This window comes from Liolophura sinensis, chromosome 1, assembly GCF_032854445.1.
Source record: "Liolophura sinensis isolate JHLJ2023 chromosome 1, CUHK_Ljap_v2, whole genome shotgun sequence".
NCBI classification, from domain to species: domain Eukaryota; kingdom Metazoa; phylum Mollusca; class Polyplacophora; order Chitonida; family Chitonidae; genus Liolophura; species Liolophura sinensis.
Window position 1 is genome coordinate 87814308 of NC_088295.1, and position 60948 is coordinate 87875255.

The window sequence follows — 60948 nt, forward strand, 5'->3', positions numbered from 1 at the left end:
TAATTCTTCAGTATAGCAATAATTCATGCGGGAGTATTTCGGGGTGCATGGGGCACAGTTTCCCCACAGCATTTATAATACCTTATGTTTAGCCATGATACACAAATGTGTGAAATGAAATATAACATTACACATAGGCGATATTCGCAAATTGCTGCCCTTGTGACAAACCGTACAATAAGATACGATGTTCAGTTTATTAATAGGCGGGCTGTCTGTTTTTATAGTTTTCTATTCAGTCAGACTGTAGCAAGGATTTGAGAACAAATTTAGGACAGCAGGGTCTGAATTCGGAGAACTATCTACATCATTTGATAGGATCTCTTCATTTCAATCGCATGCAGTGACAAGTCAGTTCTATGTGAAGGATATAAAGGGACCGTTCGAACATAATATCTATATTGCATGCATGTGGACTGCCTTATGAAATGTGTCAAGAAAAACTGGTGGTCCGATACATATAAATGTCTGATAGAAGCGATGTAACATTTAAAGAATTAGAGTATATTGTATCCTCTTACTAGATGAAGTGATGGTGTGGAAAGTGAGATTTGGATAGCTTAAAAAAGCATAACAGAAGAGGTCAACGTGATATCCCATACAGTATTTACCGGCTCCGATGGGTCTGTTGGTAGAGGGTCCTTTTCGGGGGCGGAAGGGTCAGGGTCAATCCTTTAAGGCCTTAAAGAAGAAAGTTGTAGCTTTCTCGCTTGGCGTTTAGCATGAAGGGGTTAGTGCAACGACTCGTTGACCCATATCAGTATAATGAATCGGGTGGGCAGGCTAACTTGCCTTCGGTAATTCGTCTCAGTGAAATGGAAATCCGTCCTGCAACAAGGAGGCACGTTGCAGATAAATGCACTCTAAGGACTCCCTTGTCGTCATATGACTGAAAAAATGTTAAATACTACGTTAAGCCATAAGCACTCACTCACTCAATACAAGATTACCGTATGTGGGCAAAGGATAATGGAACGTGTATAGACGTTTCTATGTCTTTTGAGACGAAATGTACTCATTCCATACTTCTTAATATTGAGTCATAAGTGATGACTTCAAAATCATTGATGATTAAAGATTATCAGTTATCTGGTTTAAGAACCCAGCTAACTAACGTGGGCTTTTGTGAGCCAATGAAACGATTGTATTATCGACGAATTATATGATATCTGATACAAGGGAAACAATAATTGAATACGTGTACATATATAAAGAACATTGTTACGATGTTGCTAAAATATTGCTACCTCATGAAGAATCATAACTACATCGGCAAAAAACTTAACCAAACACTGACTATCGGGGAGTGAGTGGTGAGTTATCTATCGCTGCAGTCAATACTGTCCTGACGGGTATACGGTGACTAACGGGAAGTGTGTGGGAGAGTTATTTGCCATTGTAGTGATGACTGTACTTATGGGTATACACTGATAGTACTGACTAACATAGAGTGTGTGGGTGATCTATCTACCAATGTAGTGATGACTGTCCTGTAGGGTTTACACTAAATAACATAGAGTGTGTGCGTGAGTTATCTACCACTGTGGTGATGACTGTACTTATGGGTATAGGCCTACACTGATAACACTGACTAACATAGAGTGTGTGGGTGAGCTATCTACCACTGTAGTGATGACTGTAATGTTGGGTTTACACTGACTAACATAGAGTCTGGGAGTGAGTTATCTACCACTGTAGTGATGTCTGTCCTGATGGCTATACACTGATCACGCTGACTAACGGGAAATGTTTGAGTGATTTAACTACGGCTGTATTGATGACAGTTCTGATGGGTACCGTAATTCTTCCAAAATTTCGGACAGGATTTGCAGCCTTACCACAGGGGGCGCTCCAACTAGCGTTGGGGGTGTGAAATGGGGGAATGGGTAATCTTTTTCAGGGCTACCTCAACATCGAAGCCTCGCCTCACATGTGGGAACTTGACACTCGACCCGGACAGAGATGTGGACAACTGGGGCGCCAAGGTTTTAATGACAGTCAAAACCTTCCCGTAGACTTTACAGATAATTTGCAGCCCTTTACAGTGGAGACAACCAAAAAGTGGTCAATCTGAAGCAATTTTCAACATTGCACCGCTCTATGTATTTGAAATATACCTATTCGGTGTGTACTCACGATTTAACGAGAAAATGTCGCCTAAAACACAGGTGGGTAAACCTGGGCAGATTTTTGTAACAGGGTGACAGGGTAGAAAGAAAAAGGTAAGGGGGCGTCTTTTGGCGAACTCGTTTTTTTTTTTACCTTGAACAAAACATTGTCTAACATTGTATACTGCTCTGACTTATCGAAATTAGGCTCGGCATTACAGGTTTGCTGTCATCAGAAAATCCATTTTCACCCAGTTTGTTTGCATCAGAACATACATAGATCTACGTCTTCACACTTTACAAATGTACGCCCTAATAATCTAACAACAGAATTGAGTCTCTTGAAATTTCGGTGAGGAGATGTCCGTTTAGAACTGTCTGAGGGTAATCAAATATAAACAGCCTATTGATATGCAAATCGCAACATTGCACAGCTCTGGGTATAGCCTTTGAAGTTCCAACATTGTTTGGGGGACCCGTCAATCACCGCAGAGACTAATCGGACCACGTGTTGTTTTGGTAATTGTTTTCAATTTTTACCGCGGTAAATGGGTTAAATGTGTCGTGGATATCACTGTGATACATTTGCGTGACTCTATGTACACATGATGGCTCTACTGAAATGATTTTGTAACAAAGTCAGAAGCAAAGTCTCCAGAAAATATGCAGACTCATCACTGTCCACGTGACAGTGTGTCAAGTGAAAGCTCTCGTCTGCTGGTATAGATTTGGCGAGAAATTTCGCATTAGTGACGACTCATTATTACAAGGGGCGGGCCAATAAGAATAAGTTTATCTTATTGGTTAATGTTGAATTCTGTGCGTTTTCAGTTACCTGTAAGACATTTACGCACACGTGATTATCTCAGAAAAAGAAATGGAATGGAAATAGCCTTGCACAAATACAATGTTTAAAAATGGTTGTAATATGAAGATGGCAATGGGCATAGTGTGAAGGTATCCAATTCCACACATGCGAACACAATGTTCAATCGATGCATGTGTGGTTTATGATCACCATTTTATGAAAACGGGAACTGAAACTGTCTGGACTGTCTGAAACAACACGTGCGTGAGGCTTGCAAAACAGTTTACTGCATTTGAAGATAGATACCTGTCAGTCAGATCTTTATCACTGAAAACCATTTAATGATTTAATTGTTACATCTATTTCTGGATCTGTAAACGGACAACACTTTTCCCCGTATAATGCAATGCAGCTAGTAAGCTTAAGACAATCAGTGAAGCAGTCTTTAACTTGCCTGTTTGACAGTATCATCATTTGAGATAGTTTTGGAATTTACAGGTTTGCAATAACTGCCGATTGATTCTTTCTTCATTATAATTCATAAATAAAAATAAAGGTGTGACTGGTCTGGAAATCTCTAAACTTCTCTCTCGCCGACTTGACCCCATTTTATCCGGATTAGCTTCCCAGCATGAATCTTAATCATGCAAAGGGGCATGTTTTGTGTTTCGGCGGGGGTGGGGCACTAATCAACCAACGCTAATCACTAACTCAGAACGGTGGGAAAGGACTAGGTATAATCCGTGTACTCACATTTTTTCAGGGCAATCTCATATGATGACAGGAATTACGTGTCCCCTGCGGGTCACATTGGGCCTTTCAGCATTTCACGCGCGTTGAGATGTTGGTAAAAATGGCAGGATTCTAAAGTTGACTTGAAATGCAAATGATTTCAACAGCTTTACAACAATTTACAATATTGTTGCTATGTATTAAAGTCTCACACTATAGTAACGTACATGTAAGTGCAGGGTTAGGGCCTGGGAAATCAGTGTCAGGGGCTGTAGAGAGGTTACCTTCAACCCGGCGATACAATATTGTCAACAGTATTTTACCAAGGTGTTAAAGTAATATACATGCTAACATGAATTTGAAACAAACTGAACATGTGTAAATGTTTTGACGGATTATAAACGTTTGATTGTTTCAGACAAATCGAGTTTAGTTTCCGTGTAAGGTAAATTCACACACAGACTTGAGACCCTCATATTATTTCCCGCCATTTTTGACTGGCTGCTGCCAAAAACACTGCGGCTCCAGTGTCTGCAGATTACATGCTTAGCCGCTAAGATAAGGTATTGTTTCGGGCACAGGTATTTTATTTACCCATATAATGATTGGTTTAACAGAAACTGCCGTGGCGGCTTTCAAGTTGTATGTTAATACTTACAATGAGTGTCTTGTATGTTTGTGTGACATATAAGTGAGTGCAACCAGGTTTTGTGTGGCTTAAGGCTGTGTCAGAAATTCTCAAGGCTGATACACATGCCGGAAAGAGTTTTTTCACGGGTTACAGATGGAACAGAGTTAACAGAGTATGAGTGGGTGAGGTGGCTACAATTGTACACGTTCACATATATAGAAATGATCTCTATACACTGTTATATGTGTGCGTGTGATACTCCATGTTTAGGTATATTACTCATTATATAAAATTAGATATAGTATATGGCACATAGCCGAAATTTCTTATTTGCTGCCCACGTGACAACATGTAAATGATATTCGGTTTGTCTACAGGCTATCTGCCTAATGGTATTTTTTCTGATCAATTTAGACTTCAACTGTGAATTAAAAACGGATTTAGGACAACAGGCTTTGATTTTTCGGAGAGCAATCTATTCCATCCTAGGCCTCCTATATATGACCCTTTTATTCTATATCCGTATGTAGAGTTAAATCAGTTAACTCAGTTCTGCGGAAAGGGTAAGGGAACCACTCGAGCATGCAATAACTAATACCAAAATCTAAGAAGTGGAGCACGGGCTAATTTGCATAAATGAAGCATGGCCGTCCTAGTTAAATCAGTTAAATCAGTTCTGCGGAAAGTGTAAGGGAACCACTCGAGCATGCAATAACTAGTACCAAAATCTAAGAAGTGGAGCACGGGCTAATTTGCATAAATGAAGCATGGCCGTCCTAAAATCCCTAATGTTTCAATTTTCAGCTGCATTACAGTGTAATTATTTAATTATAATTCTTTTTTTAATTATTTTGTACACCAACTGATGCATAGGAATGTGAAACCGTAGAAACGTATACCCCAAAATTCCATTTGACAGATAAACCACTGCTTTCAAATCAAAGGTATTTCTTAATTTTAACAGTGTTAATTTTGTTTACTCCATGTGCCCATCTTATTTGGAATCTTGTGAAAAAAGAAAATAGGTATGTTGTGTTGTTCGACTACACTAATCAGTGATCGGTGTTTAATGTTTCTCTAATTTCGACGATTGTATATGGTCTTTTTTGTGTCTACACCCCTACATGGGTTTTCCCTGAAAACTAAGGTAACATGTATCTACGTAAACACATGACATCAAGTCACTCTTATAGTTTTATAAGTTTTTATCCGAGATTAAAGCTAACTTTCCGGATTATAAATGTATTTATTATACACCTAAGTGTTCCAGGGCCTACTATATTGTGTAGTAAACATAACTGTCTAATATGTTTAATATATTGGACATTTGCAACTCTGACGTCACACGTACGGACTACTTTTTGTTTGTCAACAACCAGACGACACAACAACATGTTGGTCTGTGCTCGTCCAGAAAAATCTGTGTCTCCGGACAGTCCTTTCTACCTCACACCAATTTCCTAATGTCGCCTCAAACCTGATCCAGGTGTGTGGTATTACTCGATTCCAATGGGAGAGGATCGTTTGGGAGAGCTAATGAAGAGGGCAGCCGAGGCTGCTGGACTGAAAGGCCGGAAAACTAAACACTCGATCCGAAAAACAACCGCCCAAACCCTTGTAAAATCTGGCGTCGCCCCACATAAACTTGTGCAGGCCACCGGACACAAATCCCTTGCTAGCATCCAGGAGTATGATTCTAAATTAGATCAAATGTCAAGTTTACTTCAGGGCAATCGCGCCTTCAGTTAACCATCTCCCGCGCTTCCACTCCCTGGCCGGTCAGTTCAAGTGCACATAAACGAAGTTTTCACGACTCCGATGTCATCAACTTCCGCGCAGAATCCCAACGATAATCAGCTAACTTTCTCAGCAAACTCTACTTCTCTTTCGTCCTCATCCTGTAAAGATTACGCTAGTCTGTTCAGTGGCGCAGTTTTCAATAACTGTACTTTTGATTTTCACTGAAACGTCTGCAGTTATTTTCTTTACACTTATATTTGTAAAATACCGCTTCGGCCACATGCGCGTGACCCAGTTTTCCGTCAGCCAATGAAAGTGCTGCACTCATTATTCCATATTCATCCGCAACCGGTTATCCGCTGTTGTTACGCGATATGAAATAATTAGCACGGTTTTACCCAATTTGTTTAGCGTACAAGCTTATTTACTTACGTTTTTGACAAGTGGGTGTATAATAAATAGGTTATTGGATTGTATGGTCTTGTATGGACTCGTCCTGGGCGCCGGAAAGGGACGAGCTTGCTTAACGTGTACTGAATAGTCTTTGTCTTTAGTTGACACTATATTTAATTATCTGACATCGTCCCTAACAATTCTGTAATTATGTTTAAAAAGTCATTGGCCTATGTCATAAGAAATAGATACTTGATACTTGATGTTTAAGATGTTTTTTGTTCATTTTGCATTTAAAACCCGTCCTTATATTTGGTTACCTATGGTTACGGTTTCCTGCAATGATAATGTTGCGTTCTGGGTGAAGATACTTACTTCAGGAAACGGGGGGGGGGGGGGGGATTTAGTTTGCTCAGAAATAGTGTATCATTCAAGTTAAGATTCTTGTTATAATATCGTCTGACAATAGTAATGGTGATTTTCACACACAAACAACGTGTCTTGTACATGTAAGTATGAAACTTTATCGACCATAAGGTTATATCAGGTTATATGTGTGGGTAAATATCACTCTATATTCTGTAGAACACATATTCAGAATTCTTAAGGCATTGATAAATATTGGCCAATTAGAATGTTGATATTAAATTTCTCAGTTCTTAGTCCCAAATTGTACTTTAGTAGATTTATGCAAATTAGACACTGTTCCGATAATTTAATTTTGGTAGACATTTAATATGTGAGCTTTTAAAGTAGATGAAAAGTCGATAAAAGTTCTAAACATTATAAAACTGGTCGCATTACAACTTTTTCATTTTAACACTATATATAGTACAGGTAGGAGCCTGATTATGTACCGAAAGCAATTAATTCAAGTTATCCTTGGTAAATACAGAAAAAATCATTTAATTAGCCAATGTGGATTTTTTGACAAAACTCCGTGTTTAACGTTACCTAAATGATAAAATTTACATAATTTATGAAAAATTCCAACCCATGATTGATTTGTAGATTTGTACAACAATAGCAATTTTCGATACCAAGCATTTCAGATAAGTGGCTGACGTTGAGTTTGAAGTCTTTATACATTTAATCTACTCACTACTTTTATCATATCCAAGATAGTATTATAACATTTTGCTGAGTAAGCATGTATCATCGATTGTTTTTAATAACTGCAATCTTTACTGAATATAAATACCCATAATGTATCGTTTATGAATTCGTCATATGACTGAAAAATTGTTGAGTAGGACGTTAAACCCAAGCACTCACTCCTTTATGAATTCACAATGGATGTATGTATTTAATTCGACAATTTAATGGCGTAAATTAATTAAAAGATTTCAGTTGTTGGCATGAAGGGTGGTTTTGCCAACAAACCCTTGTCGGTCTGATTTACCGTACAATAATGGGCCAGGTTGTATGTTACCCATTACAATTAATGTCCTGTGTGTTACGTTGTTTCAGATATAGATGAGTGCAACCGGAATCCGTGTTACCTCAGAAAGTGTCAGAATACTCAAGGGTCATACAGATGTCTGCCTGAGTGTATCACGGGTTACACATACAGATGGAACAGTGGTAACGGAGCGTGTGTGGGTGAGTTGGCTACATTCCCACAGGTATATTACAATGATTGATTCCGACATAGAAAAATATGACTCCTACATAGAAATGGTTGACTCCTACATAGAAATAGTTTACTGTTAGGTTTTCCTTGCAGTGTTACATATATCCAGGTTGCACTTGCCTAAAGACATTTTTTTACTCTTTATCAATTCATGTCTCTTTAACGGTGCATAATTCTTCCGTATAGCAATAATTCATGCAGGAGTATTTCGGGGTGCATGGAGCACAGTTTCCCCACAGCATTTATAATACCTTATGTTTAGCCATGATACACAAATGTGTGAAATGAAATATAACATATACATAGGCGATATTCGCAAATTGCTGCCCTTGTGACAAACCGTACAATAAGATACGATGTTCAGTTTATTAATAGGCGGGCTGTCTGTTTTTATAGTTTTCTATTCAGTCAGACTGTAGCAAGGGTTTGAGAACAAATTTAGGACAGCAGGGTCTGAATTCGGAGAACTATCTACATCATTTGATAGGACCTCTTCAGTTTAATCGCATGCCGTGGCAAGTCAGTTCTATGGGAAGGATATAAAGGGACCGTTCGAACAGAATATCTATATTGCATGCATGTGGACTGCCTTATGAAATGTGTCAAGAAAGACTGGTGGTCCGATACATATAAATGTCTGAGAGAAGCGATGTAACATTTAAAGAATTAGAGTATATTGTATCCTCTTACTAGATGAAGTGATGGTGTGGAAAGTGAGATTTGGATAGCTTAAAAAAGCATAACAGATGAGGTCAACGTGATATCCCATACAGTATTTACCGGCTCCGATGGCTCTGTTGGTAGAGCGTCCAATTCGGGGGCGGAAGGGTCAGGGTCAATCCTTTAAGGCCTTAAAGAAGAAAGTTGTAGCTTTCTCGCTTGGCGTTTAGCATGAAGGGGTTAGTGCAACGACTCGTTGACCCATATCAGTAATAATGACTCAGGTGGGCAGGCTAACTTGCCTTCGGTAAGTCGTCTCAGTGAAATGGAAATCCGTCCTGCAACAAGGAGGCACGTTGCAGATAAATGCACTCTAAGGACTCCCTTGTCGTCATATGACTGAAAAAATGTTAAATACGACGTTAAGCCATAAGCACTCACTCACTCAATAAAAGGTTGCCCTATGTGGGCTAAGGATAATGGAACATGTATAGACGTCTCTGTCTCTTTTAAGACGAAATGTACTATTCCATACTTCTTAATATTGAGTCATAAGTGATGACTTCAAAATCATTGATATTTAAAGATGATAAGTTATCTGGTTTAAGAACCCAGATAACTAACGTGGGCTGTTGTGAGCCAATGAAACGATTGTATTATCGACGAATTATATGATATCTGATACAAGGGAAACAATAATTGAATACGTGTACATATATAAAGAACATTGTTACGATGTGGCTAAAATATTGCTACCTCATGAAGAATCATAACTACATCGGCAGAAAACTTAACCAAATACTGTCCAAGTGGGTAAACACTGATTACACTGACTATCGGCAGCGGTGTGGATGAGTTATCTACCACTATTAGTTATAAGTGTACTAATACACTAGCTATCGGGGAGTGAGTGGTGAGTTATCTATCGCTGCAGTCAATACTGTCCTGACGGGTATACGGTGACCAACGGGGAGTGTGTGGGAGAGTTATTTGCCATTGTAGTGATGACTGTACTTATGGGTATACACTGATAACACTGACTAACATAGAGTGTGTGGGTGATCTATCTACCACTGTAATGATGACTGTACTTATGGGTATACATTGATAACACTGACTAACATAGAGTGTGTGGGTGAGCTATCTACCAGTGTAGTGATGACTGTACTTATGGGTATACACTGATAACACTGACTAACATAGAGTGTGTGGGTGAGCTATCTACCAGTGTAGTGATGACTGTCCTATAGGGTTTACACTGACTAACATGGAGTGTGTGGGTGAGTTATCTGCCACTGTGGTGATGACTGTACTTATGGGTATAGGCCTACACTGATAACACTGACTAACATAGAGCGTGTGGGTGAGCTATCTACCAGTGTAGTGATGACTGTAATGTAGGGTTTACACTGATTAACATAGAGTCCAGGAGTGAGTTATCTACCACTGTAGTGATGTCTGTCCTGATGGTTATACACTGATCACGCTGACTAACGGGGAGTGTTTGAGTGAGTTAACTACGGCTGTAATGATGACAGTTCTGATGGGTACCGTAATTCTTCCAAATTTTCGGACAGGATTTGCCGCCTTACCACAGGGGGCGCTCCTACTAGCGTTGGGGGTGTGAAATGGAGGAATGGGTAATCGTTTTCAGGGCTAACTCAACATGGAAGCCTCGTCTCACATATGGTAACTTGACACTCGAGCTGGACAACTGGGGCGCCAAGGTTTTAATGACAGTCAAAACCTTCCCGTAGACTTTACAGATAATTTGCAGCCCTTTACAGTGGAGACACCCAATAAGTGGTCAATCTGAAGCAATTTTCAACGAACCGCTGAGGCCTGTATATATATGAATGCGCCACGAAAATCGAGCAAAAATTTTATGTTGTCGGGATCGCACCGGAATTAAAATATTTTACTCTTGTTTAAAAATATGTTGATTGACTGAAAATAGGTGTCATTTGTTTTGGCTTTCAAAAAGAGAAACAAAACAATCATAATTTGAAAAATACCTTTTCGGTCTGCACTCACGATTTAACAAGAAAATGTCGCCTAAAACACAGGTGGGTAAACCTGGGCAGAGCTTTGTAACAGGGTGACAGGGTAGAGAGAAAAAGGGGAGGGGGCGTCTTTTGGCGATCATGCAAAACTCGTTTTGTTACCTTGAACAAAACATTGTCTAACATGAACACTGAATACTGCTCTGACTTATCGAAATTAGGCTCGGCATTACAGGTTTGCTGTCATCAGAAAATCCATTTTCACCCAGTTTGTTTGCATCAGAACATACATAGATCTGCGTCTTCACACTTTACAAATGTAGGCTCTAATAATCTAACAACAGTATTGAGTCTCTTGAAATTTCGGTGAGGAGATGTCAGTTTAGAACTGTCTGAGGGTAATCAAATATAAACAGCCGAGTTGTATTGATATGCAAATCGCAACTTTGCACAGCTCTGGGTATAGCCTTTGAAGTTCCAACATTGTTTGGGGGACCCGTCAATCACCGCAGAGACTAATCGAACCACGTGTTGTTTTGGTAATTGTTTTCAATTCTTACCGCGGTAAATGGATTAAATGTGTCGTGGATATCACTGTGATACATTTGTGTGGCTCTATGTACACATGATGGCTCTACTGAAATGATTTTGTAACAAAGTCAGAAGCAAAGTCTCCAGAAAATGCGTAGACTCATCACTGTCCACGTGACAGTGAGTCAAGTGAAAACTCTCGTCTGCTGGTATAGATTTGGCGAGAAATTTCGCAACAGTGACGACTCATTATTACAAGGGGCGGGCCAATAAGAATAAGTTTATCTTATTGGTTAATGTTGAATTCTGTGCGCTTTCAGTTACCTGTAAGACATTTACGCATACATGATTATGCTCTCTCAGAAAAAGAAATGGAATGGGAATAACCTTGCACAAATACAATGATTAAAAATGGTTGTAATATGAAGCTGGCAATGGGTATAGTGTGAAGGTATCCAATTCCACACATGCGAACACAATGTTCAATCGATGCATGTGTGGTTTATGATCACCATTTTATGAAAACAAGAAATGAAAATGTCTGGACTATCTTGTTACAAAACAACAGGTGCGTGAATCTTGCAAAACAGTTTACTGCATTTAAAGATACATACCTGTAAATCTGATCTTTATCACTGAAAACCATTTAATGATTTAATTGTGACATCTATTTCTGGATCTGTAAACAGACAACACTTTTCCCGTATAATGCAGTGTAGCTAGTACGCTTAAGACAATCAGTGAAGCATTCATTAGGTTGCCTGTTTGACACTATCATGATTTGAGATAGTTTTGGAATTTACAGGTTTGCAACAAATGTCGCTTGATTCTTCCTTTATTTTAATTTATAAGTAAAAATAAAAGTGTGACTGGTCTGGAAATCTCTAAACTTCTCTCTCGCCGGCTTGACCCTATGTTATGCGGATTAGCTTCCCAATCATAGCCTACATGAACCTTAAAGGAGAAGAAAATTTCAATATCAATCAAATACCACTTAAAAGAGCATGCATATCTTCGCAGGTGCATGCGATAAAAAATTCTAATATGTACCTCAAGTTGATAAATTATAAATAAAGTCAGCGCCAAAATCCGCTGTGGGCGACTCCATTTTGCCTAAGAACTAGTCCTGAAGTGTACTGTGGGAGAATTGAGGAGAATTGCCGTTGGAAACCGCCAAAGTGCAGTTAGTACATTTCCGGTATAACTCTTCTTCCCAGAAGGTAGCGGACAGTACAGTTCGTTTTCCGCTTGACGATCGGGAAACCGGAATGGTGGACGCAGGTTCCGAGTTTACACGAACAAGCCGGCAGTTTGAACGACTGTCACTGGCTGAGAGGCAACGCACCCCGAGCATAAATTACATGATGTTAAAGATGGAGGAGCGATGGACTCAGCGATTTATGCCAGCTTTGTCGTATTCAGGCTTTACGTGTATGGCGAGGAAAAATCGCAGAATTATGCAGCACCACCAGATGGAAAAAAGTGTGCTCTTTTCAGCCTATAGTGTCACGTTTTAAAGTTTTCTTCTTCATTAAAACTGCAAAGGGGTTTTTTATGTGTTTTGGCGGAGAAAGGCACTAATCAGCCAACACTAATTAATATCTCAGAACTGTGTGAAAGGACATACTAGGTATAATCCGTGTACTCACATCTGTTCAGGGCAGTCTCACATGGCGACAGAAATTACATGTTCCCTGTAGGCAATCTTGGACCATTCAACATTTCACACTCACTGGGAAGTTGGTAAAAATGGCAGGATTCTAAAGTTGACTTAAAATACAAATGATTGCAACAGCTTTACAACAATTTACAACATTGTTGCAATGTATTAAAGTCTCACACTATAGTAACGTACATGTAGGGTTAGGGTCTGGGAAACCAGTGTGATTGTTTCTGACAAATCGAGTTTAGTTTCCGTGTAAGTTAATTTCACACACAGACTATCATTTCCCGCCATTTTTGACTGGCTGCTGCCAAAAACACTGCGGCTCCAGTGTCTGCAGATTACATGCTTAGCCGCTAAGATAAGGTATTGTTTCGGGCAGAGGTTTAATTTACCCATATAATAATTGGTTAAACAGAAACTACTGTGGCGGCTTTCAAGTTGTATGTGTCTTGTATGTTTGTGTGACATATACATGAGTGCAACCAGGTTTTGTGTGGCTTGAGGCTGTGTACGAATTCACCAGTGTCATTCACATGCTGGAAGGAGTTTTTCACTTGTTACAGATGGAACAGTGTTAACAGAGTATGTGTGGGTGATTTCTACACGTACACATATATAGAAATGGTCTCTATACACTGTTATATGTATGCGTGTAATGCTCCGTGTTTAGGTATATTACTCATTGCATGAAATTAGATGAGGTATGATACATAGCTGAAATTTCTTATCTGCCGCCCAGGTGACAACAAGCATGTGGTATTTGGTTTGTTTACTGGCGGTGTCCCTAATGGTATTTTTTCTGATCAATTTAGACTATAACTGTGAACTGAAAACGGATCTAGGACAGCAGGCTTTGAATTTTCGGAGAGCAATCTATTCCATTATAGGCCTCCTATTTATGACCCTTTTATTCTATACCCGTATGTAGTGTTAAATACAGTTCTGCGAAAAGGGTAAGGGAACCACTCGAGCATGCAGAATAACTATGGTATTTAGACAGCTTGGTGAAATATGTTGGGAGTAACTGACAAAACTATGTTCACCACAATTTGCAAAAGAATTTTTTGGTGGCATATATCCTAGATCATTGTCCAGAATGACATGCTAAAGGCCTACCAAAATCTAAGTAGAGGAGCAGAGCTTAATTTGTATAAATGCAACATGGCGGCCCTAAAATCACCAATATTTCGAATAAAACTAAGGTAATATGTATCTACGAAAACATAAGAGGTCAAATGACTCTTTCAGTTTATAAATATTTCCGAGATTAAAGCTAACTATCTGGGTTTTAAATGTATATATACCAGTGGGTCGAAAGATGCGGATAGTTTGTGTCTTCAGCTGTTTTTTGCGCAATAAGTCTATTCTCGTCATCTTCCATACCCGTCTTTAATCTTTTCTGCCTAGCCGACTTATACACGGGTCTTCTGACCTTATCATAACGATTTTGGCATGGATTATCTGTTGGATTCAGATTTAAATGTGTTCATACCGTGTGATTTCTGAAGATGATCCTGTGTATGGACATATGATGAAAAATAATGATTTAATATACGTACACTATGTATGATTCACTCATCGTGTAGTTTAGACCTTAGTTTTGCTCATTTCCATATAGAAACGAATGTCATGGCACTTCACCCTGTTCAGATAATGCTCACTGTGTCAATACAATCGGAAGTTATGGATGTACCTGTAAATCTGGTTTTAAAGGGAATGGGATAGTGTGTGCAGGTAAGTGTCGTATTTGTGGATATAGTACCTGGCACCTTTGGCAATAAAACTGTGGGTTATTATTCACATTTGCATGTTAAAAAGGGACGAAGAAGGCATTGCTGGGACTATCTACTTTTACACAAACTGATGGTCGGTAAACACAGTATCATGTATATTCGCGTCGGAATCTGCGGATGGCAGTGGATTTCCGCCGGGCTTTGTCCAGTTCCCTCCCACCATAGAGCTGGTCGTCCTCGTATATTAGTAATTCAGAAGTGCCACGTAAAACACCCATAAAATAAATAAATGGTTGGATGCTTACGTTGCACTTAGCAATTTTTCACTCATATGATGACGACGAGTGATTAGGTGTGTGTACATATACTGTGTCTTCTTGTGTCAGGGTCCAAGCCGCCAAAGTGCTGCCGCCAATGAACACCCCAACTATTATACCGTTGAAGGTGTGGAGATTTAAATAGCTAAGAATTGTGGGATTTCAGTTTAGTCTATTAGTTTATTTTTTTTTTTGCAAAAGCAGAAAACGACACACAGTAGTTATTTCTACCCAGGACACAAGGTAAATGATGTGAAGGAATCGACACTGAATGATCAGATGAACATGTATGTGTAATTAATTTATTCAGAATCTTAGATTTCATCGCTGCTCCATCATTAAATGTTGTCTGTGGCAATGCTGTATACGTCAGGATGGTTATCGAGGACACCTAGGTAAACCATAAATCTGGATCTGCTTCATCAGCACAGTTGTTCATCTAATACTTGATATTTTCGTCAGTGACATACAGTGATATAAGGCCAATTGGAAGGATCGAACCTGAGTGTCGTCGAGTGCCCCCTTAACAGATCGGGCTGCAGGTCGCCTCTATTGGTAATACAATTGCCTCCATCACGATATTTTAACGCCTTAGGATTGGAACATGGAACTAATACATATCAAATTTTTCTTTAGATGTAGACGAATGTAATAGCGATAACTCCTGTTCTGCTAATGCTGACTGTGACAATACTGTTGGAAGCTACAACTGTACATGTAAGGTTGGTTACCATGGGAACGGAAGACAATGTGAAGGTAAATATAAACTTAACATGGTATTATCATACATATAGCATGCCCACATACCTACATTTGTCGACATAGTCATCTTTCTCATCGCCATGATAGAATCGTCTGCACAAACATGGGATTAACTTCTATCCAAACGAAGTAACCATATCCTGCTTTGAAATAGTGTTATTATCTGTAAGATTTAATGATCCTTCTGGGAACCGAGGTGACCGAGGTGGTTAGCGTGTGGTTAGCGTGCCAGCTCGGCGGTATGACCGAGGAATCTCTCACCAAAGCGGTGAGTTCAAGGACAACCCATGCTAACTTTCTCTCCGGCTGTACGTGGGAAAGTCTGCCAGTAACCTGCGGATAGTAGTAGGATTCCGGCGGGTTCTTGAGTAGGGTGTAAAACATGGCGTCAATCAAACAAATAATGATCTTTCTCATGGTCGTGCCATCCCTATCTACGTGGATACCATGGAGTAAATAGCAATATAGAACACAGATTTTAAGATCTTTTCCATGACTTGCAATAGGCTGAGCAAAGCATTAAGACATTAGTATTCGATGCGCAAATTTGTATCCTAAGTGGTGTTGCGTAATATAGTCTTATATCTGAGTACGATAATCTATTCTAACATCGCACAGAAAACGCGATATTGTATAAATTCTATGAAATGAAGGTATTGCTAACTAATATAGTCTCATATCATAACTTTTGTGTGAATTGTTAATCGTTAACTGGCAACAAGTTTGTTTTCCAATGTCCCACTACCATCCATGAAGTAACGTTTCTTTTCATGTACGTTTGTAGATGCGAACGAGTGTACGGAGCCTGACGCCTGCTCTCCAAATGCTGTTTGTATGAACGTACCTGGTAGTTACAGCTGTAAATGTAACGTCGGATTTACTGGAGATGGGAGCAACTGTACAGGTAACAAGATGATCAGAGAAATTAGAGACCTTTAGCTAGAAGCTAAGAGTTCATTTTGTAACTTGTAACTTCCCTCAATATACGTGCGCGGAAAGGTCCTCCTTCAATATACGTACGTGGAAAGGCCTTCCCTCAATATACGTTCGCGGAAAGGCCTCCCCTCAATATACGTACGTGAAAAGGCCTTCCCTCAATATACGTGCGCGGAAAGGTCTTCCTTCAATAAACGTAAGTGGAAAGGCCTGTTGGCAACCTGTGGATGGTTGGTTTCTCCCGGGTTCTCTCCGGTTTCCTCCACAAATAATGCTGGTCGCCGTTGTATAAGTGACATATTCTTGAGTGTGGCGTATAACGCCAATTAAATCAATTAAATAAATATTCACTAATATAGTATTCACTTTAAGCTGATTTCCTCAATCCACGAAACTATCACATGTTGTCGTAAAACGGAATATATCACTTTCATAATTCAGTATTTTTGCAGTGATGAGGGAACCATTCATAGCATCACGTTAACACTTTCTAAAGTTGACAGACTAAGTTGTAAAGTGTTGGAAGTTTATCTTTACAAAATGATTATGACATATTGTAATTTAACGTGTTTTAATACCAAAATAACAACTTTGAATGTTGCGTTCAGCAGCAAAGATTAAATAATCTTATAATCCACCAATATTTCACTCCCTGCCCGTGTACAATATTTTAAGATAATGACTCATATTTCACTTCATTTATTTGAGTGATGTTTTACGCCGTGCTCAGGAATATTCCACTAGTACGACGGCGGCTCATATTTTACGCATTTAACGTGTTTATAACACTTAGAAAATGTCGGCATTTCAACACTTGCATTTTAAATACTGTTGGATAGGGCGTTAAACACCAATCGAATAATCAAATAAGTAACTAGAAGTCAGCCGCACGATTTGTGGTGAGCTATGTCAAAGTGAATCGGTCAGCTCGCTTGTGAGCCAAGCTTAGTGATTATCACATGCCTCCTTTAATTCTAGTGAGTTTGGCAAGACATATTTCCATCACTGCTCGATTCATTTCATTCTGTACTACTATAGGTCATCGGTGTAGCGTTTGGTGCTTGTAATGAGTGCATGAGCGATAACGCCACATTGACATTATTTCAGCCCTATGTCATGGAGATGTGCATGAAGGTTATTTAAATTCACGAGCTGTAATCCTCATCTGCTGGGTTTGGAGGGTGTGGCCAGCAACCACGAACGTCAAATTTCAGATATTTGTGCAATGAACTTTTTATACGGTTTTGACGAATGCAATGCAAGTATAAATTAATAAAATCAGGTATAATAATATAGTTATTCCTTGCTCTAGCAGACAATCTGATCATAGATATTTTGATAAGTGCATATCTAGTAAATCTTTGCAGACGTGGATGAATGTGTTGAGATGGACCTCTGCGGTCTTAATGCTAACTGTGACAATGTCCCTGGTTCCTACAACTGCACCTGTCAGACTGGTTTCCTTGGGAACGGCACAAACTGCACAGGTATGACGAACATCGGCATTGACCGTATATACTACGTATATCAACCATATATCATTTATGTATTTTACATGATTGACCATTTCGTGTGTTTTATTGTTTGAAGTTTACGGAATCCCAACATATTTATAATTCGGTGCTGCTTCACAAGAGCGCCATGCCGGGGCCACCAGGTATGAAGCCCCAACCTGTCATTGTATTATATAGACACAAGACTGAAACTTGAGTACTTGTATAAACTGTACAAACAATAGCTTTAAACTCCTCCCACCCTTCAATGTGCACCATAACAATTCTGTGTTTGTTTTACGAGAATTCCCAACAGCCTAATGGTCATGGACGAGGGGAACTTCTGAACAAAAAGTTCACTGATTAATACAAATATACACGACTTTACAGGATAAACGATAGGAACGAAAACAAAATCCATGTGTTCATTTTGAGGCTCTTCAACTGATGGCTTTAAACACTTTTTATAGACCTAAATAAAGACATGCTAACGTGTGTTTGTGTATGTTTCTATTCCCCTAGCCTTACCATCGATAACATCACCATTGATCGATTCTCCAGTTCGTAAGTATGCAGTATCCTACAAAAGTTGTTTGTATGTGATGCAAAAGTATGTTGCCGAATATAAGGAAAGTAACGTCTTTGTAATGGAGAGACTTATGTATGATAGTGTTGTGTTGTTGTTGTATCCACTGAGATAAATGTTCCTACAGAAATACCAGATTTTCCTTTTATACTTCGGTGTTTACCCGCCCCCATACCCCGTCCGCCTAATGTGCAAAGGAGCTGTTTCACCTGTGTTCTTACATTCTGCCTGATCATAATACGCAGGTTTCAAAATTCGACGATACAGGAAGAGAGTGACGTCCCTTTAAAATTGACGCCGTAGCTTTTATGCAAGGTTTAGCCTGACATCAGTTTATTGTCGTATTGATGTAACTCGAAAGCGATAATAAAACAGTTATTTGTGGAAGCTCATTTCGGTCATCGGCTCGTTTTCGTGCCTCAAAGTCGGGAGACGCCGGATCATACCAAAGACTTTTAAAAATGGTACCAGTTGCTACTTCGCTTGGCGCTCAGACCTGAGAGGTTAGACCAAGGAAACAGGATTGGTTGACCCAGTGCCAGTTCAGTGTGACTGGGTGAGGTGTCACGTGTTGTGTCTTCGGTATGATACTTCAGTGGCGGCTGCACTTTGGCAGCATGGATTTGCAGTGCCACAAAAGACACGGCATATGCACACACACTTAATGACTCCTTGTCCACATATGACTAAGAATCGTTAAGTACAACATAAAACTCCAAGCATACATAAATATACATACATACATATACATACATACATATACATGCATGTGCATTTCGCCCACCGCTCCTGCCTGACGAGTGGACAACGCAATATTTTCGTTGCTCTGTCGCCCCGTCGTCCTTCATTTGCATAATAGGAACGCGCCTTTTTATAAATAAAATATCAAACTGAGAGAACTATGCCAATCTAACTTTCTAACATGACGTGACTCCCCATTTTGATACTTCCACTGACAAATTGCCAACGACAAACTTCAACTTTTTAATGAAATATTGCATAGCCGCTTTATCTCTCAAGGAAATTTAAGAAGACAGAATCGCAGTATCTGAGTTTAAAATTGAGGGCTTTCACTTTTTGTGAGTGAAATCAAATTTACGCAAGACCGGGTGTTCTTTGGACTGCTTTGTACAGAGTTTACAAATCTACCCTGCGCATGGCACATCTATAATTGGAAGGCAATATATTCAGATTTAAATGTCGCAACACACGACACGACACGACATTATAATATTATAAACTCCATTAGCGCATTGTGACATCTCTATATTTTAATTCAAAATGTCGCTTTGGTGCCTTGGAAAAAATGCACCAGGCCGACATTTTAACTTTAGTAGATGCACTTGCGCATTGTGAATAGTGAACCATCACAACATCTTAACTTAAAATGTCACCTTGATGTGCACTAAACAACACGCCAGCGCAATATTTTAACCTAAAGTGTCACTTTTCTGTCAGCTAACTGCGCATGGCAGAAAAGTAGCGGGTTACGTTTTCTGGGAATAGATGTTTTGTTGTTGGCACTGATGGTTACACTTTCTTAGGAAAGGATCCGTGAACGGCTTTCGAAACCGCACGTTTGCGACCCTGGAGGTAGTCTCAGATCTGGTTTTGACGGGTTATACCGTCACAATGTTGCAGTCAAAGGTACCTCAATCGGAGCGCTATCATGCAAGATAAATTCAGAATGACACCGTGGTAGTTTATGATACGTTTGTATTGTTAACCTTGGGTCCCGAAGATGGCAGTAAGTCTATCCATATACTCAGTGGTCATGCGCATACACCGTTCACCGGATGGCGACATTTTAAGTTAAATGTTGTGATGTGTTTTAGACCGCTTAACGCGGCTATTTACGTTTAAGTGTCGTTTTAGTGATCTGGTAAATTTTGTAAAGGCTATTCCCCGTGCCCCCCTCCCCCCGCCCCCCCAAAGTGTTTTCCAAAATCATACTGAATCATACTTTTTTAAAGAAAAAAATTGCAGTGTTGTTCTTCTTAAATATCGCTTTAGCGCAATGTGGACCCATGCATTTCAATAGGAGAGTAAAATTATGCGCCACCAGAAAAATACACCGTCTCTCTCCTGTTCAAATATAGAATAAACGGCACGACGGACGTCAGGCGGTAGTGGCTTCCATAACTATTCCATCGGATTTGTGTTCTGAACGGTAATATTTATAGTTGTGATTTTTATGTGTTATCAGGTTTGGCTGGTGTTATAATAGGAAGTCTGATCGGTCTAATGCTTGTCGTGTTCATCGTAGTGATTGTCATCCTCAGGTAAGGCATGGAGGTTTGTGCGCGGAATGAAACGAAAGAGTACTAATCTGCTAATAGACTAAATACATCATTTTGTTATCAGAAGTGCATTCGGGAGATGGTATCGCCTAAAGTATAGGCCTACGTGCAAATCGCCGTGCTCTGCAGTGCACTGAATCGTTCAGGAAACAAACACGCACCGCGGCCACTGTGTCTCCGGCAGGTCCGGTACTATAGTGGTTTCCGAGAATTCACTGGATTTAAAATGCTTTTAATCTGACACATAGTTTTTGCGCTTGTACAAAGAGTGGTAACAATTTGCACCAAGGTCAGCAGCAACATCCTCCGATGACCCCTACCAACACATGTGAATACATATCACCTACATAAAACATAAGCCTTATAGGACTGAACGAATGAATGATCATGGCTCATCGGAAGTATTATATACAACCATACAGTGGCCAGTTTTACGAGTAAATTGATTCACCCTAACCAAACCTTGTCTGTACATTGACAGTTTCAAATGAATACCACTTAAAAATCACATTAATTGCCTTAAAGGTTATGCTGAAACAACGGCAAAATTCATTCTAATAATGTATTTATTTACAGACGAAGAAAACAGAACGAGAGGCTTAATAAAGCTGAGGCAGAGCCAAGAGATCGAAACATAGCGAGAAGCTCTAACGTGCAGAATCAGAGTTATGCTGAGGTGAGGATGTCGGACCTGGTGGGAACGGAGCTTGATGACAACATGGCCAGTGTTACACAGTATTCAGAGGACTCTCAAGCACTGTACTCCAATGATCTTGTGAAAGAGAGGAAAATGAAACAGCGCCAGATGGAGCAGCAGGAAAGAGCCTTTCACAACGACGCTGCGGTGTATGAGAATGAGCCAGGTCTCGTCGGTGGTGTCCCTACAAACGGCGCTTCGGCCATGACGTACGATACTTTGTGGAAATCCGGGGTGACGACTTCTTCAGATGACACCTATAACCACTTACACCAACAGACCGTCGTGCCCGAGAAGAAAGTCGAGACGCACCATTCCGTGAATGTGTACAATCATTTGTACGGCAAAGGTAAAGCCTTACCCAAACCTGTCCATGGACCGACATCAGTCCAGGATAACCTCTACTCACTGGCGAATAATTGCAATGATTCAAACTGATTTTCGTCATCCTTCAAGTTTATAAAATACCAATGGCTTGTGGACATTTTAGTAATAATTCACATTACATTGAGAGCGCTACATGCCGCAACGATCGGCGATTTCCAAACAACCATTGTATAAGGCTTGCCTGCAGTTTGAACTGGAGTAGGTGGTCCGCTTAGTGGCCTTGATCATACTGCTAAACTTCAAGCTGTAGCTGATTGAATACGGTACAAAATCTAATAATACAGTTATCAAACACCAGGCTGAATATCGTACACTGACAATATCATTTAAAATTATTTCTGCAACAGATAATAAACGTGCTTAACAAATTAATGCCTTTCAGTAAATATATACTATCTAGAGCGTAAAAATGATTTCACTGTTTCAAAATGCTATAATTTGATCCATTTTATGGACACACTATAATGAATGCTTTCTTTTAACATGTTCAAGAAGTGTTTATATTTCAGATACACGCGTATGTTTATAAATATATTGATATATTTATAAATACATGCAGTATTTTATAAATACTCACATTTATAGTATAAATGCAATCATTTATGTAGTAAATTGAATGGGTTTATTGCTTGAACGGAGTGATTTAAAGTTTTCAATGTATATGATCAACATTATAAAGCGGTCTTACTATCGGTTGTTGGGTAAACACGTTTAAGTGTTTAAGCATTAAACATGTTACAATAAAACATTAAGTACCTTTATTATATGTATCAAAGAGACGCTTAAATGTTAAACATTTATTTTTTCAGTGTATCGTTAATGGTATATTCAGCCTGGCCTGTCTGATAAACCCTGTACCATCCAGCTCAGGGCCATGTAATATAGACTTACCCAATCATTTTAAAATCCGATCAAGTCAAAGTTGCTTCCAATGTACCCAAAACTTGTCGGCTTTACTTGGAACATGTGCTAACTACTTACAGATTGCACAGGTATGGCAGGTTTTGTGTACCAATCGCCAATATGTTCAGACACGAACACTGCTTAAACAGAAAAAAGCGGATTCCAAAGGTTGTTCCATGGGCTTAAAATACAATAACATTAGCTCCAAAACATTGGATATACATGCATGATTCAGAATCTTGAATACGCCGAACAAAAATATAATGGTGATAACCAATAGCGGCCATATTTGGCTATCACACTGTTAAGACACTTTCATTTCAACATTTTTGACAGAATATTATTAACAAGTTGACTTTTATAAAAACAAGAGAAATTGGAATAAAATTAGCACCAAATATTAAAATACACATGTTAATTCGATGTCCATATAACCCTGTTTGATTTTTCCATGTTCATTTGTGTGCGACGCTTGTTTATATGTGCTACTTTTGTTTATATGTGCGACCCTTGTTTTGTAAAAAAATGCACTAGAGTCAGATTCACTGGGATTTGAAAATTGTAAACTGAGCATCAGTTTTTATATGTGGCTTACTTGTACACATGTGGAGTTTTCTGCTTGTGTATCTGTAAGGGTGTATATGTACACGTAGAAATGTGTAAAGATACTGTATATGCGGCCTTAACAACCAGACAGCGAAAACACTTTTTACCATTTTTAATTTTGACTGATTTTATTTACGTACGAAGTAAAACCCCGTTAATGGAAACTGGTATTGAGTTATTGAGAAACTGCGACATGAGACAAAGAGACGAAAATAAAGTCTTTATTTCGTAGCAGGTGAGATGAAAAAGTTTTTTAGGGGTTTTATGTTATAATTCCGATCGGCTTTGGTATAAAATATACAATGACTTACTGAAGAGGGGAAGATTGGAAAGGATTGTAAAACTACAATAACTGACGGACGTTATGCTCTGGTTAGTATATATGCATAACCAGCCCTTTCGATTGACAAGTGAAAGGCAGGATATGTTCGCTTTGGTTTCCGAAGTAATAGATAATGTTTATATGCGTTGTCCGAAATGAGATCGTTAAAAGTTTGATCATTTTCCACATGTACAAAATAACAATCAGCATATATTACGTTAAATATGTATGCAGATTTAGTGTATAGATTTTGTTTTCGGTTATACGTCCTTGTTATATGTTATATTCAGTGATATATGAATGGTCATTGACCTAACTAACTTTAGTTGTTGACTATGTGTGGATTTGGAGTTTGGAGTAGATTACCACGTCTACCTGTTTATGCTTGCCCCACCGTTAGTTTCTCAGCCACTGTTTCATGACGCTTCACCATAATTAATAAACTGCTATTATATGTCTTCATGAAAATAATTTACAGATCAACTTCCATGCTTTTAGGATTTTTAACGTGTTTTTTTATTTTAATTTGATTTACACTTTTACCATACCTGTGTTTATAATGAATGAAAACTTAGGCCATGTCTTTGCTGTGATTCGGAGGTTACCATATTTTGGGAATCTTTCTTCTCTGTTCAATATTATACCAATATTATGTTTTATATTATTTATTACTACTAGTCTTTTCGGCAAATCTCTGAAGAGTTATTTTCATATTTTAATGAAATCTTCATGCAAGTCTCAAGTACATATTGGTAAAGGCTTTGTGATGTTCTATTCATTGTAAATAACTATGGCAAGTTTGGCCCGCACTGAATTTTTGCAGAGATTAGTCCCAGGCTTCTGGATATATAAATGGTTGCGACACAAGTCTTCTTTTTTTTTTCCGTATTTTTATAACTGAACATAATGATGCATGAACGTTGTCATAAATCCCGTCTGTGACTGATGTTTACAAAATGCCTTGTTATAGTATCTCTGTGGGGATTTTAATTGGAAGCCTCATGAAATGTTCAGTTAGTTTAAGGTATTTGACATACGAATTTATTAATGACTATAATTTACAGTGTAAGTTAATATGCGTTCGGTTTTTATCAGGCTCTATTATTACATCAAATCCGTACATGGTTGTAAATGGTAATTCATCTTCAGTGGAGGGTAAAGGCTCAGGTATGGAAGGGGATCACCGCCAAAAATACATCTCTCAAACGGAATAAGCATCTACGGCACACCAAACAAGCGTCTCCCAAACCAAATAAGCATCTTCTAAACCAAACAAGCATCAAACGGAACAGGCATATTTCAAGGCTTACAAATATCTTCTAAATCGAATAGGCATCTCCCAAACCAAGTAAGCTTATATCACACCAGGTCAGATAAAAGGTCGGTCAGATAAGTCTTTCTCAAACCCAATAAGCATCCCGCGGATAAAGATTAACGCAAGAGGCAACTTTTCAGATAAATGATGTCCAGTAATCAACCATTGCCAACTTGAGCAGATGTTCTTGAGCAGTGGCACAGCAGCAGGCCGCAATGGATCAGGAGCCTCCTATTAGTGCGATCGCTGTGAGTTCAAGTCCATCTCATGCTGACTGCCGCTGCTCCTTTCGACGTGGCAATAATAAAATTTGCGTTGTGATCTGTGATATGCAGACCTAGATATATAAATTGATGTGATTACAGCGTATACTGACAAATACTGATATCAAATCGTATACTGCAGATAACCTCTTGGCTTACTTCATGGCACTTAAACAATGAAATTAGTTCTGGTGCATTGAATACACGCGTCATTTACGTATTATAAATCACTATATATTCAAAAGCTTGGTACAGTAAAGAGGAAAACAGAAGTATACATGGGCCTATTTTAAGGACACTTGAAGTCTTATACCTTTAGGTTTACTCCTACTGGACTGTCTCTGTCGCAAAAACAATTGTATCACATTGTTGAATATTTGTACAGTTGATGTCGATTAATACTTCTAACCTCCAAACATTATTATTGGAACATTGTATATATATATATGCCAGGATATAAACAACGTTCCAAACAGTAGCGTATGTGCGGTATACCCTGTTACCCAGGCCACGTGGGTATAGTGAGCGTGGGCTGTAAATTCGTGGTCAACAGTCAACCGATGTCTAGTGATATGTGAAATATAACTTTCAGAATTATATTGATTTAAATTCTGCTGAAAATAATGCTAATTAGGCGGTACTTCTTCTCCAACAAGCTTATATATGTGTGTAGAATATTTTAAATGTTAAACACCTCCCAGTATCGCGAAATCTAATCTCGGGTGCAGTAATCTTACTGGAGTGTTTTTAATAACTAGAGCGTTCTCTTAGGAAGCAGGAAGTGTGAGCTCTACATACCGAATGTACCACTATGACTGGTGATCTCGTCATATTCTTATCGACGATCACCTCGAGGAGGTACTCTGAACACGTGGGCCAATCTCGTGCCAGGAGGCCGATACTATAGAAGGGTAGAGGTCATTTCATATCTAGTGTTTTCCTCATGGTGACCAATAGAAGATCAACATGGTTTTCACTTCCTGTTACAAGGAGTCATCTTGATAAGGCAGAAATGATCTATTAAGCTACTTTAACCCCAAGCTAATAAACAAGGGAAACGATTTAGATGAAATACATAGGATTACCTTAACACTAGGATAACTCCAATCATACATTAACAATAAAGAAATTTCATAATGAAACGATTATGATTTTGTGATAATCTTTGGTTTGAGGATACTGTGGAAGGTCTATAGCTTCCCCTAACATAAGAATCTTCCATAGGCTGGGGTTGAAAACATTGTCGGCCTGGATTTCCAGCGTAAAAGTGCCCTTAACATTGTTTCCGAGTAATGCACGGTCAGGAAAATCGACTGGTTGGAGTTACAAGCACTATACTGTTTGTTTGTTCATTGTATCCTATCTAGTTCCCTTCAGCCATGAGATCCATGAACTAGTCGTAGAACTAGTCGTGTTTTTAATTAAATATTTCTTATTGTTTATATTTTTAGTATTTTACTTTACCTATCATGATTTTGTAAATTTGAAATAAAAATATCTCTTATCTTGGAACTTATCTTATGTTGTAATTATACAACCTTATGGATATTCGCCGCCATGCTAAAAGCATTACGCTGCTTGATAATCGTAAGCATCCTGGCTTCTTGACAAGCAGCTAAAACTTCTGGTGTCTGGCATTAAGCTGTGGTCTGTCAAGTACTTGATATAGCCTTGTCAGGGAAAAGATTGACGGTTCATCGGTTAAGATACTCTCACAATATCTGGTCAACTACACTGTATGCCTAGTAACGTGCAATTCTACATGTATGTAGGTGGCAAGAAAATTTTAGTTTTATGTACAGTAAAATGAAACAATGTTTAACCATTTTAATGGCTTTACAAGTCTGAACAAAACCGTCCGTGTAAATTTATGTTAACCCTTTCTCTCCTGTAAGATTTTATTTCTCTCCACGGCGGAGAACTGATACGAAACCACCGCGTCTCACCAGGCACATGACAAAACACCTAACATAAACCCGCAGCCGATCCACCAAGAGCGGGATTCGAACAGCCTACCTCACTGTCACCATATACATACTTACATGTAGCTATAATGTTAGTATTTTCTTCAGTCATGTACTTCATTTTTGTTCGGTGTATGTAGTGGTTTCAGGTGTATATGGAGAAAACTGGAATGACCGGCGAAAGCAACTTCCGTTTGTCACGTACCTTGCAAATCTTCTGACTTAAATTTGCTGCCGAAGCAGGGAGAGCAGAATTCGAACGCGCGATCTCATTGGTAAGGGGCCAGACAGTCACAGTGAACCAGTGATTTAACAGTCAGAACCAGCGCGGTACCCATCATTTCCCTGCATTGTAGCCCAATACAATACTGTAAGAATTTGTAATTTCTTAGAAAGACAGATTACATGTCCGACTTATTAGACCGAATTTGATAACATCCGAGTCCCACTGTAGGATATTAAAGGTATTAAAAACTCGTTTCATAACTGCAGCCGGCTTATGGAGAAATCTGAATATGTATAGGCACTTAGCTCCCCTAATCCCAGTGAGGATACGATTTCCGCAGCATATATTTTGTATTTATAAAATCGTCTCTGTCAAAAGAGTTCCCGGAAGTAATGAGCTATAGCTCTAGTAAAAAAAAGGGCTTGTCAGAGAAACATTTAGGAGGATTTACTTAGAGCAGCGGACTAATTCCTCTGCTCTCATCACTGTTCGCGTGGGGAAGGGGGGGGGGGGGGCTTGGTGACAATGAGTGACTTGTCTTTCACCAACCTAAATAAATGTAACTCGATGTAAGAATATTCCTATATACAGCCGGGTTTATTCGGATTGTTCTTTCACCAATAAGGGGTGAACATCTGCAATCAACAGCGCTAATACTAATGGGTAACCTCGTGGCAAATACACAACGAACTAAAGAGTCAAATGTCCGCAATGTCGACTAAGAGTCCAACATTATGACACAGGAAAGACATCTACATCTTCTGAGAGTAGAACACATTTATACTGAGTCGAGAGAATAGAGCGATTGCCTTTGTAATGGTGCGTGTTCAGTGAGCTGAGGGACGACGATCGTCAGCTGATAGGTTTGTTATAGGCTGATAATATGTAGGTAACTGGTATGTAGAGGACAGGAAAACATTTGCGACGACACACAAGGTACTATACAAAATTCAATACTAGAGATGTTAATCTAAATGACCATGTCTACAACCATTTTCTTTCAACTAGCATGAGTTGTTAGTGTTGTAATAGATAAAGAAACGGTTGCTTCTGCAAAATGACGTCATTTACCTTTTCTCCGTGAACACATTCTCCAAATGTAACCCAATAGACACATCATTTGAAGGCGATGTGAATCAATGTTGGCTCTTTTTACAGGAAACAAGGGTCTTCTACAAATGCTTGGATCTACCTTCACCATCAGAGACGTGCTCCACAAAGCACTTGATAAACGTAGAAATTATCCGCTGACCGCACAGTGAGAAAAACTAACCCATTACCCCCTCAGTGTAAAAGCGAAACAGGAAGGCTTGTTTATTGGGCAATTATGTAAGGTTCGGGTGACCAATTGTGTTAGCAGAGTAGCGGAGATGGAATCAACGAAGGGTCAAGTGGTGCTTATCCCAGGGCTAGACCTCGTGTTCAGCAGCCCTTTAGCAGATGGTTTCTTCTGGCAGCAGCTATTGAGTGGTCGTGATAGATTATACTGGCTTACCACAAAGTAACTGGTAGTAAAGCGGGGCACAACATAAAAAATGTTCCATGATCACAGCTGTTCACCGTCGCTGTTTGCGAATTCAGTTATGACATTCATGTATATTCACCATGGGATTGTTTACCTTTATCACAATAACTCACTATTCTCTGAATAAGTAATAAGAGACATGATTATAACATATACGTCTCAGAGTGGAATTATGCTTGGGATACCCTTGTCCTGGCTTGTACACTTGATACACACTATCACAGAGTAACTGTGCTTAACACACACAAGCCCTGGCTCGTACACTTGATACACACTATCGCAGAGGAACACACACAAACCCTGGGTTGAGCAAACATTCCCTGTACCCTAGTTTTATATACACTATCACAGACGAACAGTGCTTGACACACACAAACCCTGGCTTGTACACTTTATACACACTGTCACGGAGGAACACACACAAACCCTGGGTTGTGCAAACATTCCCTGTACGCTAGTTTTATACACACTATCACAGACGAACCGTGCTTGACACACACAAGCCCTGGCGCATACACTTTATACAAACTATCACAGAGAAAAAGTGCTTAACACACACAGACCCTGTCTTGTACACTTTATACACACTATCACAGAGAAACAGTGCTTAACACACACAAAAGTCCTGGTTCATACACTTTATGCACAATATCACACACAAGCTCTGCCTCATACACTTTATAATCGCTATCACAGAGAAACCGTGCTTAACACACACATGTTAAGGTTTGTACACTTTATACACACTATCACAGAGGAACTGTGCCTAACACACACAAGTCCTGACTTGTTTACTTCATACACACAATCACAGAGAAACCGTGCTTGACACAAACAAGGCCTCATACACTTTATAAGAGTCTTGTACACAAAGCTGTGTTATAAATGTGGTTTGTACGCTTAAGCCATAAATGTGTAAATAGGAGTCGAAAAAAGTCCGCATACACAAACAGTAAAAACCTGTGTGTAAAAGTTTGACACAAACATGCTGACTGATTTCATAATTAGATAGCAATCCAGGAAAACCCGACAAATGTACAGACACGAATTGATCAAAGAAGACATTCTAAATGACATGTGAGAAACGTTAGAGGCCTTCGATGTGGTCCGAAATCGACTATGCTATAGCAGCCATAAGGCTCACGGATGAATGGACGAAGTCCTAGAAAGCACAATGAAAAGAAAGTCTTGCTAATCTCATGGGAAACAGACCCAAATGAACCAGAATGGTTAACAGTTCAGTTTCAAAATATTAATCAAAGATCAGTGAAATGCATGGATGTGTGATGCCGACGAACCAGCCGTTGCCATCTAAAGTCACGTGAACAAGAGACAAGTCCTGAAAAGCATCATTAGCTGGTACCAAAACTATACTGATTCTGGTCACCATTCACGATAATTTGACACAGTATACAGAATACATTTTTATTTTGATCTGAGAATGGATTATGTCGGAGGAAATTGTACAGTTGACAGGGAAAGTGACAAATAGCTGAAAAACACGTGTAAAACACCATTCAAGTAAAGCAAAACTTAAAATACTTGGGATAGCAGTAAATGGTGTTTGACAATGGTAGACCAGATATCTGTCAACAAAATAAAGGTTTTATGACCATCAACTACATCACTACCATAACATAGCGGTACGTACAATTAGGCTGACTGTCTAGATCATGCCATAACATACGTACAATTAGGCTGACTGTCTAGATCATGCCATAACATACGCACAATTAGTCTGACTGTCAAGATCATGCTATAGCATACGTACAATTAGGCTGACTGTCTAGAGCATTCCATAACACAGATACAGTTAGGCTGACTGTCTAGATCATGCTATAACATACGTACAATTAGGCTGACTGTCTATGTCATGCCATAACATACATACAATTAGGCTGACTGTCTAGATCATGCCATAACATACGCACAATTAGGCTGACTGTCTATGTCATGCCATAACATACGTACAATTAGGCTGACTGTCAAGATCATGCTATAGCATACGTACAATTAGGCTGACTGTCTAGAGCATTCCATAACATAGATACAGTTAGGCTGACTGTCTAGATCATGCCATAACATACATACAATTAAGCTGACTGTCTAGATCATGCCATAACATACGTACAATTAGGCTGACTGTCTAGATCATGCCATAACATACGCACAATTAGGCTGACTGTCAAGATCATGCTATAGCATACGTACAATTAGGCTGACTGTCTAGAGCATTCCATAACATAGATACAGTTAGGCTGACTGTCTAGATCATGCTATAACATACGTACAATTAGGCTGACTGTCTATGTCATGCCATAACATACGTACAATTAGGCTGACTGTCTATGTCATGCCATAACATACGTACAATTAGGCTGACTGTCTATGTCATGCCATAACATACGTACAATTAGGCTGACTGTCTAGATCATGCTATAGCAAACGTACAATTAGGCTGTATATAAATATACTTATGTCAATATGTTTGTCATCAATTATTGTTGTTGGATCACTACATTGTTTAAACTGAACAGAGTGGTGTCTGGATTTGGATTAACCTGATATTTAAAATCTACCTCATTTATTAATTTGATTGAAATGTTATCTTATTATTTTTAAGGTTACATTACACGTTACAGGTAAAGTTACCCGGCTAATACAAAAATATATTGATGAATGTTGGAGGGCGACTCAGTATACATATCATTCACTCTAGCTAAATACAGAAGAGTTCATCGTTTATTATCTTTATTTGGCACAGTCCCAGCTTAGCATCTTCATTAACTACTATGGAACCTGCATGGAACTATATCTTCTCTCCTGCACGCTCTGTCCTTAAATGTACAGCTGTGCACAACGAAAACAGGTTTCCCGCGAACTTAAAATTCTGAATTCACATACCTTCATTTTGCAGGAAAATAAAGACCATAAATTCGCAGTTAACACAAATATAACAAACGCATCCACTAAGACATCATTCGAATTTCGGAAACCGCCATATTTGTATTACGTCTCTCCACTGCTAGGATTGACTCGGCTGCTCTTCCAAAAAATATGATCTCATCTTTTTCCCACTATAAAGAGTTAATATCAAGAAAAAAAACAAGCTGTCAGTCCCACAATCCTCTTGATTTCAAACCAGATCTGCATCTCTGAAAGCTGGGTAGAATGAAACATACAGGTCTCGAATCTAAGTGACAAGGAATGCCGTCACGAGCCAACGGCAAGCCGAGTGTTAAACAATGTGTTTACACCTAAAAATATGTTTACACTTAATAATGTGTTTACAATTCCGTATCACGATTTTACGTATCGATGCATGGAATTAAACCGCGATAATGTGACGTTTACAACGATGTTTAAATTCAAGTACTACCTACATTATTATTTCAATTTTTTTTCTTTTATTCAAAGATACGAGATCGGGAAACTGTTCTCTTGCCTTTAATGCGACTTGTTCCCCTCCCCAGATCAGAAGTCATTGTACACAATTAACTTAGTATGTCCGTTTCAAAGAATCCTTATCTCCTTTGAGAACCGTTTGTTCAGGATGGCAGCTCTATACATGGCGATTTGGAGGCTGACTGAAGAACATAAAAGAGACAAACAGGACGGGGAAACCTTACATTTCTCTCAGTACAGAACGGTTTTGAGACGGTGTGTTTTCAGAAGTTTCCACTGTGTGGCCATATAGTAATGTAATAATAACTGTTGTAGAATGGGCAGAACTTTTCCATTATGTGCACGTATGTAGTTTTTTACGGTGGAGAAACCAGAAAAAAACGATAACGTACTGAATTAAGCGAAAGCTGTGACGCAGTTAGACATCGACTGTTGTACATGAATTGGATATGATCCTGTAAACGTTTGAAAATTTTGTTAAATACCCTAAACTGACAAAACGGAACTGTGTTGTGTATAAGCGTTTATATTACATATTACTGTTTTTGTTTCATGTTATGTTTTTTGGGGGGAGGATACAAAACATTTCCATTCATTGATTCATGACAAAATATTGTCATGATTCCCTATTATATTATAAAAGGGAAAACAATGAATATAGTGTAGTAATGATGTTTCTGTGATGAAACAGAATAAAGTATTCACGAACTCAGTTGTTTTTGAAGGTACAGTTAGTAGGCCACGCCATTAGCTCTCTACATGATCGCGATCTGACCACACATTTCGCACAGACACACATTAGTTATGTAAACAAACTTCGTATCAGCATTAACACGCTAAGTTATAAATTCATCGGTTAAAATAATATATATCAAACCATTATTAAACCTATCACTTAATTTGCCCAATGAAAGTAATAACTGTGTCAGTGTGGACATGACGGAGAGACGCACAGTATTTTGTGTTCTCACTAGCAACCTTCTATATATAGGTCTACTCTCCATTTACTAGCCTTAAGCTCAGAACATTTTGTTAAATTTCTCCTACTTAAGCCATTCCATCTGTGACCAATAATCTAGAAAACACAATATTGTTACACAGCAAATTTTCCTGTGACCCATCCGGTGATTTTTTTATAAGTTATGCCAGATGTGTAATACAACCATACAGGATAAAAGACAGCGCAATCAAACCAGAGCAGTTACGGCAATGTGATACTTCGTGAACGGTCAGACGTATTACTGGTGAAATTCGGTCAGTTTAACTCAGGGTTTTATTTCAGCTGTTAATCTATAAACTTATGAAGTAGCAGGGCCTCCGTTGCTCAGTTGGGTAGCGCGCTAACGCAGCGTAATGACCTAGTAGCCTCTCACCAATGTGGTCGCTGTGAGTTCAATGGCCTATCAGCAACCAGCGGACGGTGCTGGGTTCCCCCGGGCTCTGCCTGGATTCCAGCCACCATAATGCTGGCCACTGTCGTAGAAGTGAAATATTCTTGAGTACGGCTAAAACACCACTCAAATAAATAAATATAAAGTTGCAATGTACTCCCCGCCCCGCAAAGGCTCATAACCCTCTATCGCCACAGGCTCATAACCCCCTATCGCCACAGGCTCATAATCCCCTATCACCACAGGCTCATAACCCCCTATCACCACAGGCTCATAACCCCCTATCACCACAGGCTCATAACCCCCTATCGCCACAGGCTCATAGCCGCCTATCACCACAGGCTCATAACCCCCTAACGCCACAGGCTCATAACCCCCTATTACCACAGGCTCATAACCGCCTATTGTCACAGGCTCATAACCCCCTATCGCCACAGGCTCATAACCCCCTATCGCCACAGGCTCATAACACCCTATCACCACAGGCTCATAACCCCCTATCACCACAGGCTCATAACCCCCTATCGCCACAGGCTCATAACCCCCTAGCACCACAGGCTCATAATCCCCTATCACAGGCTCATAACCCCCTATCACCACAGGCTCATAACCCCCTATCACCACAGGCTCATAACCCCCTATCACCACAGGCCCATAACCCCCTATCGTCACAGGCTCATAACCCCCTAGCACCACAGACTCATAACCCCCTATCACCACAGGCCCATAACCCCCTATCATCACAGGCTCATAGCCCCCTATCACCACAGGCCCATAACCCCCTATCACCACAGGCTCATAACCCCCTATCACCACAGGCTCATAACCCCCTATCACCACAGGCTCATAACCCCCTAGCACCACAGACTCATAACCCCCTATCACCACAGGCCCATAACCCCCTATCATCACAGGCTCATAGCCCCCTATCGCCACAGGCTCATAACCCCCTAGCACCACAGGCTCATAATCCCCTATCACAGGCTCATAACCCCCTATCACCACAGGCTCATAACCCCCTATCACCACAGGCTCATAACCCCCTATCACCACAGGCCCATAACCCCCTATCGTCACAGGCTCATAACCCCCTAGCACCACAGACTCATAACCCCCTATCACCACAGGCCCATAACCCCCTATCATCACAGGCTCATAGCCCCCTATCACCACAGGCCCATAACCCCCTATCACCACAGGCTCATAAACCCCTATCACCACAGGCTCATAACCCCCTATCACCACAGGCTCATAACCCCCTATCACCACAGGCTCATAACCGCCTATCACCACAGGCTCATAACCGCCTATCACCACAGGCTTATAATCCCCTATCACCACAGGCTCATAACCCCCTATCACCACAGGCTCATAACCGCCTATCATCACAGGCTCATAGCCCCCTATCACCACAGGCCCATAACCCCCTATCACCACAGGCTCATAACCCCCTAGCACCACAGGCTCATAACCGCCTATCACCACAGGCTTATAATCCCCTATCACCACAGGCTCATAACCCCTATCGCCACAGGCTCATAACCCCCTATCGCCACAGGCTCATAACCCCCTATCACCACAGGCTCATAACCCCCTATCGTCACAGGCTCATGACCCCCTATCGCCACAGGCTCATAGCCCCCTATCACCACAGGCTCATAACCCCCTATCACCACAGGCTCATAACCCCCCTATCACCACAGGCTCATAACCGCCTATCACCACAGGCTCATAACCGCCTATCACCACAGGCTCATAACCCCCTATCACCACAGGCTCATAACCCCCTATCATAACCCCTTATCACCACAGGCTCATAACCCCCTATCACCACAGGCTCATAACCCCCTATCACCACAGGCTCATAACCCCCTATCACCACAGGCTCATAACCCCCTAGTACCACAGGCTCATAGCCCCCTAGCACCACAGGCTCATAACCCCCTATCACCACAGGCTCATAACCCCCTATCACCACAGGCTCATAACCCCCTATCACCACAGGCTCATAACCCCCTATCACCACAGGCTCATAACCCCCTATCACCACAGGCTCATAACCCCCTATCACCACAGGCTCATAACCCCCTATCACCACAGGCTCATAACCCCCTATCACCACAGGCTTATAATCCCCTATCACCACAGGCTCATAACCCCCTATCACCACAAGCTCATAGCCCCCTATCACCACAGGCTCATAACCCCCTATCACCACAGGCTCATAACCCCCTATCACCACAGGTCCATAACCCTCTATCACCACAGGCTCATAACCCCCTATCACCACAGGCAAAGCACATCACCGTTCATGGCACTACTTGTTACTGTTGTATAATGATGTGCCAAGGAATGAATCGGATCCGAAGGTAGTCCTATACGCATTTGCTTCACACACAAGTAAATACACATTTACAAGGAACGAGCAATAATTGATTGGAAATCTCCGGCCGGAAGTACGCGAGTCGCAGTGCCATAAGCTGTCGATTGAGTAGGTTTCTGGACACTTTCATATGTAAAGTAAAGCAAGGTTGATTACGAAGTCCTACGGTTACATGTGCATGAAACAACACCGGAAACTGCCTAAATTGACAAACAGTATTTACAGGTGGATTCCAATAGCCAAAATCGCGATTTTCATCAGTATCATCACATCTGAGCACGAAATGAAATTATGAAAACAGATAATTTACAAAATTATAATGGCACCCACTTTACAAAACTAGCTCAGTCACACTTTCAGGACTAACCAGTTTAAACCCGTCTCTAATTGGTGTACCGTAAATATTGTTAATATTACAAAATGGAAATGTTCTACGTGACAAGATTTCACTTTTCACCACGGTTAGCATGCAAAACCGTATATTACTATCACTCTACATTATTGTGTGGGAAGGCCTGCCACCAACCAGCGGATGGTCGTGGGGTTCCCCCGGGTACTGCCCGGTTTCCTCCCACCATAATGGTGGTCGTCGTCGTATAAGTGAAATATTCTTGGGAACGACGTAAGACACCAATCAAATAAATAAATAAATAAATACATAAAAAGTATTGTAAGTTATATAAAATGCTCTACATCACTACGATCTCCAATTTACCTGCGCGGGATTTCCATGTCCGATCAGCCTAATGTTCGAGGGTCAAGTGCCCGCGAAGCCCGTGCAATCCCCGATTGGACTGACCACAACTACGACCAACAAATCAACGGCCACCACTTGACCAGTTCAACTGCTTGAACAGTTCAACTGCTTGACCAGTTCTGATCAAACTCCTCGCAGGTCCATGAAATCAAAATTATCCCTTTCAATTTACACGGTCACATGAATGGAGGTTATACTAAAATCCAGGAATACGTCTGAGATTGGTGCGAGCAAGCGACCTCATTCACGAAGGGCAGATGATATACAACGATAGAAAGTAACACTTTAGAGAAATGAGCCAGTGATAGCCTAAATATTGATAATTTTAAGCTAAGTATGAGAAGTACAGAATCACAGGCCGTCAACGGGTAAATCACAATCCCATGTCGTGTTTTAAAGAGCAGTTTATTCCTAGTTATATATTGAATAAGTGGGGGATTGCTTCCTCCAAATCAGTCTATCACATTGACAAATTGGACATGTAGTATAACGTCTGGACCGAGCCTGCGATGTACGTGGGCTAATAATTATTCCTTTATTTATTTGATTGGTGTTTCACGTCTTACGGTATTCAAGAATATTTCAGTTATACCGCGTGGGCTAGCATAATGGTGGGAAAACCCGACTAGAGTGTTAGGGTAACCCACGACCATCGGAAGGTTGCTGCAAGACCTTCCCTCGTACGGTCGGATAGGCTGGCAACATGAGCTGGACTTCCTGGTTCCTGGTCCTTGTGCGGCACAAGCATACTAACCACTAGGCCGATAAAGGCCCACTAAGGCAGAATTGACGTTGAATAGATGGGCTTTGCATGTATGGTGTGAAACTAGATTTTGGCTTGACTAAAAGGTTTACCACGTAGACATTTACAGTGCGATCAAGGTCTGGACGCAGTTTCTGGTAATGACTGTACGCGAATATCTAACCTTTTAACATGGCTTCAATAATACAAAACTCTCTGAGATTTAATCATCAGTGTACCGAACGCAGACTGTGTTTAAGCCAGATTTCATTGCAGAAAATCCTTTGGTGGAAATCATTTAAAATCCTGAGGGAGGATGAGCAGGCAACGATAATGCCACGTTGACCATGGATCAATTCCTGTATCAGTGTAGCTCACTTGATGGTTTTAATTGGTGTCATTATTACTGAGAACCGGTGATCAAAACATAGTTAAAATATCTTCAAAAATAAGACAGCCAATTGTAGTATGTTTTTTCCAATTATAATATGTTATGATCTGAAGGCCATGCTCTCTTGAAAGCTTAGTCACAAGTGATCGCAAATGCCATGCGCTGCGACCCTATTGCTCTCTGTGTCGATATTGCGTCAATAGAAAGTGGACTTTTGCAGTGTTTTGCGTCGTGCGTCATACACAAAGCAGCAAATCAGAAATATCCGGTGACCCGCACCCAAGCGATATAAGGCCATCCCAGACTCGGGGGTATCACAGAAAGTTGTCCGCGCTAACGGTTGCCTGAAGCTCGTATAGCCCCTGGAGAACGACAGGTAAGTCAGACACTATAGACAATATTATACAACATACTCAAGGAATACTGTTTCAAAAGTTAACTGTACTGAAGTCTGTAAGTTCATGCAAATTTCCTCTTTCCAACTCAGATTGTATAAACGTTGAAGGCGTTTGAAGTCCGGGGTCATCGTCTGATAGTAAAAATTTAATTATTTCGGGAACTATGCAGATTTCCTCTTTCCAACTCAGATTGTAGAAACGTTGAAGGCGTTTGAAGCCCGAGGTCATCGTCTGATAGTAAAAATGTAATTATTTCGGGAACTATGCAGATTTCCTCTTTCCAACTCAGATTGTATAAACGTTGAAGGCGTTTGAAGTCCGGGGTCATCGTCTGATAGTAAAAATTTAATTATTTCGGGAACTATGCAGATTTCCTCTTTCCAACTCAGATTGTAGAAACGTTGAAGGCGTTTGAAGCCCGAGGTCATCGTCTGATAGTAAAAATGTAATTATTTCGGGAACTATGCAGATTTCCTCTTTCCAACTCAGATTGTAGAAACGTTGAAGGCGTTTGAAGTCCGGGGTCATCGTCTGATAGTAAAAATTTAATTATTTCGGGAACTATGAAGTCCACTTGAAAATGAAATTTTCTCCATGATACTGAGATTAAACGCGCCAAACTCCAGCCATGAGTATTGAAGAACTGTCAACAAGACTTTCTGTAAGAACCAGTGACAAGCGACAACTATTCTAAAGTGTAGTCCTGGTTAGCTAATGAAGATCTATTTTCAAAGAAATATCCACCCATACATTAAAAGTGGTGCGAAACACATGGCTTTTCAGGCGGTAATAACACTCTTTGTAGAGCAAATCAATCCCTTCAGTAACAGAAGCTGGTGATAAATGTAGCAGCAAGCTCTTTTATGGCCGTCTAATTCACAGGAGATTTTGGTAACTTTAATGAGAAATGTCTGAACTCCGAAATTAAGAGAGCTAGTCAATTTTCACCAGCATCTGTAGAGAGTTATACCACTGGAAACTAAAGAGGCAGGTCAAGTCCGATTATAGCAGAGCCGAAGAGCTCTGGTACACCAATATAGTGTCTAGTAGATACATGTTCACAGACATGTGGTGGGATTTGAGACTTTATTGCCGGTTCCATTCTGTCGACAAGAATGTCCGATTTCATTACACACTGCATTATCTCTCCAAAAGCAAACTAAAATTACGATTGAGTAGATGGAGAATTGTCCAATCATCTTTCATAAAATCAAAATGTCTTGGAAAAGAAGGTAGTATATGCAAGAAATTTGCTAATTGTAAAGTTGCAGACATTGTAGTGTTCGGCTGTTTAACAAGAAATTCAGTCCTTTACAAACCATGTTTTGAATTTTGAATCCATGTGCTAAATCAGCAGGTGGAGAGAATAAAGATACAATAGCCAGAAACTGTACGCTAGGTCAGGAAACCCTGGCCTATTTTATCGACTCAACTTCGCCATTCACGTTGTTGAGCCCAGCGGATTTAGTTAGTCGTTAAGTGACGCTACAACTATAAACATCGGGACAGAGTTGGTGAGAGAAAGCGCTTTCCTATCAAATCTTTGGCTGATTTATGCTTACAAATACTCCACAGCTTAATGTATACCAAAAACATTGCATCGACCAAAAATAATTCAGTGCCGTTACCAACGTTATTGTGACATCTACAAGACAGTGGGTGAACCAAAGTTACGTCAGTGCCATCACTAATGTCGAAGTTACACTGACGTAAACCGCCTTGTGTGTGAAACATTCAACACAATGGATCAAATGAAATTATTTAAGTGACGTTTAACAACCTCATTTATGACGCACACAAAACAGTTTATCAACCAAAGTTACATCAGTGACTTTATCACCTTACATATGGCACTTATAAAACAAAGGTTCAACCAAAATTACAGTGGCGACACAGCCTTATCTATGGTGTGTTAAAAATAGAGATCGCCCAACGTTACGGTGACGTCGTCCGCTTATTTATACGACTCACTAAGCAAAGGATTAACTAAAGTTACGGTGACGATACCATCTTAGTCATGCCATGTTCAAAACAACAGATATAACATAGTTAAAGTGAAGAAGCCGCATGATATATGCCCTGTGCGAAACAACCAATACACCGAAGCTGTATCAAGGTAGCTACATTATATATGCCTTGTGCTAAATGACAGATACACCGAAGCTGTATCAAGGTAGCTATATTATATATGCCTTGTGGTAAATGACAGATACACCGAAGCTGTATCAAAGCAGCTACATTATATATGCCTAGTGCTAAATGACAGATACACCGAAGCTGTATCAAGGTAGCTGCGTTATATATGCCTCGTACAAAACAACCGATACACAAAAGTTGTATGAAGGTAGTGGCATTATATACGCCCCGTGCAAAACAACCAATACACAGAAGTTTTATCAAGGCAGCTGCATTATATACGCTCTGTGCAAAACAACCGATACACCGAAGTTGTATGAAGGTAGTGGCATTAAATACGCCCGGTGCAAAACAACCAATACACCCAAGTTGTATCAAGGTATTGGCATTATATATGCCCCGGGCTAAGTGACACATACACAGAAGCTGTATTAAGGCAGCTGCACTTTTATATGCCTTGTGCTAAATGACCAATACGGTTGCTGTGAGTTCATGTCCAGCTCATCCTGGCTTCCTCTCCGGCCATACGGGGGAAGGTCTGTCAGCAACTTGCGGATGGTCGTGGGTTTTCCTCGGGCTCTGCCGGGTATCCTCTCACCATAATGCTGGCCCCTGTCGTTTAAGTGAAATTTTCTTGAGTACAACGCAAAACACCGATCAAATAAATAAATAAATAAATAAATAAATAAATAAATGACCAATGTGAGAAAGTTGAGGTAGTAGTTTTTCTATCACCCTCGGTACATTGTGTAATATTTATAACCTTGTCTTGCATGAGTAGCTCGGAGCCTATTCAGATTCGGCGAATAAAAGCAAGAATAGCGAGAGCGTCGGGGGTGATAACCGGGAAAGTTTATTACGCACAATCAGGGCTGTTACTGAACACTTCTTAATGTTCTGTGTAACTGATTTATTAGCAAGTGTCACTTTAGCCGGAAGCCTTGTCTTGTTATGACACAGTTAAGTTTACATCTCCATTAGCGTGAAGCGCCAGTTAATTACCTCTACATATTCATATTGGAGGCTTGAATAACGATAACTGACCCAGAATAGAGCAGCAAGAAGCGCAAGATACAGTGTAATTCTTAACTATTGTCTGATTTTGACGTAATCCCACTTATTAAGCCTGTACAAGTTCGCATGAAGCAGACCTTACCTGTGAATCTGATCTAGTTCTTTGATGGTATCTTTTTAATCCACATTAACCAGCTAGGATCATACATCTCCATTAGGTCAAATCAAATTATAAAATGATGATGTATTCACTGACTACAGTCCATGTACATTTGCCCTTTGTCGAGGAATTTAATGGACGTGACGTGGAGTTATTATCCTAATATAACGCTTTAGGATAATAAAAAATCGTTTGATTGAATATCTTGACATTCCAGTTCACGTGTTAAAATCCTTACTTTTTTTATCGGTGTTTAACTTCGTTTTCAAAAATTACTTCGATCTTTTTGAGGCTGGACAACACAGCCTTACTTGAGCGCCAAACACGACGCCTGAACCATTTACTATAATCTGACAATTAGGTTGGGAAGCGAAGAAGCTTATTCAAATTCTCTACTGTTCACCTAAAATCATTTCTAGTTGAAGTCATACTATAACTGTAAATTCAATATGAAAATCCCACTTAAAAAGTCAAGATTGTCAACTGACTCTAAATATGAAAATACAGTGAACGTCATGTTTCATACGTCCTTTAAGTTATGATATATTTTTAACTCCCAATTGCACAAGGTTAAATATATGGGTTTCAGATAATGTCCATGTTTAGCACATGATGTCTGCACGGCTGAAAATGTCGAAAAAAAGAGAACCCTTTGAGTCATCGATTTCAGTACGATGGGGTATAACAGTGTTATATATTGTTTCCACTGATATCATCACCCTGATTTAACTATCCCGGCTTAGTTGGGAGAATGCTAGTTGAGTCCCAGCATACCACAGTCACCAGTTCCACTGTAGAGCAGCTTGCTGATCAGTACTGACAGAAAGCTGTTGTTAAAGTTTTATACTGGTGTACACCAAAACACGGTTATGATACACCTTCAGCTGAAGGTTCACCATGACACACCTAATAAGCACACACTAACATGCGCACAAAATGAAACCAGACACCTTCATGAAAAAATTCTCTTTGGTTCTAAAGAAACATACTGAGGAAATCACACAACAAGCCGTAAATTGGGCAATAATTACGAGGTGAAATCAGGCGACGATCTACTCGGATTGTTATCGTAATGGACTGTCATGTACATCACATCGGTCATCAGTGTTCTGCAGGCCACTTCATGCCTACCTGTCACTGCCGTACTGGGCCATTCACTACATCAATGGCAAGACCATTCCTAGCAACTTAATTGGCCTTCTCCGTATATCTGGGGTTCACTTTTAGACGATTCTTCATCGACAAATGCTTTGTAGCAGCAACCGCTGTGTTACAAAAGGTTATTGAATGTGGGCGATTGCGTATGAATAAACAGCTAGAGCTTGGAGAAATCAAGTCAGTCTGATAGCAATTCCTAATTAACTGCTATGAACTTGTATTTTGATTTGAACTTAGTAACGTGTACCATACGCCTCCTTAAGGAACTTCGTAGTCTGTCGAAGAACGTTTGTCTGTCAAATTCACGAACATTAACGCGACAGTTTGTTTATCAAGCTGTGGAGTCCACTCTCGGATACAGGAAACCGGATATTGTAAAATCAGTACAAGGTCCAACGTCTGATGTATTACCACGGTTTTTACCTCCTTTTTTCTAGGCAGTTTAGCTTGGTGTGTGCTACAAGCTCATCTTGTACAATACATGTTGATACATTCTATAACGAAATAAATTAATTAACTTGAAATGAAAAGTCTTCAACTGAATTTCCTCAGCAAAGAAGAAGAAAACACAAAACCACTGTGTTAAAGGAGATTGCCTTTTCTAACTTTAACTGATTTAACAGATTCTTTAATGCCCTCTTTAATCCGTCAAATTTGCAATTACTGCTTCCAGTTAAGCTGTGAGTCAATAACAAACTTTTTATGGGTATTTTGTTGTTAAAAATAAATTATAACTGGACGTTATTTTGAAGTTTTTATGGGTATTTTGTTGTTAAGAATAGATTATAACTGGACGTTTTTTTGAAGCTTTTATGGGTATTTTGTTGTTAAGAATAGATTATGACTGAGCGCTATTTTGAAGTTTGGAAATTAAATTGTATGATGTTAAGTTAGAGCATAAATCATGTTATTTATAACTTTGTTTTTGATTATTGTCCAACGCCATACTCAAGAATTGCTCCCTCATAGCAAGGTGGTCAGTTTTAGGGGTGGATCGTATCGGAATACCTGCAATAAACAATGGACCATCGGCATGTTACTGACAATCTTTCTCACGAGTGATGTGAAAACTTACTCACCATATGGATGAAAGACAAACAAGTCTTTAACGAACGTAAGACTAAGCAAATGGTCCCATGAGTGGCGATGACTTCTATTTATCCCCATGCAAGGATCTCACGAACAGTAGGGAGAATCTAGAAATATGCTGTGAAAGACCGAGCCTGAGCCACTTTTATCACTGAGCCGCGTCTCTGACGTCCGTGCGAGAGTGTTGATATTGTATGGTGGAAGTTAAAGGTGTTATAAAATATATCACTCAAAATATGTTTTACCAGTCATGCTTCAGTGACGGCAGCACTTTGGATGCATGGACTCGCCCTGCCACAAGAAGACACAGTAAATGCATACTCACCCAGGGTCGTCATACAACTGAAAAATTGTTGAGTACGATGTTAAACCCCAGGCATTCATTAATTCATCGATTCATTCATTCATTCCAATAAAGTTTTGGCATTGACATTGCCATTATGTCCAGAGGGTGACGTTGGGCGTGTGAGAAATGACGTATAAAACTGCACCGTTATCAGGCATTAAGTGGCCTTACACAGCCTAGAGATATGAATTAACCTTTCTTTAAAACTACCACAAAACAAAGGCGCAACCTTACATATCCTCTTGATGCCAGTCTGAATCACTGAGCCCAACTTCTAAGAACATGGAATGGAGCTCCGCTGTGAAAAGCTTTTTTCGAAGTCAACAGAAACTGGGTGTGTAACATAGCAGCACAGCCCTGGGTTAAAATGAGAAGTTCTTAGCATAAAGTTTCTTCTTACAACAGGGATTACAAAAACTTTGTTAAGAGAAAAATCAACAATACATAGTTTATGCCATGAATTTCAAGTTCACCACATAGGGTACTAATGTTGAAACACCAGATAGTCATATGTATGTCAGACTTGGCCACATGTTTTCTATTATTATCTTGACCTGGCAGTTTCAATCGCTCTCTCGAACAGCTACAGATTCGATTTGTACAAACAGATCCAAGGCCTAATACTTCTATGAAATGACGAAACCCAAACTTCACTTAACCGGCAAGATTCAGGTATTATTTTGATATTTTATTAATTGCATAGATGAATGTCAAAGCCAGGATCCATTCACTGATTAGGGTCGAGTCACAGAGTATTACATAAACTGTCACCGATCGTTTTTAATTTATTTATTTCTTAATGGATTGGTGCTTAACGTCATACCTAAGAGTTATTTACTTATCCGGTGGCGCTCAGTTTCATGGACGGAGGAAACTGGAGTGCCCGGTGTAAACCACTTAGCTTTGGTAAATTTCAGACATGCTTCCCCACAGAGATACAGGTATGCACACAGTTTTCGTGGGAGACAAATTCTCTCTGACCTATGTTAGACAACGGAAACGATCACATGAGCGTCATCAGAAAGGATAAGCAAAAGGCTACACACGAGCTTCCACCGCTCTTTGTAACCTAAGCCCCTACAAGTAGTGAGAGCCTGAAACCTACCAATTCCCTGCCCAGGACCGGCTTTGAACCCTCACCTCGTGTGCCCTAGAGATTAAATGACGAAAGCCTTTAATCAGACCACGTCCCGCTCTCTCTGATGTTTCTTTAGCGTAATACAGAGTAATATGATTGAGAATTTGTGTTTATGCAGTGATGCTATTTTATTCATGTTTCAGGGTTAACACAGAGTCGGACCAATAACCATAATAATGGATAACAACACGGGTTCCTGGTGGACCAATATGTCTGAAGAGATAAGCAATTTCACGGAAACTCCTGTCAGTAACGTTAGTGGTCCCAAGTTCCCTATGTACTTGCTCAATCAGTACGGAATCTACGTTGCGGGAATGAACCTGATGAATTTACAGGGTTTCCTCTGCTGCGCCATCGGCTTACCCAGCAATCTAGCCAGTTTTGTCACCTTAATGAAAATGAAACCGATGACATCCTCCATCTTTTTACTTACTGTCCTGGCCGTAGTTGACTTTACGGCGCTCTTCTATCAACAGCTGTTCTCAATTCTGATCCTGAATTTCGAATACAGGGTGTTAGAAATTGGTTGTAAGTTCTACTTCTACATAGGCACCATTTTGGTGCAATACTCAATATGGCTCATGGTGGCCCTAACCGTGGAGCGATTCATCGCAGTCTGGTTTCCGTTGAAAGTGGCGAACCTCTGCACGGTAAGACGGGCTAAGATCACAGTTAGTTGCATGCTGCTTGGCCTGGCATTGTTTAACATACCCTATTGCATGGCCTCTTCCGAACGCCAACAACTCACCGGTCGGTGGATATGTGGAATACACGAAGACTTCGAGGCCTTCCTCGTCACATGGTCCTGGGTGGACTCCGCTGTTTACCTGTTCCTGCCCTGGCCTACTCTACTCTTCTGTAACGTCATGATTATCGTTGGACTGCGGAGTTCCGCGCGCAAGAAAGAGCGCATGACAAACAGCACAAATCAAACAGCGGAGTCGAAGCGCCAGCAACAAAGTGTCACTGTTATGTTGATCGTAGCATCTGTCACATGTTTCGTCTTACTCACCCCAAACGCCATCTTTTTCATATACCAGCGCTACTGGGATTTTCAGTCCGATGCGTACCAGTACGCCTCTTACGTCTTTGTGAATTCGTTTATATACTTTTTGTCCAATTTTAACCATGCCATCAACTTCTTTTTATACGTGGTGAGCGGCCGACGCTTCCGTCGTGTGTTCATTGCGCTGATCACGTGCCGGAGCACTGAGGAGGGGGTTCGTGGCAAGACTTCGGGTGTCACTGCCGTGTCCTCGGTTTCCTCAAACTGGAAACCCACTAAAGGTGTGGACAATGGTGGGTACAAAAAAGACGAGGAAAACAACATATAACATCTGGAAACCCATCAACGGTGTGATGTTGATCACACAGGAAGAAAAAGACAACATTAACAACTGAAAACTCACTAGTTAATGATGTGGTGGATAAACAAAGGAATCAGAAAATCACATATAACAACCAAAAATCACTAGTTAATGATGTGGTGGATAAACAAAGGAATCAGAAAATCACATATAACAACTAAAAATCACTAGTTAATGATGTGGTGGCTACACAAAGAAAGAAGAACATAACATATAACAACTGACAACTGTCTGATTGACGATGTGGTGGCTACACATCGGAAGAAGAAAATAACATATAACAACTGAAAACTCTCTGATTGACGATGTGGTGGCTACACAAGAGAAGAAGAAAATAACATATAACAACTGAAAAATCACGAACTAACGATGTCGTGGATACACAAAGGAAACAGTTAACAACATAAAACAGCTGGAACTCACCAACGGTGTGGTGGGTATGCGAAGGAAGAAGAAAACAACTTGTAAGTGGCAACTCACCAATTAGGCAGAAGTAAACAACACATAACAGCTGGAACTCACAAACGATGTGGTGGCTGCACGAAGAAACGAGAAGACAACATATAACAACTGGAAACTCACCAATGGTGAGAAAATGTTATAACAAGGACATAGAAAAGCGACATATATAATTAAGCATCCTGACAGATAAGAAAAATATGCACTGCAAACGGGAAACATTGTGTGAAACATGTAAAGATCAGTTTAGTATGGAATTCGGTAATTTTGGGTTAACACCCATTGTTTATGTGGGAAATACTCGCTGGTTTTCTCTTGTTTCAGCGTGATGTGGTATTTTCCTGTTGTCACAATGACGTGCATTTAAACTGAAATATTTATGATATTTACAGCTTTTTAATGAACTAGACAGAACTCGTATTGTTTGATTTTCAGTCATCAAATGACTCTGACATTAGTTATGTCCTTTCAGTTAAGCCAGGGCACGGTAAATGTTGGTATGTGCACAGTAGAATCATAAAATCAAAATTCATACTAGCATGGAAAATAAAACTGATTACGGAATAATGCTATGCTTTATAACCAAACTGGGCACATTTTGTAAAAATAGTTTCCAGGCACCCATAGTCACAGCTATGTTTGTATATATGTATGCTTGGAATTTAACGCCGTACTTTTTCAGTCATGTGACGACGATGAATCATTAGGTATATGTACATGTACTGTGGTGGTAGTCATAAGTAAAGAAACGATAAACTGATAAATGAAAGTCAATGCTTTTTGGTATTTGCACAATAGGATAATAAAATCAAAATAACTACTAACGTAGAAAATGAAAGTGATTAATAAATGACTCTTCTTGTATAATAAAACTGTGGACGATTTAATACTTTTCCAGATTCATTAGTAAAGAAACGATAAACTGATTAATCGAAGTCGATGCTTCAAGCAACTATTATGGCATAAATAATTAAGTAAAATAAGTCTATATATATATAGTCTAAATCAGAACATAAAGCAACGAATATGGTATCAGTGGTAAAGGTATAAAGAAATGTGTCAAATGGACGGTCTTTGTTTAGAAAAGTTTTACAAGAATCATCTTTATAATTGTTCTACAGTCTTTGATCATTTCGTAAGTACAAATTTGTAATTTTGTTATTTGCAGGTGTTTCATGTTTATTAAGTTGTGTTGTGCAATAAATTAATATTTTATTCGAATATTGTCTTTCCTTTGGTGAATAAAGCTTTGAAAACGTTAAACGTGGACCCGTCTTAACTCCCCATACCTTGGAATCATAGAGTCCAATACAAACTACCGCCATGTGTCATACAGCCGATGTTCTGTTGTTTGAGATATTTTCCAGACAGAGGCAATAAATTCTCAATTGTGAACTGCTGAGGAGGGCGGAGTCGAATTCTCTTTCGCTGAACGCCATGTTTATTCTGGTAAATGTACATCGATAATTTTATTTATTGATTCACATAATGGGTGTTTTACGCCGTACTGAACAATTTCCTACTTATACGATGGCCGTCACTTTTTTGCCCACCAATGCAGGGTCTATACACTTTGTTGTAAAAGTAGTAATAAATGAGGCTTTGTGCATCCATCAAGTATTATCTCCGTGGTATTTACAAGTTACAAGTGATACGTAATGTTTTCACATACAAAACAGATATTTTCAGATTCGTTTTAAGTACAGTTTGGCCAAAGACGGTGTGGGTTACCACATGTCACTGGTGGTACTGGTGGTACTGGTGGTATCGGCGTGGGTTATCACATGTCACGCATACGAGAGTTGCATTGGTGGTACTGGCGTGGGTTATCACATGTCACATATACCAAAGCTGCACTGGTGGTACTGGCGTGGGTTATCACATGTCACACCTAACAGAGCTGCACGGGTGGTACTGGCGTGGGTTATCACATGTCATACATGCCAGAGCTGCACTGGTGGTACTGGCGTGGGTTATCACATGGCACACCTACCAGAGCTGCACTGGTGGTACTGGCGTGGGTTATCACATGCCACACCTACCAAAGCTGCACTAATGGTACTGGCGTGGGTTATCACATGTCATACATGCCAGAGCTGCACCGGTGGTACTGGCGTGGGTTATCACATGGCACACCTACCAGAGCTGCACTGATGGTACTGGCGTGGGTTATCACATGTCCCACATGCCAGAGCTGCACTGATGGTACTGGCGTGGGTTATCACATGTCCCACATACCAGGGCTGCACGGGTGGTACTGGCGTGGGCTATGACATATCACACATACCAGAGCTGCCCTGGTGGTACTGGCGTTGGTTATCACATGTCACAAACGCAAGAGCTGCACGGGTGGTACTGGCGTGGGCTATGACATATCACACATACCAGAGCTGCCCTGGTGGTACTGGCGTTGGTTATCAAATATCACACATACCAGACCTGCACTGATGGTACTGGCCTGGGTTATCACATGTCACAAACACAAGAGCTGCACGGGTGGTACGGGCGTGGGTTATAACATGTCAAACATACCAGAGCTGCACTGGTGGTACTGGCGTGGGTTATCACATGTCACACATACCAGAGCTGCACTGATGGTACTGGCGTGGTTATCACATGTCACATATACCGGAGCTGCACTGATGGTACTAGCGTGGGTTATCGCATGTCACACTTACGAGAGCTGCACCGGTGGTACTGGCGTGGGTTATAACATGTCACACATACCAGAGCTGCACTGGTGGTACCGGCGTGATTTATCACATGTCACATACAGTTGGAGAAAATGGGGTTAATGATTCAAGTTGTTGATAACAAACTGGTGGGAAAGTGTAGACAAAAAACTGGTGGGAACGTGTAGATAACGGACTAGTGGAAACGTGTAGAAAACGAACTGGTAATGAACGTGTAGATAACGGATTGGTGGAAACGTGTAGATAACGAACTGGTGAGAAAGTGTAGATAAAAAAACTGGTGGGAACGTGTTGATAACAAACAAGTGGTAACGTGTAGAAAACAAACTAGTGAGAACGTGTAGCTAACAAACTAGTGGGAACGTGTAGATAACAAACTAGTGGGAACGTGTAGGTAACAAACTAGTGGGAACGTGTACATAGCGAGCTGGTGGAAAGGTGTAGAATGGACATCGTAATGTTTGAAAACGGGACTTTCGGGATGTTTACTCTGATACCGCATGAGTGATTTGTAGTTGTGGTGTGCTCAGTCATAGGCTATTTCACATATCACAGGAGAAGCCTAGCCCGCCAAATGCAATCAAGTCATGCTGCCGCACCTAATGCATTCGGATTCGGAGATTTACCAAAATAACCTGCCTGTTCTTAGTCCATGTATATCTTAATTTGTGCACACGTTGAAAACACAATCTAGGAATTTAGATTATCAACAGTTATATCATTTTATACTTGCTGTTAACAGTAAGTATTAATGAAACTAGGCTGTAGCATTAAAGTGACCTACCGCCAAAGGCAATTTGGAATTTTTGAGTTTGTTCAGCCAAATACAAAAATGAGTTGCGTCTGACTCCTAACTAAACCTACAGGGGTTATATTTTCTGAAAAATGCCAATTAAGAGAACTATAAGGGGAAATCCGCCACTGACCTGAACTGTGCGCCAGAAGAGATCCCAGGCAAATCAGGCAGCGCAAACATTCCTACAGTAGCATAATAATACCATTTCCTCGCACCATAATCCTGGCCGCCGTCGTACACTCATAACTCGAAATAACTTGTTGCAGGTAAATTAGTGAATGACTTCGTCATTTCTTTTATCAAGAAGCTCCTATCGTATGTACCCACTGAGCATGGATTACATCTGAGTTGACTTATTCCCTCTAACATTCAAGGCATAAGTAATCAACTCTACAAAAAGAAACAAACAATTTGTGTAAAGACATTTTGAAATAACAGAGAGGGCTGAATGTTAATCACCATTTACGCTTAGATCTAATGTGTACAAGGGGACTCCGTTGGTTATCACGCTAGCGCCCAGGAGCCTCTCACCAATGCGATCGCTGTAAGTTCAAGTCCAGCTCATGCTGGCTTCCTCTCCGGCCGTACGTAAGAAGGTCTTGCGGATGGTCGTGGGTTTCCGCCGGGCTCTGCCCGGTTTCCTCCCTCCATAAGCTGGCCGCCGTCGTATAAGTGAAATATTCTTGAGTACCGCGTAAAACACCAATCAAATAAATAGATAAATATGTACAACTTTTGCTTCATCGGCCACATGAAAATCAACAATATTTCAATAAGCCAATGGTACTTTTCAAAGAATGTTTTCATTCTTTTTTCTTAAAAAAAGTTAAATAAATGCAACAGACACCAAAATAACTGTATTGATTTCAGTTATGCTAAGCAAAATCATTTGCATGGCTACTACGATCAATTCTACCAGACTTGTCTTGTACAGGTTTGCTGTTGGACGAATTGACTCTATAGCATTGAAAGTTTTAAGTCTTATTTCCATAGAGGCTTTTTCATTTGTGTTAAAGGTAGGTTACAGGTACCAAACTTTAATGGTACATGCACAATGGTGTAGTTAAAGGGCTGCAAAAAACACGATCCGCACATCAGTTACTGAGGCTTAAACACATGATCCGCATGCTAGTTATAAAGGCTCAATCACGATCTGGACACCAGTAACCAACGTTTAAACACACGATCCGCATACAAGTTACCAAGACTTAAATACAATATACGCATACCAGTCACCAAAGCTTAAACACACTATCCGCATACAAGTCACCAAGGCTTAAAACACACTATCCGCATACCAGTCACCAAGGTTTAAACACACGATCCCCATACCAGTCACAGAGGCTTGCACACTATCCGATATACCAGTCACCGAGGCTTACACACACGATCCACATACCAGTCACCGTGTCTTACACACTACCCGCATACCAGTCACCAAGGCTTAAACACACGATCCGCATACCAGTTACCGAGGCTTGCACACTATCCGATATACCAGTCACCGAGGCTTACACACACGATCCGCATACCAGTCACCGTGTCTTACACACTACCCGCATACCAGTCACCAAGGCTTAAACACACGATCCGCATACCAGTTACCGAGGCTTGCACACTATCCGATATACCAGTCACCGAGGCTTAAACACACGATCCGCATACCAGTTACCGTGTCTTACACACTACCCGCATACCAGTCACAAAGGCGTAAAAACACGATCTGCATACCAGTTACCGAGGTTTAAACACACGATCCGCATACCAGTCACCAAGGCTTAAACACACGATCCGCATACCAGTTACCGAGGTTTAAACACACGATCCGCATACCAGTTACCGAGGCTTGCACACTATATCAATCATCAAGCACATATACATCAGCACACGATCCGCATATCACATCAAGGCCTAACCATACGATCCGTATACCGGTCACGAACCGCATACCAATCACAGAGGCTTAAACTTACGATTCGCATATCAATCACCAACGATTAAGCACACGATCCGTGTATCAATCACCAAGGCTTAAGCACACAATCCATACACCAATCACAGAGCCTTAAACACCCGAACCGTTTACCAGTCTCTAAGGCTTAAACACACGATCCGCATAATAGTGAACAAGGCTTAAACACACGATATGCATGTCAGTCACTGAGGCTTAAACACACGACGCGCCTACCAGTCACCAAGGCTTAAACACACAGTCCAAATACCAGTAAGCAAGGCTTAAAAACAAGATCTGAAAGCAAGGATGCTGAAACACACAGTCCGGGACAAAGTAAGATCTGTCTGACGTAAATGGTGACGTAGATGGTGACGTTGATGATGACGTCGATGTTTTTCTATATCACATTTTATACATCATAAGCAAGTGTACTGCTTTCTAATAATGGGTATTAAGGAAATGTACATATGTTGTCTCTGTACCGTCTGTTTTTTTTTTCACGAATGCCTATAAGACAATCGTGACCACATCACTGATACACACACAATGTGCCCATTTCCAATAGGTCATTACTAGTGAATTTTGAGTAGCATGATTTCAGAAGCAGGCAATACAGTTCACATTCAATAATTGCCTCTTCTTAATTCACCAAAGCTGCATCAAAATGCTTTCTTTTGCTTTTGTGATATTCTTGAGAGTCTCGTTTTTATCCTCGCCCTAGAATGTGTTGAAACGTCGTTCTAATGTCTGAGCATTCAGTTTGCCGATACCGAAATGTTTTAGCACCACTTTCACGTATCAGTAACTATCAGTGTAGAATTGGAGCTCTCATAACGGCAGTGCGAGAAAAAACCGCCGTACTCCTTTCCCAGAGTTACCTCCCCTGTTTCCATCCCAGACCCATACCACGAATTTAATCTGGACCCTGGCTGGTTGGTTTTCAAACTTCTGTGGTCCTGTCTAAGTGAGTCGAACACAGGAAGACATGGTCTTCCTAGAAGTCGTAACAGCAAAAAAAAAAAAAAAAAAGTGATAACAAATAATATAACTTTCTGTTATATCCTATGTGGTATCTCTATTAATCGATATTTCTGATGCACCATGTTAGAGAAACCGGACACAAGCTTTTAAAGAATTAATAAGTTTAAGAAAAAAAGCTTTTATTTTGTTAATGCTTTTTACATAAATTTATTTGTCATTACAGACAATCAAAATTAAGACTGGATTCGATTACAGGGCCTTTTTATAGGTGACAAGAAATTGTTCACACACCAAGAACTTTACGAAATGCATCATTAGTGTCTTGGCGATTAGCAACAGTGCAGCTCTGGTATGTGTGACGTAATAACCCACACACTCCTTGGTCATGTTATACTTGTAGCGAATCTCATTTGTTTACTACTTCTACAACAAGTATATAGGCCCCACAATAGTGGGCAAAAAAGTGAACAAGTAAAATAGATTACAATATGACAATGGATATATGTGATGTTTTGCAGTGTTGTTATTTGGTCAATATTTTTATCGTATATCGGTCGAGCCCTATGTACGTTTTGATCTAGCCTACATTACTTTTAGGTTTAGGTGCGGATTGTCGTGTGTTTCCTGCTCGGTTTCCTCCCAACATAATGCTGGCCGCCGTCGTACAAATGACAAATTCGAGTATAACGCAAAACACCAATTAAATCGGTAAATAATATTAGGTATAGTCTGACAGTACTCTCGGTTGTAGCTTTACACTACTTTTTGGTGTAGGGCCGTTAAGAAGTTGGGCCTTCGTCCAGGCTTTATCGCCATTACTTCCGAGTTAACTTTCTTAATGATTGTTGGTAAAGAGGTTTTTTTTTGTTTTTTTTTTAAACTCTTGATAGGTTGAAGTTGTCACTAAAGTTGTTGTCCGTACAGTTATCATCAGATGTATGAGTCTGAATGTTTTCTTGAACTTTGGGTGTGGATTACCACTATCAGAGTCATGTTTACAAACGCGCTATATTGTCAAACTTAGAATGAGACGCACTCTCCTAGCAGAGGATCTCATGCCGCAGTAATGATTCTGAAAGGAGAATTCTCAAGGGATTGTGCTCTCCCTATCAGTTCACAGTTTTGAATTCATTGCCTATGTCTGGAGAATATCTCAATCAATGAAGCAATGGCTGTCGTGCACATGGTGGTGACTTGTATTAGACGCTATGTTTTTTAGAACACGGTAGGTTACAGAAGACCAGACGCGAGACCATAGTCTATTTCTTTTAGCCAATCGCCTATATTCAGCTGTCTGTAAAATCAGTCATATCGGCTACAAAATTTGCTTTTAGTCAGTGACAAAACAACACAATATCTATAGATCGACATGTTGAAAGTTCATATTCTTTCGCCTCATTCATAAGGTTACACTGCATACGTTTAGACATCTTCATTTAATCAAGTTAGCGATCATCTACCTTGATTTACTGAGCCACATCTACAAAGCCCTGAGCTTACCTTAAATATGGATGATTCGTGGTCTTATCAGATTCCACCTTAGTTATTGACACCGACAGGAGTTCAAAACAACATTGGATGTGGCTGTAATAAGAAGTATGCGGTGTATGAAATAAATTTATTTCACACTAGGAAGTGTTAGGGCAAAACATATCTCCCTGCACATCGACGTGTTTAGTGTTAAAGGGGGGATGATCATTTTGAGGCAAAAATGGGCTTGATAAAAATTAGCAGTGAAACAACAACATAGGTTACATTGACTGATTGTTCGGCCTCTTTCGCTATCATCGGTAGGCCTACTGGTTAATAGCACAGAGACTTTTCGCTTCCTGTTCGTTTCAATAAAACACACCGATCACCGTTCTTAGCCCTGCTTATTGCTGCTGTAGTAAGTATGGGAATACCAAGGGAAAAATCGGATCAAAACAAGGAAATTACGCTTGTAAGGGACGATCAATGGTTGGCTGAAAATGCCCCAGCGGGCCGCAACGCAGCTGGCTGTGGAAAGAGTAGGTTTCTGGTGACTTTTACATGTACAGTAAAGCAAGGTGATTATGAAGCCTATAGCATAGTATCAACCTTGCTTGTAGGGAGATGAGTTCAGACGGCAAGAACCCATTGCCTCGGGTGACGTCATATTAATTCAAAATCAAGCGAAATGCTGGGGAGTGGGCGGAGTATTTTGAGGGAAACTGACACCAGTTACCTATCGACTTCACTTTAAGCCCTATTTCTGACACTTACATATTTAAAGTTGTTTACAATTTTTAGTATAATATAACAGTAATAAATGAATTATATTTTATATTTTGTAGTGTATGATCCAACGACAGAATGGTTTTAGAGCTGCATGTCAGGAAGTTCTGCTATCAAACCATTGTAGTCTTTTCACTGAGAGAGTAGTGAAGGCTGAGTCACAGGATGCAGTTTGTCCTAACCGCATGTTAGTGTAGCTGTTGCGAAACAAATAACTCTCCACGCCCATTGTCCAGCATGCCACTTGTTTCTGGATAAATTTGACGCCACCTGAGGCAATGTGTTCTTGGTGTCGAAACAAGGCTTAAGAAGTTTAACATTATAAATTAACAAAAAGCGTTCTAACTTCATTTTTTGGCAAGAACGTGGATCTGCAACATCTGGGTGTGTGTGAAGCTTGGGCTGTTATGTGTCTCTGACTAGAGGTATATTTGGTAGCAGCTATGACTGATATTACAGGCATCTGAATAGAGGCGACTGGATAAAAGAAACCGACCACAGAAGGCGAAAACATGCTTGGGTGTAACAAGGCAACATTATAATGCCATGGTGGCCAACACTATCTCTTGACTGTGTGCTACAAAGGGAGACTACCGTGATACTACAGGGCTGTAGTGTTGAAAGCTACGTTACACCCTAATCAACATAGGAAGTAAACAAACAAAACCTCATACAGAAAGACGTTTGACCATTAGAGAAGTTATTGTGGTAAATAGGGATGGTAAGAAAGAAAGGAGAAGAGGGCTACAAACAGGCAGTCACTGATTCTTTACTATTTAATGCATGTGATTAGTATTAATCACCTACTTAGATGTCAAATTTCAGCGGTGAATGATTAACTAAGCCAATCGCTCACACAACTGTGGTGTGTTGTGATACACATACGTTGTACAAGCAAACACAGAAGACGAGATTTTGTTCCAAAAACATGCAAAAAGAAACAATCCGATCCCACAGAAATGGATGATGGAAACCTATATATATTACCGGAATACCTGGCTTTGCGCGATCGTGTAACGATCACATTTACAGGCGTTGTTAACGGATCGGCCAAACCTCTTTTTTGTTTTTTTTTGGTTTTATGTTCTTGGTAAATCGTTCATGTTAAATTCAGGAGTCATGACAACAAAGGCGTTTTCAAAGCTTTATTCACCAACGGAAAGACAATATTCGAATAAAATATTAATTCATTGCACAACACAAACTTAACACACATAAATTTAACAAACACCTAGAGATAAAAGGACGACAGATAATGAGCAAACACTGTAGACAATTATAAAGGTGCTTCTTGTACAACATTTCTAAACAAAGACCGCCCATTCAGCGCATTTATTTATACACTTACCACCATATACGTTACTGTTAGTGCAGATTTGGATTTTATTGAGTTTTTAAATTTCATCTACGTGTATATTAGAATATAAACACAAAAATCAAGACCGTTTCTCACAGTCAGGTAAGAGTACATGTCCATTATTGAATAAGACTTGTTTACTTAATTACTTATCCCATATTCCTTGGTTGAAGTATCGACTTCGATTTATCAGTTTGTGATTTCTTTGCTTATGACTAACCATGTCTGTAAAGTATTAAAACGTCCGTGCACAGTTTATTTATAAAGCATAGTATCATTATTTTATCATTTTCAATTTCCATGTTAGTACGTATTTTGAATTAATTATTCTACTATGCAAATACCATCCTTCACTATTGAAAGAATGAATGAATGAATGATTATGGCTTAACGTCACCTTCACTATTGAAAGGATATAACTAATGTCAGAATCATTTGAAAATCAGACAATACGAGTTCTGTCCAGTTCATTAAAAAGCTGTAAATATCATAAATATTTCAGTTTACATACACGTCCTTGTGACAACACGAAAATACTACATCAGAGTGAAAAACAAGAGAAAATCACCGAGTATTTCCCACATAAACAATGGACGTTGATCCCAAATTACCAATTTCCAAACTGAATTGGTGAGTTTCCAGTTGTCAAGTGATGTTTATTTCTTCCCTCGTGTAGACACCTCACCACTCGTGGTTTTCTAGCTGTTATATTTTGCTATCTTCTTCCCTCGTGTAGCCACCACATCTTGATGGGTTTCCTTTTGTTATAGGTGTTTTCTACTTCCTTCGTGTAACAACCAGACCACCGATGAGTCTCAGCTGTTATGTGTGGTTTACTTTTGCCTTCTTGTAGCCACTACACCGTTCGTGAGTTTCCAGTTGATGTATGTTGTTTTCTTTTTCCTTCATGAAGGCACCATATGTTTAATTGTTATGAGTGATTTTCTTCTTCCTTTGTGTAGCCACCACATCGTTAATAAATGAGTTTTCAGTTGCTATATGTTGTTTTATCTTCCTGTGTGTAGACATTACACCGTTGATGGGTTTCCAGATGTTATATGTTGTTTTCCTCGTCTTTTTTGTATCCACCATTGTCCACACCATTGGTGGGTTTCCAGTTTGAGGAAACCGAGGACACGGCAGTGACACCCGAAGTCTTGCCACGAAGCGCCTCCTCAGTGCTCCGGCACGTGATCAGCGCTATGAACACACGACGGAAGCGTCGGCCGCTCACCACGTATAAAAAGAAGTTGATGGCATGGTTAAAATTGGACAAAAAGTATATAAACGAATTCACAAAGACGTAAGAGGCGTACTGGTACGCATCGGACTGAACATCCCAGTATCGCTGGTATATAAAGAAGACGGCATTTGGCGTAAGTAAGACGAAACATGTGACAGATGCTACGATCAACATAACAGTGACACTTTGTTGCTGGCGCTTCGACTCCGCTGTTTGATTCGTGCTGTTTGTCATACGCTGTTTCTTACGCCCCGAAATTCGCAGTCCAACGATAATCATGACGTTACAGAAGAGTAGAGTAGGCCAGGGCAGGAATAGGTAAATAGCGGAGTCCACCCAGGACCATTTGACAAAAAAGAACTTGAAACCTTCGTGTATGCCACAAACCCACCAACCGGTGGGTTCTTGGCGTTCGGAAGTCGATACGGCATAGGGTATATTAAACAATGCCAGGCCGAGTAGGATGCAGATGACTGTGATCTTCGCCCGTCTTACCGTGCAGAGGTTCGCCACTTTCAACGGAAACCAGACTGCGATGAATCGCTCCACGGTTAGGGCCACCATGAGCCATATTGAGTATTGCACCAAGATGGAGCCTATATAGAAGTAGAACTTACAACCAATTTCCGACACCCTGTATTGTAAATTCAGAATCAGAATGGTGAACAGCTGTTTGTAGAAAACTACGCTGAAGTCAACTGCGGCCAGGAAAATGAGTAAAAAGATGGAGGATGTCATCGGCTTCATTTTCATTAAGGTGACAATGCTGGCAAGATTGCTGGGTAAGCCGATGGCGCAGCAGATGAGGGTCTGGGAAGCCCTCAGGTTGGTACCTGCAACGTAGATTCCGTACTGACTGAGCAAGTACTGAGAAAACTTGGGACCACTGACGTTGCCAACTGGAGCTTTCGTGAAATCGCTCATCTCTTCCGACATATTGGCCCACCAAGATTTCGTGGAGTTATCCATCATTATGATTATGGGATCGACTTTGTGTTAACCCTGAAACCTGAAAAAAAAAACAACAAAACAAATAGCATTACTGTATAAGTACAAATTCACAAACATATTACTCTGTATTATGCTAAAAAAAAAAAAAACATCAGAGAGAGCGGGGAGTGGTCTGGTGATTAAAGGCGTTTGTCATTTAATCTCTAGGGCACACGAGGTGAGGGTTCAAAGCCGTTCGTGAGCAGGGAATTGGTAGATTCTAGGCTTTAAGTGCTCGTCTGTAGCCTTTTTATTTGGACTTTCTGATGAAGCTCGTGTGGTTGTTTCCGTAATCTAACGACCATTCGTTTTCCGCTAAAACGGCATATCTGTATCTCTGCGGGGATTTTTGTCAGAAATTTTAAAGAATTTCAACGCTAAGTTATTTACACTCCAGTTTCCTCCACCCATAAAATTGAGCGCCATCAGATAAGCGAAAAGCATGACGTTAAGCATTAACAAATTAAATACAATAAATGAATTGAAAACGATGGGTTGCGGTTTATGTAACAATGTGTTACGCGACCCTAATCAGTAATAAAGCGGTGTGGATGGATCCTGGCTTTGACACGATTTAAAGTAAACATCATTTATGCAATTAATGTAATATCAAAATAATACCTGAATCTTGCCGGTTTAGTGAAGAAGGGGTTTCTTCATTTCATAGAAGTATTAGGCTTTGGATCTGTTTGTACAAATCGGATCAGAAGCTGTTCGCTAGAGCGACTGAATCTGCCAGGTCAAGATAACAGTAGAAAACATGTGGCCAAGTCTGACACACAGGTGACTATCTCATGTTTCAGCATTAGTACCCAATGTAGTGAACTTGAAATTCATGGCATAAACACAACTATGTACTGTTGATTTTTCTCTTAACAATGTTTTCGTTATCCCTGTTGTAAGAACTTCTCATATGTTACACAGCCAGTTTCTATTCACTTCGGAAACAGCCTTTTACAGAGGAACTTCATTACATGTTGTTACAACGTGGGCTCAGTGATTCAAACTGGCATCAAAAGGATTTGTAAGCTTACGACTTTGTTTCGGGGCAGTAAGGAAGATTCATTTATATCTGTAGGCTATGTAAGGTCACTTAATGCCGGA

The 60948-nt window shown here is 40.2% G+C and overlaps 4 protein-coding genes and 1 long non-coding RNA gene across 5 annotated transcripts; 3 read left to right on the top strand and 2 right to left on the bottom strand.

Moving 5' to 3' along the window:
• Positions 1-15589: 15589 nt before the first annotated feature.
• On the top strand, positions 15590-18138 carry LOC135461990 (uncharacterized). Its single transcript, XR_010443419.1, has 3 exons — positions 15590-15711; positions 16502-16621; positions 18021-18138. It is a non-coding gene; the product is annotated as an uncharacterized LOC135461990 (long non-coding RNA).
• A 156-nt stretch (positions 18139-18294) lies between these two features.
• On the top strand, positions 18295-22167 carry LOC135465132 (uncharacterized). Its single transcript, XM_064742585.1, has 4 exons — positions 18295-18310; positions 18669-18710; positions 20939-21014; positions 21609-22167. The coding sequence occupies exons 1-4, from the start codon at positions 18295-18297 to the stop codon at positions 22165-22167; spliced, it is 693 nt and encodes a 230-aa protein (XP_064598655.1).
• Positions 22168-34162: 11995 nt separating this feature from the next.
• Positions 34163-37924, bottom strand: LOC135465149 (ice nucleation protein-like). The gene is made up of 7 exons (XM_064742586.1): positions 37861-37924; positions 36146-36316; positions 35844-36028; positions 35580-35727; positions 35341-35487; positions 34888-35079; positions 34163-34509 (listed from the first exon to the last, which is right to left on the bottom strand). The coding sequence occupies exons 1-7, from the start codon at positions 37922-37924 to the stop codon at positions 34163-34165; spliced, it is 1254 nt and encodes a 417-aa protein (XP_064598656.1).
• An 8000-nt stretch (positions 37925-45924) lies between these two features.
• On the top strand, positions 45925-47082 carry LOC135465165 (G-protein coupled receptor daf-37-like). The gene has a single exon (XM_064742587.1). It carries the CDS (start codon positions 45925-45927, stop codon positions 47080-47082), a length of 1158 nt encoding a protein of 385 aa, XP_064598657.1.
• An 11583-nt stretch (positions 47083-58665) lies between these two features.
• On the bottom strand, positions 58666-59790 carry LOC135465181 (FMRFamide receptor-like). Its single transcript, XM_064742588.1, has one exon. It carries the CDS (start codon positions 59788-59790, stop codon positions 58666-58668), a length of 1125 nt encoding a protein of 374 aa, XP_064598658.1.
• Positions 59791-60948: the final 1158 nt, after the last annotated feature.

Excerpts from the sequence above, each read along its gene's own strand:
- LOC135465165 (XM_064742587.1), top strand. The coding sequence starts at position 45,925 with ATGGATAACAACACGGGTTCCTGGTGGACCAATATGTCTGAAGAGATA.
- LOC135465132 (XM_064742585.1), top strand. Across the intron at positions 18,711-20,938 it reads ATTGATCGATTCTCCAGTTC|GTTTGGCTGGTGTTATAATA; the intron begins GTAAGTATGCAG and ends ATGTGTTATCAG. Across the intron at positions 21,015-21,608 it reads GTAGTGATTGTCATCCTCAG|ACGAAGAAAACAGAACGAGA; the intron begins GTAAGGCATGGA and ends ATTTATTTACAG.
- LOC135465181 (XM_064742588.1), bottom strand. The coding sequence starts at position 59,790 with ATGTCGGAAGAGATGAGCGATTTCACGAAAGCTCCAGTTGGCAACGTC.
- LOC135465149 (XM_064742586.1), bottom strand. The coding sequence starts at position 37,924 with ATGCTTGTGCCGCACAAGGACCAGGAACCAGGAAGTCCAGCTCATGTT. Across the intron at positions 35,728-35,843 it reads TAGGGGGTTATGAGCCTGTG|GGGGGTTATGAGCCTGTGGT; the intron begins GTGATAAGGGGT and ends CTGTGGTGATAG. Across the intron at positions 35,080-35,340 it reads TAAGCCTGTGGTGATAGGCG|GGGGTTATGAGCCTGTGGTG; the intron begins GTTATGAGCCTG and ends CTGTGGTGATAG.